Source organism: Urocampus carinirostris, chromosome 2, assembly GCF_059441175.1.
Source record: "Urocampus carinirostris isolate Australia breed hairy pipefish chromosome 2, RoL_Ucar_1.0, whole genome shotgun sequence".
NCBI classification, from domain to species: domain Eukaryota; kingdom Metazoa; phylum Chordata; class Actinopteri; order Syngnathiformes; family Syngnathidae; genus Urocampus; species Urocampus carinirostris.
The window spans coordinates 57170046-57241333 of record NC_142350.1 but is presented as its reverse complement, the minus strand read 5'-3'; the positions used below and the strand labels follow the sequence as shown (position 1 = coordinate 57241333).

At 41.6% G+C, this 71288-nt stretch overlaps 2 protein-coding genes, 7 non-coding genes and 1 pseudogene across 9 annotated transcripts; 2 read left to right on the top strand and 8 right to left on the bottom strand.

Annotated features, from left to right (window-relative positions):
- The first annotated feature begins 36324 nt into the window (after window positions 1-36324).
- On the top strand, window positions 36325-38304 carry fabp4b (fatty acid binding protein 4b). The gene is made up of 4 exons (XM_088327242.1): window positions 36325-36490; window positions 37789-37964; window positions 38029-38130; window positions 38192-38304. Exons 1-4 carry the CDS (start codon window positions 36418-36420, stop codon window positions 38243-38245), a joined length of 405 nt encoding a protein of 134 aa, XP_088183368.1. The 5' UTR covers window positions 36325-36417; the 3' UTR covers window positions 38246-38304.
- Window positions 38305-41060: 2756 nt separating this feature from the next.
- trnal-caa (transfer RNA leucine (anticodon CAA)) lies at window positions 41061-41173 on the bottom strand. The gene is made up of 2 exons: window positions 41136-41173; window positions 41061-41105 (listed from the first exon to the last, which is right to left on the bottom strand). It is a non-coding gene; the product is annotated as a tRNA-Leu (tRNA).
- A 634-nt stretch (window positions 41174-41807) lies between these two features.
- On the bottom strand, window positions 41808-41921 carry trnal-caa (transfer RNA leucine (anticodon CAA)). The gene is made up of 2 exons: window positions 41884-41921; window positions 41808-41853 (listed from the first exon to the last, which is right to left on the bottom strand). It is a non-coding gene; the product is annotated as a tRNA-Leu (tRNA).
- A 1015-nt stretch (window positions 41922-42936) lies between these two features.
- Window positions 42937-43049, bottom strand: trnal-caa (transfer RNA leucine (anticodon CAA)). The gene is made up of 2 exons: window positions 43012-43049; window positions 42937-42981 (listed from the first exon to the last, which is right to left on the bottom strand). It is a non-coding gene; the product is annotated as a tRNA-Leu (tRNA).
- Window positions 43050-44071: 1022 nt separating this feature from the next.
- trnal-caa (transfer RNA leucine (anticodon CAA)) lies at window positions 44072-44184 on the bottom strand. The gene is made up of 2 exons: window positions 44147-44184; window positions 44072-44116 (listed from the first exon to the last, which is right to left on the bottom strand). It is a non-coding gene; the product is annotated as a tRNA-Leu (tRNA).
- Window positions 44185-44687: 503 nt separating this feature from the next.
- Window positions 44688-44804, bottom strand: LOC148372666 (U2 spliceosomal RNA; annotated as a pseudogene).
- A 366-nt stretch (window positions 44805-45170) lies between these two features.
- trnal-caa (transfer RNA leucine (anticodon CAA)) lies at window positions 45171-45283 on the bottom strand. Its single transcript has 2 exons — window positions 45246-45283; window positions 45171-45215 (listed from the first exon to the last, which is right to left on the bottom strand). It is a non-coding gene; the product is annotated as a tRNA-Leu (tRNA).
- An 8898-nt stretch (window positions 45284-54181) lies between these two features.
- On the bottom strand, window positions 54182-54294 carry trnal-caa (transfer RNA leucine (anticodon CAA)). Its single transcript has 2 exons — window positions 54257-54294; window positions 54182-54226 (listed from the first exon to the last, which is right to left on the bottom strand). It is a non-coding gene; the product is annotated as a tRNA-Leu (tRNA).
- Window positions 54295-55506: 1212 nt separating this feature from the next.
- On the bottom strand, window positions 55507-55619 carry trnal-caa (transfer RNA leucine (anticodon CAA)). Its single transcript has 2 exons — window positions 55582-55619; window positions 55507-55551 (listed from the first exon to the last, which is right to left on the bottom strand). It is a non-coding gene; the product is annotated as a tRNA-Leu (tRNA).
- Window positions 55620-58454: 2835 nt separating this feature from the next.
- On the top strand, window positions 58455-66741 carry LOC148372662 (protein FAM8A1-like). Its single transcript, XM_088327241.1, has 5 exons — window positions 58455-58896; window positions 59010-59130; window positions 62373-62496; window positions 62571-62710; window positions 66235-66741. The coding sequence occupies exons 1-5, from the start codon at window positions 58470-58472 to the stop codon at window positions 66377-66379; spliced, it is 957 nt and encodes a 318-aa protein (XP_088183367.1). The 5' UTR covers window positions 58455-58469; the 3' UTR covers window positions 66380-66741.
- The last annotated feature ends 4547 nt before the right edge of the window (window positions 66742-71288 follow it).

Below are 71288 nucleotides of genomic sequence, written 5' to 3'. Positions count from 1 at the left end.
ACTGAGCTAGCCGGGCGGGGGAGAACACACATCCACAGACAGAAAGACACACGCACAATTCTCGCTAGCTGGCACACACCAACATTCCCGAATGAGACATCTCCCACACCAAAACATGTCATCAATTCCCACACATTCTTTGTATCGCCTGTTCTATGCGAAAGTATTTTAATAATAAAACATCGATTACTGCTCATTTTTTAGCGTCGGTCTAACAAAATCAGATTTTAGAAAATGGCGGTCTTCCACGCACCACACTTTTTATTAAGTCAAGGTTACATGTCCGACTCCCAAATCATAAATCCACTAGGGAAACAAATAAATATTTCCCGTATCAACCATATATAGATAGTCTATTGTTGAACTGTCATTAGCAAATGACGACGTCTTATCACAGCTTTAAACAGATCTCAAGACAATCATAACTTATATCTAAACCGACGCGCTGCACACCTTTTTATTCTAGGTAAATTAGCCTTATTATCTTTTTCACGCAGCCAGTCCCATAAAAAACAGGATTATCTGAGCTCATAATTCCCGTTCGGACAAAAAATCTCAACTCAGTTTACATATCTCATCCGTCCTAACTTGGGGGCCAGACTTTAAGACGGAAATCCACGTGCACGCTTTCTCATAATTTAGCTCCAACAATGGCTCCCGTACTTCCCACGAATCCCGGACGAGCAAACTGAAATAAGGAAGAGAAAAAAAACTTTCCTTACCTCAGTCGCCCGCCCGAGACCATTCCATTGAGAAGTCCTTTCCCTTTTCCGTTTATCTATTTGCCAGATCATCACGTTGGGCGCCATTGATTTGTTGAGGAATTCAACATTGGAGAATTTGTCGGTTCGATAGATAAGTAAGATAAGGGAACAGATAAACAGAAGCCAGCGTTGGAGGAAGAGACCTTTATTGCAACGAAGGTTCTCTCTCAGAGCTGAAAAGCGTTACATAGCTTTTTGTATCCTCAAGCCCGTCCGACCCAGAAGGCGGTCCGATATCACGTACTGCTTAAAGGAATTTTGTTTTTCCCGTTTTGTTTGGAGAAGCCATCCTCCTGTTTCCTTATAAGGAGACACGAAGACAAGGAGATGGCTGGTCCGGACAATCTGACATCAGTGTTTACAGAGACCCGCGAACCATCTGCCAAGAACTTTCCGAACTCAGTTTTTTCCACTGACGTCAGTGTATGCACAAATGCAAGTCTATTTGCCACAACAATAGCATATGAATAACCTACTCTTCTCGTCGGCTGAAAAATAGTCTGTGTAATATAGTGTAATAATCTGTGAAGCCCTTTGAGACTCTTCGTGATTTAGGGCTATACAAATAAAAATGACTTGACTTGACTTGAATGTGGGAGGAAACCCACGCAAGCACATGCAAACTCCGCACAGGAAGCTTGGTAGCTGGATTTGAACCCATGACCTTAGAACTGTGCCGCACATGCGCTAACCACCGCGCCGCCGTGCTGCCCGAAGCATAACCTTTAGTATATGTTTATGTTGACCAGTCAATTATTCTTCTGGCAAAATTCCAAAACATAGGTCACTGGGTCCAACCGCAACTCCCAACCCATAATTCATTTTATTTCTGTCTGAATACTTCTCCAGAAATTTAATATTACAGGGCAATTCCAGAAAATATGCGAAAATTCTCCGACCCTCCTACAGTTTTTATGTTTTGAAGTGATAGAGGGTGTATAGAAGAATCGCATTTTCACTTTCCATTCAAACTCCCTCCATGTTGGGCTGCTGGTTATTTTGTGTCCCTCTTTTGAAGTTTTTTCCCATTCGTCGTCTTTAATCACTACATTAGCTTCTTGTTCCCATTTTTCCTTAACCACCATGTCATCATTACTGAGATCCATTCGCAAAGGTTTATACAATTTTGAGATAACCCCCTTTAAGAATATATTTTTTATCCGATTTTATTGTCATTTCCCCGATTTATATAAGGGTGATCAAATCTCCCAATCTCAGGCAGGCAGACAAGGAGTACCATTGTTACTAGTCTTACATACGCCTCGACCCACGGCATCGTCCCGGGGCGAGCGTCAAGCTTTGAGACTGACAGGCTGGTTTAGACTATTCGACTAACGAATCGTCCAATAGGTTTTGGGTTTGAAAATATAATAAAGGAGTTTACCTAAAAAATCCCCAGATTGAATAGAGGTCATAAATCACAACTGAAACTACCATACCTGTCAACCTCCTTGGCTCCATGTCTTATTTTTCCCTTACAAAATACAAAATAATCTGACACCATTTTTTTTCCGGAATGATGCATGATGGGAAATCCCAAGGTGGCAGACGCATGCCCACAATAGCATCAAACGCCCGCTTCGTTTGCAACGGGAAAAAAAACATACAGAGACAGAGGCTACCGCGGCAAACTCGTTTAGTCACAGAGGGCAAATATGACCAATTTGCGTTTTTCCGCACAGATTTTTTTGTCCGTTGTACACGTCTTAAAATTCATAATAAACGTACTTTGTACGGCAAAAACGTACAAGTTGACAGGTATGCATATATAAAGGTAAATTGAGTATTATTTTGCACCTCCTAGAGTAGGTGTTGAGAACCTTTTCGACCCAAAGAGCTATAAAAGCAAAATTATTAAAAAAAAAAAAGAGAGAGCCACACCATAGATTTTAAGACAAAATTAACAAAACTGCCAAACCCACTCTCCAGACAAAAGCTAATTCTTCAGCAGATTTTATTTCACTGCATGACATTTTATGATTTCAACTCAAAAATATTAATGCCAGAGCCCATATCGATATGAATATACCACTTAAAATTGGTCTTTCGCTCTCAGTTACTTCATAGTGTTGAGGCTCATTTTGACCATTTGACCATTGAACATGTCGTTTTGTCCTAAATAAAGGTTTCAAATCAAGGTGCAAGCAAAGTTATTTTGTAAAAATGTCACAAAATACTGCAAACAATAAGGACACTGTCGTATTTACCTTCAGTGCAGACTGCACTGAGCGAGAGAGAAAGAAGAGTGCCTTACGCTGTGTGCAGAGATCCTCCCACCTCTACCGCCCACCCCATCAAATTGCCCTGAGTGGTTTGCTGGCTTATCCGTTTGTTTTCATCATAAACATCTTAACAGGCATAGTTTAATGTGCTTCAAATTTAAGGGTTTCTTCGTGACCTTCTCCCAAACCAGGGTAAAATGGTGTGACACCCTGACTACAAACTGAAGTTGAGAATGTGCCCTATATATACTGGACTGAACCAATTAAATAAATAGAGTTGATCTGGCTTTCCATGTACCAACTTAGGATGTACCAACTTGGATTGCTACACAGAAATATTTAATGTATACATTTAATCTTCAAGCTTAATGTACTCTTGAAAAGAGCCAAATTTGTGAGCAATAGGTTCCCGCCCCTGTCCTAGAGGTTGAAAAAATCTCTATTAATAATAAAAAAAAAGAAATCATTTTAATAAAATACAAAAATACATACATTCAAATATCTAAGCAATGCTTTCCATAAACACGCGATCACTTTGCTTGGAAAATAATATTTCATTGCAAAAACACTTGACTTATGCACATAAGATACATGAGCTTTGCAGGAACTTTTCCGCGTCCGATGTTTCCGATGATGTGATCACACGATATTGGTCACCATGGCGAACGCGTACCTGTGAAAGTGCACGAAACGTCATCCCTCTCCGACCTAATGAGTAGACTCGTAGGAAAACATCTTAAAGAGAGTTTTTACGGGGGCACTCCTTGATGTGTGGACAAAGACCTGATCGAAGCCACTCCTGCCATCTAATGTTCAATTTTACTACTGGAATAATTCCCAGAGGCCTAATACTCACCGATGAGCTGTGTCAAACCCTTTAGAATATTATTTTTAAAATAAAACGAAAAAAATATATTTTTAGGTTTTGGCACTAAGAGACAATTCTGCTGGAGAGGAATTTACACATGATGCCACCGAATGAGTTAAATAACAAACACGTAATTGTGCTTGTAAACATCCAGGAGGAAAGATTGAGGTTGCCTTTGATAATTTCATCTTGGCTTGAAGCCATCTTCCTCTTGCTGAGCGTTTCGGGAGGGCGTCCCTTCGCTGTTTGCAGGACACACGGCCTATTAGCAGAGTGTGTTGTTCATTGTTTGCTACGGGCCGTGTGACTTCACCACACAACACCGAATCGGCCGTGAGGCCCGACATGAGCGAAGCGGCGTTGCAGGCCTCTCCTAGGAGACGGCAAACAGGTCAGCCCATCTAGCTTCCCAGGGAAATCACTCAAGCCCAAATCGGAGGGTGCCGGTGTTATGCCGAGAAATGCATCCCCTCGCTACTATAACCACTTTTACCTCGTTTTATCTCACTTTTATATCACTTTTCGGGAATGTAATGGCGAACATATAACCAAAACCACTTCGTCTTGCATTTTTTGGATTTAAATTTGAACAAGTGAATTGGTAACAGTTGTTATGCCGAGAAATGCATCCCTGCCGAGATTTGCATCCCCTCGCTACTATAACCACTTTTACCTCGTTTTATCTCACTTTTATCACTTTTCGGGAATAAAAATAAATAAATAAATAAATAAATTTGCATTTATATAGCGCTTTTCAAGTCAATAACTTCCCAAAGCACGTTACAATGTGCTCCACATTTCCCAATAGCGGCCTTGCAGCCATGTAAGGCGCTAATCTGCTTACTGGGGGTATTAGGGGTTCAGTGTCTTACCCAAGGACACTTCGACATGTAACACGGACGAGCCGAGATTCAAACTGGGATCCGTTGAACTCAAGACGAGCGCTCTACCTCCTGAGCTACTGCCGGAATGTAATGGCGAACAACCACTTCGTCTTGCATTTGTCGGGAATGTAATACAACTTAAACCATTCAGTCTTTGTAGTTTTTGTGAATGTAATCGAACGGTAATGCACACCACATACAAATCACTTTTGAGAACTGTTATGCACTCTACCGCAAAGCTTATTATGCAGAAATAAGCTTTACGGTAGACTGCATAACAGTTTCAATACGAGCGATTTGAATAGAAAAGGGCAAAATAAACATGTTACCTGCTCAAAAGTGATTTGTATACGGTGTGCATTACAGTACAAACATCTTCTTTGTTCCTTTATATCTTTGTTTTCCTTATATCCTCACTGTAAAATGTGGGACTGCCACGTCCAATTTTGTTGTCACAATATATCCCATGTTGTAAGGATGACAATAAAGGTATATTCTATTCTATTCTATTCTATTCTATTCTATTCTATTCTATTCTATTACTGTTCGATTATATTCACAACAAATACAAAGACAGAATGGTTTAAGTTGTATTACATTCCCTGTCATGATTACTAACTCTGATCACCTGGAGCAATCATGTGGGCGCCTTCTGATTGGCTGGCACTTCTCTCTTAAGCGCTCTGCGCCCAGAGTTCAGTGTCAGAGTGTATATTTGTAACTCTGTGTGTTTCTCCTCATATCCCGTTCATTTAAGAACACTGCTTACCCATTTCTGCCTGCCTCCGATCCGACCTGTTTCCGTCCCACGCTTCGATCTCCTCTCCGGCCTCGGTAAACACGACCTGCTCGATTTCAGCACTCCGATTGCCCACTCGATCCGAAGCTATCTCCCCGGCGCCGCTGCTGACGTCTGACGGCCATCACGTCTCCAGCAAGCACTGAACGCTTCCTTCATAAAAGAACTAAAACGAATGCTCTGGTGTCCACTGGTCTGTTCTGGTTTCGTGATATTCCCGACAAATGCAAGACGAAGTGGTTTTGGTTATATGTTCGCCATTACATTTCCGAAAAGGGATATAAAAGTGAGATAAAACGAGGTCAAAGTGGTTATAGTAGCGAGGGGATGCAAATCTCGGCAGGGACGCGTTTCTCGGCATAACACTGGGCTGGGAACGGCGAAGGGGGAAATGTTTTGAGAAGCTCAGGCTTCACGTACGTGCGAACGGAGGTGGCGCTTATGAGCGACATGAAAAAACATACACGCCGACTTATGTACACCGTGGCCTTACGAAAGCGTGTCAGTCATCCAACGCCGCTCCGGGGACACGGGTGGTCCGCCAAAGGTGTGAACATTTTGACCCTGCTAATCCGCCAAGGTCAAAGGGCGCACTATATAAAACACAGTAGCGTTCCACCTCTGTGTTCTTAAATGTAACCGATACACGCCGAGATGGTGTTTATACATAAAAGTGTAGACGTAGGCCGGGCCGGGGTGTTGACCTCGACTGCGTCATGAAACGCTTTTTGAGTTTTGGCACATTTGGGGAGGGGGGGTTAGAAACGCATTCAAGCAGGCGTGGAGAACGGGATTGTTTTTAATCAATGCGACCTTTGGAGGAACGTAACACATAACGTCCATTCATCCGTTTTCAATAGTCTTGGCCCTCGTAGGGTCACAGGTGAGATTACGAAACGTCTTTCCGCAAGTGAAAAGTGGGAATGGTTGCAAGTCAATTCAAAGGCACACACTGATAGCAGTGTTCTCGTTTGCCCGCGTCCCTGCGTCCTAGACGCTTTTTTTTTGCTGGGGACGCATCGTGTCAAATCATCGTGCGTCCCCGAGACGCAACTTTTTTGACACGAAACTGTCATTATCATTTTTTAACAAACTCCAAACTTTTCGTCAGGCAGATCCGCCATTGTTGTTTTGGTCTCGCGGTTCGAGTTTTCGTCTGCACGCCGATCTCGAGTTCGAGTTGTGTAGTGAAAGTCCGTCTGTTTTTAGAGAACCGTCTTTTTCGCCTCAACTCTTTAAAGAGCCGGCTCTCAAACGGCTCACTTGCTTTGATGCATTATATTACGAATTATTATGTTGTATAAAGAAGTTAAGAAAAAAAGGAAGTATAAAAGGGGAAAATGAAAAAAGACAGGTTTGTGGTTATCCCTTTAATCAGTATATTACCAACAATAATTTAATGCAGAAAATGAATTCATAATTTATGTAAGAAAATGTATTATTCTACTTAATTATATTTGCATGTATTTTTTCCTTCTAGAGTGAACGTCCAAGCGACTTCATTTTTTAACTTTTTTTATAATAAACCTCATTCATGTCGAGCAACTCAGTGTCTCACAACAAAATGTTCATTAACAGTATATATGATATAAGGAAACACATGTACAATATAACATGTTAAACTACATAAATAAACATGTTTAAAAAAAAAAGGGGATTTTTTTGTATTTTGTAAGGGAAAATACGACAGTTTGTAAGGGCAAGGAGCACACTAAATTTTGGGGACCCATAGATCTCTGTTGGGACCCATAGATTTTTGCGCATGCGAGTCCCAGGGACCCATCACTTTTCAGAAGTAAAATTAACACTGTGATAGATATATCGTTGTATGTCACAGACCAGGAACAGAGACGGGACCCAATTGTGTTCGTTTTACCCAGTTTTTATTAAGAAGGAGAACAGGACTTGCATCCACGATCCGATGATCGTCAGTCACAGGTAGCAGATAGCGGAAACGCGGAAGTGGCACTTCCGTGTCGAGCGAGGGTAGTCGTAGACAGCCAGAAAAACAGGTCGATGGCCGGGGAGGAGGAGCAAAAACAGAAACGGTTCCAGAAAAGAGGTCGGCAGCAGGTATCAGGTAGGTCCGTCCGTCTGTCCGTCCGTCTGTCCGGCCGTCCGTCTGTCCGTCTGTCCGTCTGTCCGTCTGTCCGTCTGTCCGGCTGTCCGGCTGTCCGGCTGTCCGGCTGTCCGTCTGTCCGGCTGTCCGTCCATCCATCCAACTGTTCATCCATCCATCACTCCAGGTCTTTTCTGTCAGTTGATCCATTTATGCATCCTTTGATAGTGCCTTTTTATGACCATACTGCGTCTACAGTGAACAGATATTGTGTGATTGCGTGCGATTATCTTAAAGTAAAAATGTGTCACCCTGCAATTGTCCTCATTATGTTGCAGGTGCAACCAAGTTAAGTTTAAAATAACCAAACTAACACACATTCTTGTGAGATTCACAACACACCAGTGATGTGTAGTTAAGGGATGCCAATGAGGCTGTGCCTCACCTGCCGTCATGGAAATATCAAATAAAAAATACATTAAATAGTTATATTTATTCAGTGTTCAACTTATTTCTCATTTAACTTCACAATTTGGGGATTTTCTTTTTCAAAACTGCTGATTTTTTTAGATTACTTGATAAATGTTAATAATACAATTAGTATGTAACGTATTATTGTACTGTACGTCTGCAGATGCAGAGTGAAGAACACGATTTTCTTCTTTCTGATCCGTCACACACCTCAGGCCCAAGTAGTAGAATCAGTGATATTATTAGCAGGTTAATAGAAAGTCAAGCCAACTAGGATTTTTTTCCTTGTTGCATGGATTGGTTTTCATAATAGAGGATTACCTATTTATTGATGCTTTTATTCCAAAGGAGCAGCTCATATACTTTATTTATAATTGAAGGTAAGGCAATGAAAGTTTTTTTTACAGTTTATATATTGTTTTTTTTGCTCTGTCACTCAAATGGTGAATAAGATGTAGTTTCACTTATTTTTAAACTTGACTGCGCCTCACCAGATACGAATCTCACTGCATGCCACTGCAACAGACCTAGCTTCCAATTTCACTCTGTTTTCAGTCTGAATCTAACTCCAGGCAAGAAGGGGGCACACATTGGACCAGTTGCAAGGAAATTGTGATCCGTACTTAATTCAAGAAAAAGTCTTCAATCTACTCCAAAACCTGTTAGCTAAAATTGGGGCTGGACTTCCAGCCTGGAGAGTGAAATCCTTAAAGTCGACTAACAATCGACCACTCCAAGATCTGTTACCTGAAATAAGTGCACCTTTTCTGGCTTTTGTGACCCAACATTAAAATCTTGGTAGCAGGAAAATATGCATTCAAAATAATTAGATATAACTGATATGCTAACATTTGAAAATTAATAAAACCGGCAAAGTTTAAAAAAGGAGTTTAAAAGATGTGGTTTGTTAGCGCAACATAAACAAATGATGTTCCAATTATATACCTGTCAACCTCAGCCAATTGCTTCCCTAAGTAATGATTGCAATAGCCTTTAGTTGTCATGATTACTGATGCGAGGCACCTGAGTCTGTTCCTTTGGCGCCAACTGCCTCGGACCCCCGTGTTCCTGTCACCCGTTGTCAGTCCGTCTGCGAACCTCAGCTCCTGCTAGGCAAGCCTTTTCGACCCTGACTTTCTCCTTTCCTGATTCCTATTTGATTCCCGGCTCCGCCCCCTTTTCTGAACTCGATTACGCTTTTGCTCCACCGTCCCGACCATCGGTCTATTCTTCCCCCGCTCTCGACACTGCCTTCACTCGCCGCGAAAGTGCCACTTCCGCGTTCCGAGTGATCTGCTACCCGTGTCCGACGATCTCCGGATTTTGGGTGCAAGCCTTTTCCTCCTTCTAAATAAAACTGAGAGAAACGAACGCAAGTGGGTCCTGTCTCTGTTTCTGGTCTTTGACATTAGTAAACAACAATAAACCTGCAAACAAATGTAGTATGTATTTACTCTCGTAACAGACATTATTAGCAATCTAGAATGACATTTTAGAAGCAATTTTTTTCCCCTGGACAAAAATTGTTGTACAGGGTACACAATTTGAAATGATCAAAAGAATATATAAAATATGGGAAAAATGTGTAGGTTGACAGCTATGCAATCACAAACATACTGGAAAGTGTTTGCATAGTAATTAGTTGATTATAAAAAGGCTATATGGGCAGTTGTTGTTATTACTGGGGTGGCAAAAGTACAATCTACTGCAACCTGCTAATTGCTTTCTTTTAAAACACAAAGACAAAATTGATATATCAATACAACTTTAGCATAACAATGAAAAGTCAAATTCCATTTCCCCTTCTGTTGCGCTGATAGATGAAGACAATGTCAGCGTCTAATCCTGCCCTGACAAGTCTGGTAAGACCATCAGTTGGGGGGCGGACGCGGAGGGGTGACCCTCCTGCTGTCTTCCATTGCAATAGCCTGTAGAGGAGCAGCTGTCTCCTCGCTCCGTCCACCGGGTCAGTTGTTTTCCAGACAAGTGCAGACGAGATCGAGCAACTGCAACGTGCACGCTCTTCTCAGAATGTCAGCCAGGTTGCAGCGGTGACGGATACAACGTGCGAGCTTCAGTCAACCTGTTGATGTGGTGACTCGAGGGGAGATGGGGTTGAGCGTTCGCGCTGTCTCCCTCCTGTCAGCACACACTTTCTCTTAAAAGCAGGAATAGCTGCACCGTTTATGTGTTTTCTCACGCGGTTTGCATAACTGTTTTTAACAAAACGGACCAAAATCCTTAATGACCCTGCAACCTAGTTACCCGCAAAACTGAGTTTGGATTAAATTCAGGTAAACAAAGTATCAGGCCACACAACATAGTATACTGGATTCCCTCCAAAGTCTGATACAAATAAGGATGCGACCAAATCCTATGCTGTGCAAGAACTAAAATAGGAGTCACAGCAGTTTTACCACTGGAAATATGTGATAATTCTGTACTTCCAATTTGGAAACAGCCTTTTGTGTTAATAACAACCATAGTCCGCTTCCAACAGAATACGATTTCACGTCTACAAAACAATTTGTGCGGGAATTCAAATAAAAACTCCAAACCAACTCAATTGTCATTACAACAAACAATGCCCCATAAACACTGCCAACCAATCTAGGTTCAAATTTCAAAATTCGAATGAGCAAGAAAATCATCAGACTGTAACCCAATAAAACATGCATTTTACTACCTGATGAAAACACTGGAAGAAAAAAAAACTTGTTCCTAAAGTAGTTTTAGACCAGACCTGGAAAATCATTTAAAATGAAGAATGTGTCTGATAAAATTAATGATTTGCTAGCTTAATTCAAGTCCTGCAACAAACATCAAACATTGTTTAACTAAGTTGCATTAATAATGGTTATCCAATAATTTTGCAAACTTGGAATGTCTGGAATTGATCTAGAATACGGGTCACAAAGCTTTTTGAATCTGAAAACTAGTATTTTAGCTAACCTGCATTGGCTCCCCTGTTAGCTTAAGATGTGATTTTAAGGTTCTGTTGGTAGTATACAAAATCATGCATGGACTCGCTCCCTCATGTTTTTCTTAGTTTTAATTTTCCCCTATGTTCCTGTCCGGAGCCTTGGCTCTGAAAATGCTGGTCTACTAGTGATCCCAAGATCCAAGAACAGAACCGCAGGCTCAAAAGCGTTCTCCATTCGGGCATGCTCTTCCTCCTAAGATTCGATCTGCAACATCAGTGGAAATGTTTAAATCTAAGCTTAAAACACACTTCTATTCTATAGCATATGAATAACTCATATTTTATGTTGACAATATTTGTGTATTATTTGTTATTGCAACATCCATTGCAGCCTGGTCATCTGGAAGGGGGATTACCTCATGTGCAGTCCCTTCTCAAGGTGTCTTCATTTTCCTCATGTTGAGGTTTTTGAGTTTTTCCTTGCCTTAATGTAGATTTTAGATCAGGGGATGGTGGAAAAAATGTCTTTGGTTTGCAATAATCTGTGGTCTGTGCAGCCCTTTGCGACTCTTTGTGGTTAAGGACTGTACAAATAAACATGACTTGACTACTATGAATACAAAGATAGGTGACATTTGTTATTTGTTAGTACACTGTCTTAACTGGTTTTTATTATTTTATTAGTGTGTTGTTAATATTATGAATGGAGCTAAAATTACCTCTGCGTGTAATATTTAGGGCCCCCTAGTGGTGAAACACAACTTTCATCCAGTAATTAAAAAAACATTGATATGAATACTGGGCAAAAAGACATGAACTATCATACCGGTGGAACCGTGAAGCTTTTATGCATTTTCAATATTCTTTGTGGACCCTTGATCTCTTGGAACCCTTTTAGGATAACAAAGAAATTTGGTCGGACTGGAAGTATATTTTCTTAAATTTCCACCTTGTATACGGGCACTTATTTTGTCCAAATGTACAAAGTCTAATCCCCAACTCCTAAAAAAGTCAGCAAGTAATGGGACAGGTTGAGCTCCATTAGCGTCTGCCCTCTCCTTGCCCTTAACCCAGTCAAAACCATCAACAGTTCCTTCAATGGCTTTTCCAGTCCAGTATATTTGGGATGACTTCAGTATTGTTTTTGATGCTATTAAAGTTCCAAAGCGCTATCAGCTCCAGTGGACACGCGGGTGTCATGTGGTATCCATTATATGCCGACACAGACCACTCTCCTCACACCTGACTGTCAAGGTCTTTCACATTAGCGCTGACATTCCTTTGGCCCATTAAACATAATTAGGATTTCCCCCTCTGAATCCTTGACATTTCACCCCAACCCGCATCCAAACGTTTTCACATTCTACTCGACCCATGCGACAAACGTCTCTGTTTTTTGGTAAAAGAAGCCGAACGGTGCCCGTTGACCACGACTGAACCGGGCCGGTGGAAATTTTGGAGGCATAAGTGAGCGTTTGTTTGAAACTGGCGTGTGCCCAGCTGCCTTCCTCCATCTCCCCTCAGGTTTCCCTTGGTGACCCTTCACAGAGCGCAAAGAGCGCGGGCCGAGTGTGCGCCAGGACGTCTGAGTGTGTTTGTGTGTGCGCCAGTGTGTTTAGGAGGTGCTGTTTCCCACAGCCTCGATCTAATTCCGTGGTAACTCAATCTCCGTGTGAGCGCTTCCCGGCGAGCGTTCTCCCGCCCGTCGACGGTCCCCCTCTCTCTCCGGCCGGCCGGGTGGCTGAGCGTGTCTGACAGAGGCCCGGCTGAGTCCTACCGCCCGCGCCCCCTCCCCTTGGCCCCGTGCTACCCGCCCTCCCATCAGGATTGATTTACTATGTCAACCGTTGAGGCCGCCGGCGGCAGCGGCGCTCGCAGCCGCGCCTGCATCCTGTGTGCGTGTAATGCTGATATCTTATACCTGTCAGTCAACAACTGCTGGAGTGTGTGTGAGAGCGGTGGCTATCCTTGTGCAGAGGCTCTTGAGCTACGGCACGTTATGCAAGAAAAAGCAAATGCCACCCATGCTGGTTGTAAATAGCTCGTCCCACAAAGGGAAATCTCTCCCAGACGGCTTCCATGCAACAATGTTATCCTATGAAGCACAGTTTCCTGGCTGCACCCCCCTGCCCCCAGCACCCAGGTTCTATATTGGGCAGGGAAAAGTCCGAGCTTGAGACCCGTTCCGATAGCAACCCCCACCCGCACCCCACTTCTCATTCTTTACTTTCCTGCCTTTGTTGGCATCAAGTCTCATTGTGCTCCTTGGATAGGTAAGATGTGTTGACTTCCTTGTTTCTTTGTTTTGTTCTTCAAATCTTTTTGGTCTCGTATTGTTCAAATGACAGCAGGCATCTCAGCGTCGGGCGCCCATAACAAAGTTTTCAGTTACTCACAGAGGGTAAACAATCAAAGCATCCTAGAGTGATTTGGATGACCACTCATACTTGGGTTACAATGTTAAAACAAAACAACCTTGATTACCATAAGGAGGTATTTGCACACCACTACGGGGCCGACCATTCCGTTGACTGGAAACGTAAACAGTTGCAATCAAGTTGTCAAGTGAACGTTTCACGTGTAAATCTTGGAAATGACTGTTGGTGAATTGAGAGTGTGGTGTGTGCGATAGCGGTCAGGCACCATGTCCAAATGATACTAAATATGATTGTCGATCCCCGGAAGGTTCTGGAAAAAACTCTTTGGTTTATTGTATTTATAGTCTGGAAATGCAAACATAAAAAATGATTTTCTGTGGTCGTTTTTGAGAACACAGATTGAAAAATAAAGAGTTGTGCAACCGTCAAGTCAAAGCATTTCTCTATAATGAGATTCTAGTCCAGACACGACAGTCAGATTATGAATGCATTTGTGTCGTTTGAGTCAACAAACTCACAGAAACAGAAAATCACAAGACAAATGCCCAAGGAGCTAAATAACAACGAATCATTGCTCTTTGTATGGTGGATCACAGTCACAATGTAGTCTAACGTTAAGGTTTATGTTTTATGCCAGTGGAGGTGGCTTGGGCATCTGTTTCTGATTCCTCCTGGACTTCTTCTTAGGGAGGGGTTCTGGGGATGTTCTGCCGGCAGGAAAACTTAGTAGACGCTAGAAAAACTCTATCTCTTGTCCGGAACACCTCGGGACCCCATCCAAAAGACGGATGGAGTGGCCGGGGAGAAGGAGGTCTGGGCTTCCCTGCTATGGTGGCTACTCGGTGGATGGATGTATTACAGTAAAAATATTTTATAGTAGTTCCATCCATCCATCCATCCATTACCTGCACCGCTTATCCTCAGTAGGGTCGTGGGGGTGCTGGAGACCATCCCAGCTATCTTCAGGCAGTGGGCAGGGGACACCCTGAACTAGTGAACTAGAGACAGACAACTTGATCGCTCATTCACACTTAGGGACAACTTGGAACAGCCAATTAACCTGACATGCATGTTTTTGGAATGTGGGAGGAAACTGGAGCGCCTGGAGGAAACCCATGCAAGTACGGGGAAAATATGCAAACTCCACACAGGAGGTTTGATCTCATGACCTTAAAACTGTGTTGCACACGCGCTAACCACTGCGCTGCCGTGCTGCCCCTATACTACTCAAGGAATTCACAACTACGCTTCATAATCTGATGCGCCTTCTAAGCCAGGAATTATGGTAGATAAAATAAGCAATGCATTGTAACAATGAAATGCTGCTACAAACGGTTACTATTTATAAATGAATCAATTCATTTTAGCTCTTTAAGTTTTTTTTCCCCGCTCTTTATCTCTGTTTTTTTTCTTTTGTTTTTGTATATATATATATATATATATATATATATATATATATATATATATATATATATATATATATATATATATATATATATATATATATGTGTGTGTGTGTGTGTGTGTGTGTGTGTATTTCTGACCTTTTATGCAACCGTAGCTCCATATATATGAAAAATACTGCTTTTTGAGGGTGCGCTTCAATGTCTCGAAACTGGAAAATAGGGAATGTTAGATACCCATTACAATTATATGACAAAGCTAGAAGACATACCTTCAATTTTAAAAGGTAAAACAATAGAATATCTGCTAAAATGATCAAAACACTTCAGGGTGATTAAGCTATTAGTAACTGACAGAAAGCTCCACATTCAATATGAACTCTACATGGTTCAACATCTGGAAGACCTGCTGTCTTTGATGAAACTATTGACACAAATTTTTGGAAAATCCCATTTCAAAGTTTAAACCTGATGATGAATCGCATATGGGTTCTACTTGACCGTCAAAAAGCAATCCAAGGTTGCATAATAAATCCAATTCTGCACAGAAGAGTGAGCTCTAATATCTCCGCAGTGCTCAATTTCAGTTGTTTCAGGAGGCCGAATATTAAAGTGGTGGGGTGCGATTTACAGTCAACAGGTAGTTTTTACAATAACAACCATATTTTTCAGATGCACCTCCTCGGCATTTCCAGTAGGTCATTGTACCCATTCCAAAACCTTCATCACAATGGCGCACACTCCTTCATTCGCCCCTTTACAATGCCCGTGCCCATGGCGTTTACAAGTATGCTCCCCATTAACACTTAACTTAGCCAGCCCACAAAGGAGGGATGGCAGATCACAAGGCTGCTTTCCAAATAGGCACAACAGGAGAAAGCACGTGATGTCCCCCCGCCACACAGAAAGCATGACCGTGGAGCCGGCTACTTTTAAGGCCACACATTGTGTCGCCGCAGGAAAAACATTGTTTGCATATCAATTGGGTTTTTTAGGCGTGTGCGTGCTTGGGGAATGCTGGAGCCCTAATTGAAACACATCATCATCATACAGGAACAAACTTCACAGTCTGAACTATTGACTCACAGCCGGTATATAAAAGCTTTTTGATGAACTATCAGAAGGTCAAGCAGGACCCTGATATGAAACCACTCCCGTCCAAATTTAGCACTATTCCTCTTAGTAACAGTGAAGCCAGCTGGAGTTACAAGTTGATATGAAAACATTTCTTTGCATCCCGGCTCCCTTCCCAGTGGATAGTCCGTGCCAGCTGTCTGCAGTGCAGCAATGCGCCGCTTTCCCAAGCTCCGACCCTGTGGGAAAATCTGTTATGGCCAGTAATTGATTCCGCCCTGCCAGCCCCATTACTCTCTGATGCAGTCAAACTGCGAGTGAGTTGCCGCCAGCCCGTTAGCATTAGCGCAGCCTCCTTCGGTGCAGGTCTTCACTCAGTTGGTATTTCGGCCCTCTTGTGCTTGTTCTATTTAAATATATTGTATTCCCTGCATCATTTCATATTGTGTATTTCGGGCCCTTAGTCTGTGACAAACGACAAATAACAAATTGCATGGATCCATCAGTGATATATAATAAGGGATGGCAGGTGAAGCTGTGGCTTACCTGATCTCATCTCATCTCATCTCATTAGCTGCACCGCTTATCCTCAGTAGGGTCGCGGGGGTGCTGGAGCCCATCCCAGCAATCATCGGGCAGTGGGCAGGGGACACCCTCAACTGGTTGCCAGCCAATCGCAGGGCACACAGGGACAGACAACTCGCTTGCTCAGTCACACCTAGGGACAATTTGGACCGGCCAATCCACCTGAAATTGTAATGTGGGAGGAACCCGGAGTGCCCGGAGGAAACCCACGCAAGCACAGGGAAAACATACAAACTCCGCACAACTGGATTTAAACCCACACAGGAGGTTCCCAAGACCTTAGAACTGTGCCGCACACGCGCTAACCACTGCGCCGCTGTGCTACCCGGCTTACCTGATATCATGGAAATATAAAATTACAAATATATGAAATGGGCATATTTAAACTGTGTTAAACGTCTTTCTCATTTAACTCACAGTTTTTTGATTTTCACTGAAATTTCACATTAGATAATGAACCTTATCAGTCATTATGAATATATTCAGTCTGGAGAGGCAGGTCAGGCAGTGCCTCACTTATCATCATGTAAATATAGATAGGTTATATGTATTCAATATTACATTTTCATCACTTAACTTTTAAAATTTTCTTTTCTTAAATTATTTTTTTACATTTTATGATACATTTTATCCATTGAGTATTTAAGGTATTACAATGCTGAGCCTCTGCAAATGCAGAGTGAGGCACGAAATTCTCCTGCCTCAAAATAGAAGGCGATAGTGAGAGCTAAGATTTGGATTTGGTGCACACCTCCAAACAATAGACTTCGTGATAGTATTAGCCATAGTTAACAGCAAGCTTTCATGTAGCATGGACTTTTTTCCATAATGGAGGGTTGTCATGATTACCAATGTGATTTGATGCCAACTGCCTCGGACTCCGTTTGGCTCCCGGTCACTATTTAAACCCTCGTCTACAGTATCTGTCACCTGTTGTCAGTCCGTCTGCAAACCTCTGTTTACTCTAGGCAAGCTTTTCGACCCTGACTCACTCCTGTTTTGGCTCCCGTCTGTTTCCCGGCTTCGACCCATTTTTTTATCTTGACCACGTCTATGCTCCTCTCCTGGTTTTCGACTCTCCTGTCCTGGCTACTGACCTGTTTTTTCCGCTCCAGACACCGCCATTGCTCGCCACGGAAGTGCCACTTCCGCATTCAGAGCGACCTGTTCCCCGCGACCAGCAATCACCGGATCGTGTGTGCAATCCTTTCCCTTCTTCCCAATAAAACTGAAAGAAACGTGCGCAAGAGGGTCCTGTCTCTGTTCTGGTCCTGACAAGGGTGACCTATACATTGGATGAATATACTGTAACTGCAGTTTAATTGGACCTAATTGAGTATTACTTTCTAGTACACCAAGAAACATAGTTCTGGGTATGTTTAAGAGTACTTCTACCTCAAAAATAGATCTTTTTGACATACCAGTCACCGTGTGGTATGCTGGGAGTACAGCAGCTGACAGGAAAAACATATAGGGTGTAATAAACACAGCCCGGAAGATCGTTGGCTGCTCCCTGCCCAGTCGGGAGGACATTGCGGACTTGCAATACCACAGCAGAGCAATCAATGATGTAGAAGTTTTATTAGGCAGTAGAGGTCCCTTAAAACAAGGACAAACAGGTTTAGAGTTTCTGTCCGAGGGCCATCACCACCTTAAACCAGCACGCAAAACTGAAAATATTCATCTTGAGACTTTTTTTGGGAAAAGTTTCTGTCAGTGCTAAATGTTTGCACTACTTTTTATTGCTTTGCTGTAACGATGGACTATTCTTTCACTAGACTATTATTGTAACTTAGAACTACTTTGTAAATATTTTTGCCTAGTTATCCTGACAGTCATTTTTCTTCATTTTCTCTTTAAAGTCCCTGGGGTGCCATGTCTAATCTCATTGTGTCACGACCAGAACAGAATCAGGACCCAAATGCGTAACGTTAACCACAAGTTTATTGATAGAAAGAGGAAGGGGAGCGCCCACGATCCGGTGCTCGCTGGACGCAGGAAGCAAGCCGCTCACACAATCGGATCGTGTTCTGAATACGGAGGTGGATCTTCCGGAGCGGTAGATGGCAGTGTCGAGGACGGAAAAAACAGGTCGATAGCCGGAACAGGAAAGCACAAACGTGGTCGGGGTGAAAAACAGGTCGTAGCCGGAGACAAACGGAGAGATCATGAACGGACGGGTGGAAAAACAGGTGCAAAAAGCGGGACCGATGGGAGTCAGTGTCAAAGTGCTTGCCTTGTAGAAACAGAGGTTCGCTGACGGACTGACAACAGGCGAGTGACAGGACTGGCCTTAAAAAGGACAGAGACCCAATCAGGTAGCCCGCAGCGGCTGGCGCCAACGAGCGGGCACAGGAGATATTAATCAGTCATCATGACACATTGCATACAATGTTTCACAATGAAGCAAATTCATTTTAATCTAATTAAATTTTTCATACTGGTGTCTCAGACTTAAATGCTTCAAGAACTAGATACTGTTATTTCCTAAAATTCATATATGTTCTTTAGCACTTGATCGCTCTCTGAACCCTTTTTGTCAATTTTTCCCTGGTCAGCAAGAGTGAACCAAATCTGGCCTTTCCATCCCCAAAATTGAAAAACCCCTTGAATGAATGAATGAATAAAAACTTTATTTGAACATTAAAATAAAAACAGAACAAAAACAGTAACTCAACAATAAAATAATATTACATAATATGTTCGAAAAGGGGGCAGCACGGCGGCGCAGTGGTTATTGCGTATGCGGCACAGTTCTAAGGTCTTGGGAACCTCCTGTGTGGGTTCAAATCCAGCTACCGGACTTACTGTGCGGAGTTTGTATGTTCTCCCCGTGCTTGCGTGGGTTTCCTCCGGGCACTCCGGTTTCCTCCCACATTCCAAAGACATGCATTTCACTTGGATTGGCCGGTCCAAATTGTCCCTAGGTGTGAATGAGCGAGCGAGTTGTCTGTCCCTGTGTGCCTTGCAAATGGCTGGCAACCAGTTCAGCTGGCAACCAGTTCAGAGTGTCCCCTGCCCACTGCCCGATGACTGCTGGGATGGGCTCCAGCACCCCCGCGACCCTACTGAGGATAAGCGGTGCAGCTAATGAGATGAGATGAGATGAGATGTTCGAAAAGGGGTAGTCGGAAGCAAATGCTTATATTCCCTACCCCTTCATCTTCCCTATTAAACACACCAATTATATAACAACAATTGTAATAATTAATAATAACAGTTATGATATAACGATAACAAAAATAACACAAAGTTAACTATAGTTGTAGACGCACTATCCCCAATCTCTCGTATCACTCATATCCGATTTTCTTCATCTCTGTATTCTGCCAGGAATGTTTTTTTTAATTCAAATTTGAACAAGTGAATATTTGGACATTGTTTGATGTCGTCTTGTAAATTGTCCCAAAGTTTGACTCCACACACAGACACACACATACTTTTCCTGGTGGTTCTCACCTTTGGGATCATGAATTCACGACAGCCCCTTAAGTTATAATTTCTGTCTTTCCGAATAAATAATTTTTGGACGTTTTCTGGCACTATGTTTTTGTTGACCTTAAACAGCAGTTGTGCAGTGAAAAATTGTAATAAATCATCTAATTTTAACAATTTGGACTGCAGGAATAAAATATTAGTATATCACACCAACAGTTGTTCCTTCTGCGTTTGTAAAAAAAATCCAACACAGTTGAACGTTACACTTGTTCCATTGATCCGCACTCACGGATGATTGGATTTGACAAGAAAGGTTAGACAGCACTTGCCACTACATGGAGGCGTGTCACACAAATGCACCATTGCTGTCATCAACTCGAGGGACACGCTGATTACAGCACCGGCTTCCAATAGGGGAAACACACGACCCCCCTGTGAACCCCTCCACAATCCCCCCTCCCCTGAAAGTGAGTCATGAAATATTAAATGCAGTCATCTGCTGAGACGGCTGAGTTACTTGTCACGGCCTAACACTTACCACATGTCTAAACAAAGGTAAGTGCCCCCGCTTTCCAATTAATCTTCAATTAGAGGTTCTCTTCTCTGCCTTCGCATCTGTGTTTCCCAATCTGACCCCAGCAGGTGGGGGTGCGGGAGGGGGCGCATGCGTCTGCGGATTATCATGCTCTACGCAGATAGAAAAAGGATTTCTGACATAAATATTCCGAGGCAGTGTTGGGACTGACACGTTACATGGGAACCCGTTTCTGGAAACAAGTAGTCATGTCAAGTCAAGTTAAATTGTGACGCCCAATCACAAGGAGTCTCAAAGGGCTGCACAGACCACAGACTATTATTAAACCGTCCCCTGATCTAAAACCTACATGAGGGCGAGGAAAAACTCAAAAACCGTGTTAGATTATACCTCTTAAATCAGGGGTGTCAAGCAGGCGGCCCGCGGGCCGGATCAGGCCCGCTAAGGGATTGAATCTGACCCACGAGACAACGTTCAGAGAAGCGCAAGAGAAAAACAAGCTACAGGTTGAAATGTATTCAATTGATGTTGAAAGAGCCAGGTGCTTCTCGCAAAACTTCTACTACTGTACTTATATTTCTCTCTCTCTCTCTCTCTCTCTCTCTCTCTCTCTCTCTCTCTCTCTCTCTCTCTCTCTCTCTCTCTCTTTTCCTCCCTTTTCTCTCACTCTCTGTCTCTCACTCTCTTTGTCTCTCTTTTTTCTTTGTTTCTCTTTGTCACTTCTCTCTCTGTCTTTTTACCTTCTTTTGGTCTCTTTCTTTTTTCCTTTTCTCCCCTTTTCTTTCTTCCCCCCCCTCTCTCTTGCTTTCCCCTTCTCCCTTTCCCCCTTCTTTTTTCTCTCCTCTCTTTCGCTCTTTCTATTTCTCTTTGGATTTCTTTCTTCTTCTTTCTTTGCTTCTCTCTCACTAGTTCTCTTTTTATCTCTTTTGTTTCTCCTGTTCTTTCTCACTCTTTTTTTCTCTCTCTTTCTCCCTTTCTCTCTTTCTTTGTCCCACCCTCTCTGTCTTTTTCTCTCCCTCTCTCTCTTATCTCTTTCTCTCTCTTTTTGTTTCGCTCTTAACTACGAGTCTGGCCCCCGAGGGAACGTTTGTTCTATCATGTGGCCCCCGAGTTAAAATGAGTTTGACACCCCTTGTCACGAGACGTGGTGGCGTGGAAGGTGACCGGACCAGAACGGAGGCAGGAGGCATGAAGGGAGAACTCAAATGCGTTGACGATCCATAGGTTTTATTTAATAAAATAAAAGTCGCCCAATACTCCGAGGCAAAACAGAACAATACAGAGTTCCTCCGGCACGAACTCAACAGGACAAGGCATAACAGACTAAACAGGACAAGGCATAACAGACTAAACAGGACAAGGCATAACAGACTAAACAGGACAAGGCATAACAGACCGGGATTGTGGAGAATGAGTAGTAATGAACCCGCAACCGCAGAGCCCACCATGCAGCCTTAAATACAGACCCACCATTAGTGGAAATGCTTTCAGCTGTTGCCCAGGGGGCGGGGCAGACTGGTCACCAAGGCGACCGTGACACCCCTGTCCTAAATATTAGATCTAGGGTGGGCAAAGTACAGTCCGCAGACCACATGCAGCCCATCAGTTTTATCTGGCCCAGTGAACAAAATAGTCAAAATATAATGACAAAAAATAAAATAAATTAAAAAAAACTAATGAAAAATGTTTTTTTTTTAGTGCCAACGTTGTCAGCATTGTCGTGTGGTCTTACTACAAATCCAGCTACCTGCCTTCCTCTGTGCGGGGTTTGCATGTTCTGTGTAGCTGTGCATGTCCTCCAGGCACTCTGGTTTCCATACCTGTCAACCTGTACGGTTTTGCCGTACAAAGTACGTTTATTCTGCATTTTAAGACGTGTACGACGTACGAGAAAATCTGTGCTGAAAAACGCAAATTTGTCAATGATGGGTACCATCCGGTATACACCGACTATCGCAAAACGGCAAATCAATCAAGTCAAACGAGTTAGCCGCGGTAGCCTCTATGTCGGTATCATTTTTTTCGTTGCAAACGAAGCGAGCGGTTTGATGTAGTGAAAGGAAGTCCGTCTCTTTTTAGAGAACCGGCTTTTTCGGCTCAACTCATTAAAGAGAGCCGGCTCTCAAACGCCTCACTCGCTTTGATGCATTATATTACGAATTATTATGTTGTATAAAGGAGTTAAGAAAAAGTATAAAAGGAGAAAATGAAAAAAGACAGGTTTGTGGTTATCCCTTTAATCAGTATATTACCAACAATAATTTAAAGCAGAAAATGAATTCATAATTTGAATAAGAAAATGTAACTTAATTATCTATTAGAGTATATCTTATATTTCGTGGTCAGTTTCCTGCTCCCATAGTGTTTTGATTTTTATCAAGGAGCCCTTACTAAGGTAGCAAAATTACAAAAAGCAAAAAGTGAAATGAAAAGAAAAATGTAACCAGCCAGACACGCTGGGTGCTCATCACCCCAAGAGCTCTGGACCCAAAATGCCCCTAGAGTAGAAGTAAGATCTTGGGCCCAGGCCTGAACCCGACCTGAAATTCAGGCCAGGTTCGGACTTAAAATGGCAATCATCAAGTCGGGGTGGTCGGGCTTCTCTCTCGCCGTTTTTTTTAATTTTTTCCTTCAAAGAGGATCTTCACAGCATGCACTTACTTTTACTCGAGTAATTATTTAGATAAAGAAAATGCTCACCAAACTATCAGTTTAACTCAAAATCACTAAATCCCAAAAAATGTTCATCCTTGGTGTTGGGGTAAAAGAGGCGTGGCCTACTCTTTCCACCTCCCTCAGGTCAGACGTTATTTCTGCTTCTAGCCAATAGCTTACAAGCTTTACAAACTTTCTGCTTTTTGGCCAAATCTTTCACTATTTGCAGCTTGTAATCTGTAGAATTTGATTTCATTTTGGGTGCCATTTTGCTCAGTTTTGCATTCGCTGCATGTCGCCAAGATGCGCACTTCTGCGCCAAACTGTTCATTTAAGCAATCCTCTTTGTGCAGACTTGATTTAGGGGCCTCGCCCCCAAGCGAACCCCACGACGCGCAGTTCATCCGAAACTCAAGAGTTTTGTGCTGAAGTACGCGCACCCGGTGTAAATCTTCATGTTTACTTTGGTGGCAAATTGAAACTTCAGGTTTATTTCGGGCTCGTTTATCAGATCCATTTAATCTGTCGGGTTCAGGCGGGTTCGGGTTTATATAGCCGCAACTTGGGTCAGGTCTGGCTGTGTCCTGATTACTGGTACGGGGCAGCCTCAGATGTTGGCGCCAACAGCCACGGATCCTGATTGGCTGTTGGACTCTTTTTAAACTCCCGTCTTCCTGAAAGAACTCGTCAGATCGTCTGCGAACCTATGCTCCCAGCTAGTCAAGCTTTTGTGACTCTCCGACTCTATCCTGCCCTGTTTTCTGTCTGATTCCTGTTGCCGACCTCTTCTCCGGACCCGTTAATGTGTTTGCTCCTCCTCCCCGGCCATCGACCTGTTTTTCTGGCTGTCTACGACTACCCTCGCTCGACACGGAAGTGCCACTTCCGCGTTCCCGCTATCTGCTACCCGTGACCGACGATCATCGGATCGTGGATGCAAGTCCTGTTCCCCTTCTAAATAAAACTGAGTAAAACGAACGCATTTGGGTCCTGTCTCCGTTCCTGGTCTGTGACAGGCTGAATGTTTGAGACCCGATCTTAACTCTACCCTGGAGTAACTACTTCTGGGTGTCAGTAATTTTGGGGGTAACGTAATTACTTTTAAGATGAAGTTACTAATAACTGTAACTCACAACTATTTTTCAGTAACGAGCTCAACAATGCGCCTGGGTCTATTTAAGGCCCAGGTGTCAAACAGGCGGCCTGAGGGCCGAAACAGGCCCGCTAAGGGATTAATTCCGGCCCGCGAGACAACACTCAGAGAAGCGCAAGAGAAAAACAAGCTGCAGGTTGAAATATGTCAACTTGATGTTGCCAAAGCCAGGTGCCTCTCACAAAGACACTGTACTTGTATTTATTTCTCTCTCTCTCTCTCTCTCTCTCTCTCTCTCTCTTTCTTTTCCACCCCTTTTCTCCCACTCTCTCTCTTTCACTCTCTGTGTCTCTCTTTTTCCCTTCCTTTGTTGCTCTTTGTCTCTTTCTCTCTCTGTGTCTTTTAACCTCTTTTGCTCTAACTTCCTTTTTTCCTTTTCTCTCTTTTCTATTTCTCTCTTCATACCCTTTGTACTTTCTTTTCTCTTTTCTCTCCTTCTGTCTTTCTATTTCTCTTTGGATTTCTTTCTTCCTCTCCCTTTCCTTTCCCCCTCTCTCACGACTTTTTATCTTTTGTTTCTCATGCTCTCTCTCTTTTTTCTTTCTTTGACCCGCCCTCTCTCCTTTTCCCTGCCTCTTTCTCTTATTTCTGTATCTCTTTTTCTTTTTCTTTAATCAACTCGTCCGGCCCCCGGACAGAATGTTCGTTCTATCCCGTGGCCCCCGAGCTAAAATGAGTTTGACACTCCTGATTTAAGGGATCCTCAGTTAAAAAAAAAGCAACAACATGCTGTGATAAACGGGCGGCGGAAAATAACGTGACTCGATAGGGGACGTGAGAGGCCCGGGCGATTCTTCAAGGGTTGTCATGACTCTGGCGGGCTTTATATAACTAGCAGCTGAACGCTGTACTTTCCCATGTCGAGGTCATGGGGTGGCCCTGTGAGCACTTTTGCTGGTTGTTTTTCACACAAGAATTTCGACGCGCTGGTGGGCGGATCTAAGAAGAGAAAAAAAAAAAAAAAGAATCGGAGAGCTGTACAGTATCTGCCCTCCCCTGCAATCTGCAGCCCGGTGGCATCGCGCCTCAGGCTGGGGCCTCTGTGTCTCACTTTATTGACAGAACAAGACGTTTCTATGTGAAAAAAGCCTCAAAGACTCCCCTCCCCCCAGGAACCGGGAGCTGTAGGCGCGGTGTGTCGCGGAAGGATGAAGGGATGAGAACCATCAAAGCGTGAAAAAGATCAAAACGCGCAGGCGGCAGGATGACCTCGGCAGTCGTGGACCCGTGTACTTGAACACAGAGCGCCCACGCTGGCCTCAGCTTCTCCTCTGATGTTGCGGTCACAATCAGGGTAGGGTAGGGTTACCGTATTTTCCGCACTATAAAGCGCACCTAAAAGCCTTTATTTTTTTCAAAAGCTGACCATGCGCCTTATAATACAGTGCGCCTCAATTATGGATCAATTTTAAAAATGCAAAGTTTTCCAACTAACTTGCAGCCGCCGACTAGATTTTCCCCCGAACGCCAAGTAGTACGCGGTGTATACTGGGATTTATTTACCGGCGTTTCATTGGCTAACCAATGTGTCAATCATCATTTGAATCGATCACTATTGGCTAAAGTTATTCGGAGTTAAAGGGGGCGGATCCTTTTTATCATTTACAGGCTCGCATAGGCTTAAACGGCAAAACAAAGCCTGCAATTGGCCAAAAAGATGAATGTGTATAGCACGAGGCTGACGGCATAGAGAAAGCATGTTTTTCTATTCTGTACTCGTAAATATTTTATTCTCCTGGATTTACTACCCTCACGGATATAAGAGGACATTGGCTGCACATTATTATGAACACAACGACTTCGGTGAGCTACTCCGGGTTTTATATTGTCTCTGTATCTTGTTTTAGACTGAACTCGATGTTTCTGTGATAAGCGGTGCAGATAATAGATGGAATGGAGTGTCTATTTTTAAATTAAACTCAATTCCAAGTGTTTATTGTCATATGCACAGTAAAGTTGCGAGCGAAAAAGAAAATAGATACTAAGGAATGGTTGGCTTTTCTTGAATCCCGAGATTTTAACCTTCCGAATGATGGAACGATGCATTTGAGTGACATCGCACGGACACCGCATCTGCACGTGTTCTCGACACGTATTTGCGTCTTTGCAAGCTTTCGGAATGTTAAGGGGGTAATCAGTTGGACTGAACTATCTGACTGTTTTGTCCACGTTCCCATTGTAGCGCCTTATAATCCGGTGCGTCTTATGTATGTCAAATATAGGACCAAAAACTATTTTTTCGGGGTGCGCCCTATAACCCGGTGCGCCTTATAGTGCGGAAAATACGGTACTTTAACTGGATTACCGTATTTTCCACACTATAAGGCGCACCGTGTTATAAGGCGCACCTTCAGTGAATGATATATTTTAAAACTTTTTCCATACATAAGGCGCACCGCATTATAAGGCGCTACAGTAGAGGCTGTAGTTACGTTATGCAACCATTAGATGGTGCCGCGCTAAAGGGAATGTCAACAAAACGTCAGATAGGTCAGTCAAACGTTATTAATAGATAACAAACAAGCTTTCCACAACTCCATTCGCTCCCAAAATGAATAAACAGCTGTTTTATTATTTTCTCTGAGGTAAAGCATTTTCGTGACACATCTTTAACATCTTTGAACAACAGCAAGGCTTAACATTTTACTTTTCCTCCATTTAGTCAACACGCAAAAAAACGTCTGATACTTTTATGGTAAGTTAAACGTTAGTGCAATCGCAATATAGTGACACTCGTAATGTGCAAAAACAATAACAAGTGCAAGACAATAACAATAAAGTAATAACATAATTACTGTAAAATGTAAAACGTAAACACACAAAAGAAAAACATAAAGCTCACTCTATCAGCTCCTCATTTACGAATCCCTCGAATTCTTCTTCTGCAGTGTTCGAATTGCTGCTGCTCTATTTCCGTGTTCTACTGCGTGACTGATCGCCTTGAGTTTAAACTCTGCGTTGTAAGCGTGTCTCTTAATAGGAGCCATTTCAGGGTCTTTATACAAACGCACAAATAAAACAGAATCGTTGTTTAATATTTCCCAGTATGCACAGGGCAATTCTTCTTCTGCGCGAAAAATGGAGTCGATGGCTGCTTACCGTAAGTTGCGAGACCTGTCGCGGCTCAATATTGATTCATATATAAGGCGCACAGGATTATAAGGCGCATTGTCAGCTTAAAAAACAAACAAACAAAAAAGAATTTAGGTGCGCCTTATAGTGCGGAAAATACGGTACTTTCAATGACTTTTGGATTACTCCAATACCAAATATGATAATAAAAGACAAAAGAAACTAAATATGAATAAAATGATGACTCACAACACGTGGTAAGCTTTCTCTCCTGGCTTTGATCTCTTTGATAACATAAAATGCGACAGAAACAAAATGAAAATAAATCCAAACAGCTTGCCAACATCAATTTTGCCGTTCCATGTGCTCCGTTACTCCCCAAGCCTGCACAAAATTTAGTCATTTTATTCATATTTAGTTTCTTTTGTCTTTGATTATCATATTTGGTATTTGAGTAATCCAAAAGTAATTGAAAGTAATCCAGTTAAAGTAACCCCACCCAACCCTGGTCACAATAAGTTAGAAGCGGGGAGAGCGACACGCTTAGACCTGCCTGGTAGCTGCATTAAAAAGGATGCCCCCTGTTGGTGAAATTTTACCTGTTACTCTCTCATGCCAAGACTGCAGAGGTGGGCCTTCAGGACCTGCAAGGACCTTACATAATATCTGAATCATTTTCATTTATATTTTTTCCAATATTACTTGTTAAATAATTCCAAATTGTCTGTCAGTTGTTGTTTCAGATGTGTGCTTTCGTATTCAAGCAATTAAACAATAAAATTTCAGCTCCAACTTGTTGCCAGGATCAGAAATCCACCCGGAGGCCTTCAGAATAAGTTCTGCGGGCCCTATAGCATAAGATAAGTCTTATGGGGGATTGAAGGATTTTATACATTTTACTATAAAGGATTTTATGCGATTAAATACAAGTTACATTTATCAAGTTCATTGAACATTTTCACCGGGTAGGCTGAAGTTAAATGACAGGTCACGCTGATCCAAATGCGGAATGTTTTGGCGGGGGGAATTTTGATAACAGGACTCTCACGGGGGGACGGCAGGCGATGTTTGGAGAACAAGGCCCTGATGACGTAGAAACGCTCTCCTGTTTTGAGTTTCTCCAGACATCGAGGCGAGGGGGTGGACTCAACGTGGGGGTTATCCTGGCACGCCCATGGGAGGAGCCGGCACACCAACTTGCGGAAAAACGTGGGCAGAGGAAGAAAGGCAGAAAATGGAGAGAGGAGGCCTGACGGAGACTCGAGCGACACTTAATCGGCTAATTCGATGGAGTTCACTTTGTTTAATTAATTAAGAAATTAAATCTGCCCCCTGTGGAAATGCCGGTCTCTTGTTCCTTTTTCCATCAAGAAACAGGCCCGCATTGTTATGAGAATGCAGGTTGTGTTTGGTTAATAGAGTCAGTCAGATAACTAGTTCGAACAATTTGGTAAACGGTACATTTTAATATTTAATTCCTAACAGTGTCGATCAAGTTGTTGCTTAGCCAATCAGATTCGGTGGAGCCAGGGTCTTCTATGTGACCTAGTAAAAGGTCAGCGTTTTTACTATGATCGCACCAACCGTGGTTAAACTTGAAGAGGACGAGCTGCAAATTGGACCGGCTAGTTAACCTAACATGCATGTTTTTGGAATGTGGAGGAAACCCGAGTGCCCGAAGGAAACCCACACAGTCACGGGGAGAACATGCAAACGGCGCACAGGAAGGCTGGTACCTGGATTTGATCCCATGACCACAGAACTGTACGGCAGGCGTGCTAACCACTCATCCGCCGTGCTGCCCTTCCCTGCATATGAATGTCGTAATTCATGTCAAGAAATATACCTATGTGAGCAATTAGTTTCCACAAAGATGTAATGATGCAAGACCACCACCAGCAACACTGTAATACCACTAAGTGAACTCTATCGAATATGGCCGAATTAGCCGAATTAGTGTTGCTCGAGTCTCTGTCAAGCCTCCTCTGAAGTCCGCAGCCTTTCTCCTGATGGTGATGGTGTCCCGGCTCCTCCCATGGGCGCGCCAACGAAGCCCCCTAGGCTCCACCATCTCGGAGAAGAGTGCCGCGATGTCTGGAAAAACTCAAAACAGCGGAGAGCATTTCTCAAACAATGCCTGCCGTCCTCCGTCTTCAGGGCCCCTCCACGTCTGGATGCGCTGATTATCTTATCAGCCTCAAATCCCGTTCCCGACATTCCTGTAAACAATACTCTCCACTAGGTTGCACTGAACTCACACCACAGCCCCGCCAGTGAATATCTTTTGCATTAAATGTAATTTGTCTCATCTCATCTCATCTCATTAGCTGCACCACTTATCCTCAGTAGGGTCATTGCTGGAGCCCATCCCAGCAATCATCGGGCAGTGGGCAGGGGAGACCCTGAACTGGTTGCAGGGCACACAGGGACAGACAATTCGCTCGCTCATTCACACCTAGGAACAATTTGGACCGGCCAATCCACCTGAAATGCATGTCTTTGGAATGTGGGAGGAAACCGGAGTGCCCGGAGGAAACCCACGCAAGAACGGGAAGAACATGCAAACTCCGCACAGGAAGTCCGGTAGCTGGATTTGAACCCACACAGGAGGTTCCCAAGACGTTAGAACTGTGCCGCACACGCGCTAACCACTGCCCCTAAATGTAATTTGTCTCATCTCATCTCATTATCTGCACTGCTTATCCTCAGTAGGGTCACGGGGGTGCTGGAGCCCATCCCAGCAATCATCGGGCAGTGGGCAGGGGAGACCCTGAACTGGTTGCAGGGCACACAGGGACAGACAATTCGCTTGCTCATTCACACCTAGGGACAATTTGGACCGGCCAATCCACCTGAAATGCATGTCTTTGGAATGTGGGAGGAAACCGGAGTGCCCGGAGGAAACCCACGCAAGAACGGGAAGAACATGCAAACTCCGCACAGGAAGTCCGGTAGCTGGATTTGAACCCACACAGGAGGTTCCCAAGACGTTAGAACTGTGCCGCACACGCGCTAACCACTGCCCCTAAATGTAATTTGTCTCATCTCATCTCATTATCTGCACTGCTTATCCTCAGTAGGGTCACGGGGGTGCTGGAGCCCATCCCAGCAATCATCGGGCAGTGGGCAGGGGAGACCCTGAACTGGTTGCAGGGCACACAGGGACAGACAATTCGCTTGCTCATTCACACCTAGGGACAATTTGGACCGGCCAATCCACCTGAAATGCATGTCTTTGGAATGTGGGAGGAAACCGGAGTGCCCGGAGGAAACCCACGCAAGCACGGGAAGAACATGCAAACTCTGCACAGGAAGTCCGGTAGCTGGATTTGAACCCACACAGGAGGTTCCCAAGACGTTAGAACTGTGCCGCACACGCGCCGCTGTGCTGCCACTAAATGTAATTTGTATTCCATCGTAAAAAATCCTTTATAGTCAAATATATAAAAAAAAATAATTAAAAAAAACCCCCAAAAAACAACCTTCATATCTCGGAGAATCCGAGCCCAACCTTTCAATTCCCTTTCGGCCGGCAGGATCTTCTCTCCATTATTCATGAGTTACTCAGGTTGGACCCTGGGAACAAGCTGAGCGAGGCCTTGTGTCAATACGCAACACCGGCCGGCACAATGGGCCCGGCCTGCGACTACACTGTTGACAGACACCGACACAAAGGAGCTAAAAGGAGTCCCCCTCCGTTCTCACACACACTAAAGAATGAGTCAGTGTGCTGCCGCTCAGGGCTCTGTTTGTACAGTATATACAGCTTTTGTCCGACGCCTCTGTTCTGCCCTCAATGGGGCTCGAAGTCTTGATGAAAAGCGGGAGGAAAAGACTTATCCGCGGCTGCCAGACCGTCTTCGTCTTCATTGGGTGCCGTCTGCGGGTATGCGGATGAGGTCTCCCTCGGAAATTCCCTCGCACCTCGGGCCCCTGCCCGTCCGTGCTTGTGACATCATAACTTGTCGGTTTAGGCTAATGAATATGTCGTGCGTCGTCACGCGGGCCGGCGACAAGCGTTTGGGAACTCTCTAATGGAGGGGTGTCAGACTCGTTAGAAAGAAAGAAAGAAAGAATGAAAGAAAGAGGGACAGAAAGAGGGACAGAAAAAAAGAAATAGGGAGCGAAAAGAGAGATAGAGAAAGAGATAGAGATGAGAGAAAGAGAGATAGAAAGAAATAGAGAGAAAAAGACAGCAAAAAGAGTAAGAAACGGAGAGAGAAAGAAAGGGTAAAAAAAAAGAAAAAGAAAGAGAAAGACAAAGAGTGATAAACAGAGAGAGTGTAAGGGATAGAGAGATACAAAAAGAATGACAGAGAGATGGAGGAAAAAAAGAAGAAAAAGAAAGTGAGAGAAAGAGAGAGCGGGAGAGAGACCGAGAGAGAAATACACGCAGAGAGAAAGATAGACAAACATAAAAAAAATGTGGCAAAGAGAGAGAGATACAGAGAGAGGGGGAGAAAGAGAGAAAAGAAGAAAAAGAATGACAGGGTGAAAGAAAGAGAAGAACCAAAGAGAAAGAAGCAAAAAAGAGACAGAGAGAGAAAGAGTGAATAAAAGAGTGAAAGAAAGAGATACAGAGAGAGAAAGAGAGATAAAAATAGAGAAACAGAGAGAACAAGAGGGACAGAGGGAGAGAAATAGAGGGGAAAAAAGAGAAAGAATGAGAGACATATAGAAAAAAACAGGAAAAAAAAACAGAGAGAGAGAGAAAGAGAGAGAGAGAGAGAGAGAGAGAGAGAGAGAGAGAGAGAGAGAGAGAGAAATATACAACCACAGCATCCTTCTGAGTGGCGCCTGGCTTTGGCAACATCAAGTGGACATGTTTCAACCTGCAGCCCGTTTTTCTCTCGTGCTTCTCTCAGCATTGTCTCACAGGCCATATTCATATCCCTTGGCGGGCCTTTTTCAGCCCAAAGCCTTTTAACTGGCTCTTTTAACACATTTTTGTAATGGAAAATGACATGGTTTCCAATCAATATAGATAAATACTGTATATACAGCATTAATGGCGGCGCCCTCTGTTGGCTGCGGCTGCATCGACTCGCTACAACGGGTCAGGTGTATCGACATTTCGTTCTCTGTACATTGTTACAAAGAATGACAATACAAAGGAAATTATTATTATTATTATTATTAATATACAGTGTGTGTTGCCTTTCTTACAGGGCCTATATGGTTGCTTGGATCCCCTAACCACGAAGGTCCGTGTTGTGTCTTATGTTGAAACTATTGCCAATCTTATCAGCTATAAAGATACAGATTTCTGATATTTTTTTACCAGGGGTCTGAAACAAAATAATGCCCTCTAGATTCAGGATCTATAGAACAAAATCTACAGTTTAAGATCATTCTGCAATGTGAATTATGGAGGGGTACATTCTAAAACGCTGACCGTTATAAGCAAACGTTGATACCCATTTTTATACCGCCACCAAGTGGTGAATTTTGGCTCCTACGGGTAGTTGTCAAAATTATTCCCAGCTGTATCAAATACTCATTTAAATCCAATTTCTTTGTGACTATCATGAAATACTTCAATTTAAACACGTTTTGAGTCCATTTGAATAACGCAAATGTGCTTTCCAAAAGTGGGCATTTCCTTAAACCAGGGGTCGTCAAACTCATTTTAACTCGGGGGGCACACGACAGAACGAACGTTCTCTCGGGGGCCGGTCGAGTAGATTGAGGAGAAAGAAAAAAAAGAGAGATAGAAATAATAGAAAGAGGGGCAGAGAAAAAGAGCGTGTGGCACAAGGAATAATAGAATGAGAGAGAGAGAGAGAGAGAGAGAGAGAGAGAGAGAGAGAGAGAGAGAGAGAGAGAGAGAGAGAGAGAGAGAGAGAGAGAGAGAATGAGAGAAACAAGAGAGATAAAAAGAGAAATAGTGAGAAAGGTGGAAAGAAAGAGAGAAAAAGAAAGAAATCCAAAGAGAACTAGAAAGAGAGAAAGACAGAAGGGAAGAAAAGAGAAGGAAAGAAAGAAAGATAAAAAGAGAAATAGTCAGAGAGGGGGAAAGAAAGAGAAAGAAAGAAAGAAATCTACGGAGAAATAGGAAGAGAACAAGAGAGAAGGGGAGAAAAGAGAAGGAGAGAAAGAGAGAAGGGGATAAAGAGAGAAAGGGAAAGGAAGAGAGAGCAAAATTAAGTAAAATACACAGAGAAAACGACAAAGAGGAACAAAGAAAGAGAGAGAAAAAAAAAATCCAAAGAGAAATAGAAAGAGAGAAAGAGAGAAGGAGAGAAAAGAGGAGGAGTGAAAGAGAGAAGGGGATAAAGAGAGAAGGGGAAGGGAAGAGAGAGCAAAATAAGGTAAAAAGACACAGAGAGAAAAATAGAGGAGGAACAAAGAAAGAGAAAAAGAGGGACAGAGAGTGAAGGAGAGATAGTGAGTGAGAGAAAAAGGGCAGAAAAGAGAAAGAGAAACAGAGAGAGAGAGAGAGAGAGAGAGAGAGAGAGAGAGAGAGAGAGAGAGAGAGAGAGAGAAAAAACTATAACTAAAGCGTCTTTGTGAGAGGCACCTTATTTTCCCAACATCAAGTGGACATATTTCAACCTATAGCTCGTTTTTCTCTTGCGCTTCTCTCTGATACGGCCCGCTAATTGCTTATGAGGTAGTCCTGGGAAATATATTTAATAATTTATTTCATTTGTTAGCGTGTCCGCGGCACAGTTCCGAGGTCATGGGTTCAAATCCAGCTACCAGCCTTCCTGTGTGGAGTTTGCATGTTCTCCCCCTGACTGCGTGGGTTTCCTCCGGGAACTCTGGTTTCCTCCCACATTCCTCAAAAAACCCATGCATGTCAGTTTAATTGGCCGGCCCAAATTGTCCCTAGGTGTGAATGAGCAAGTGAGTTGTCTGTCCCTGGGTGCCCTGCGACTGGCTGGCAACAGGTTGAGGGTGGCCCCTGCCCACTCCCCTAAGACAGCTGGGATGGGCTCCAGCATTCCCGCGGCCCTACTGAGGATAATGGATGGATATGCAGGGAATAGTCCCATTTAATGTCACGAACCAGGACAGGAAACAGGAATGAGAACCCAATCGCGTAACGTTACTCACCGTTTATCGGGAGAGGAGGAATCCGCGCACACTTGATCCAGGGATCGATGGTCACGGAAGTAGACGCGGGGCCAATCGTGGCAACCGTGACAGAACCTGGCATCACATGGGGGGGGAACCAATTGGTTGCCATGGCAACCATGACATTAAATTAGAAATGTCTTCGTTGTCAGTGATAACAATGTATCAGGCGTAGTTGCTGTCATGCACTTCCTGGACAAATGTCAACCTATTACCTATTACCTATTTTTTTTTATTGTTGTTCTCTATGTTTTTTGTACTGTCCCCCACCCAATGGCGATTCTAGGGTCTCGTGGGGCCCCAAGCAGAAATTCATTGTTCATTATCATGCTTTCTTCTCTCCTTTTCTTATTTTTTCTTCTTTCTTTTTTCATTTCTGGAAGGATAATTTCTCTTCATAATGAAGGTCTCAAAATGCAATATTCAATTTCTCCATCAACTGCAATACACATTTTGACTCTCTGTCGCCACCTAGTGGGGTTCCCAAGCAACTGCATAGTGGAAAAAAAATCGCCTCTGCCCCTGCCCCTGCCCACTGCCTGAAGATAGCTGCGATGGGCTCCAGCACCCTCGGGACCCTACTGAGGATAAGCGGTGCAGATAATGGATTGATGGATGTTTTAATTCAGGTTTTTTTTAATAGTACAGTGTTACCAATACATTAAAAACAAACTAATATTGTGAAGGCTGGTAGTAAATCATGGCAAAATTAGTTTTTAAAATTAATTACTCAATTAATTAATTTTCGTTTTCTTTAAATGTGTTATAATTATTAGGTTTCAAATCATCTTTTTATTTATTTTTTCATTTCACATTCTTATGTAATATTGAGGATAAGTTGGAGTATATTGATTCAGTAAACTACAAATATACAGTACATAAATGTCCATTTATTTTATCTTACTAATCAATCTGCTTTAAAATAACTATTATACTGTATTACAATTTACTATTCAGCTAAGAGACCTGTTTTAATTTCATTATGTTTTTAAATATTATCTAAAAAAATATTAAAATTACATAGTAAACAAAGAAATGCAGTGTAGGCTGGTGGTCAATAATGGTAAAGGTCTTTTTTTTTTAAAAACAAAAATAAAGAAATACTGAATTCCTTTTTTTTAAAAGTGTTTGTATTATTATTTATGTTCAAATTATTTTTTATTTCTTTACCTATTTATGTAACATTTTTTGATAACTTGGAGTAGATGAATTCAGTAAACTATAAGAAATGCAAAAATAAATTTCTTTTTTTAAATTTGGCAGTGTTTAAATAGTTACTGATTAAATGTTACTATCTAGCAAAGAAACTGTTTGAAATTGAGTATTAAGTACATACAAATTAAGTATATTTTAAAATATTTTAAATTTTTTTTAAGAACAAACAAATGTTGAATAGGCTGAATAAAAGCAAAGTTTTTTGTGAAACAATAAACAAATAAAGAAACAAATAAATTAGGAAATAATGATTTTTTTCTAGTGTTTAACATTACTTAGGGTTCAAATAGTATAAAAAATTTGTTTTTTTACATTTTCATCTTATGTATGTAATATTGAGGATAATTTGGAGTATATTAATTCAGTAAACTACAAAAACGTACAAAATATGCATTATTTATTTGCAAATTTGTCTGCGTTTAAATGTCTAAAATATTAAGAGCTACTATTTAGCAAAGAAATAGTTTTAATTCAAGTATTTTTAAAACAATTTTTAAAATATGTTTAAAATATACGAAAAAGGAAAAATACTCCGTAGACTGGTAGTAAATATTAAAGGTGTTTGTTTAAAAACAAAAAAAAGAAAAATCAATTGAAAACTAGAGTTAATTTCGGTCTTAAATCAACACGCCAGAATTTAATTAAAAGACACACCCCTTAATCCCACAGTGGCCATGGAAACGGCAGAGCTTGCTTCTGATTGGGCGACGTGTCCTGCACCGGGCTTCAAATGTGACATTTCCTCATTAGGTCAGTCCATCCTTTCCTGTCCTGCACCCAAAGGGGAAAACGTGGTTTTTGTTGTGTCTTAAGGCCTCCAAGACGTCAAAACCCCCACCATGGTTGAGCAGTTTGTCGGAACCTGGAAACTCACTGCCAGTGAGAATTTTGATGAGTACATGAAGGCTCTTGGTAAGGCTTGACTTCATTAAACGTTTTTTTTTTTTTTTTTTTTTTTTTTTTTTTTGGGTCCATTTCTCTTCCTTTTATTATTAGTCAAAAGTTTGACTTTACCCAGATCAGATTTCCCATGAAAATGTCACATTGCTTGTTTATTGCTGTTCTTTGAGAGTAGTATACACCCTTGTAGGAGATCTTGTCTTTCTTTCCAATTCTTTACATGGAATGGACTTTATTTCTTAAAACATTGAGTTTCACTTTAATTCTGGCCACTGTGAAACTTCAATCACACCCATAAATGATACTTGACTAGTTTTTAGAGCTTTTCTAAATGGCTAAACCATCTTCAGCTGTGCTAACATAAATGCACAAAGGTTTTTAAATCCTCAATTAGCCTTCTAATTTAATGGAGTGCTGGTTTCTTTGAGCCTCTGTACACCCTAGTAGATATTGCAAGGGTATTTTTTTTATTTTATTTTATTATTATTTTTTATTTATTTATTTATTTATTTTTTTTTTGACCAGTTTTATTGACACTATTGGTAGTAGGAGTAAAATGAATTTTCACTGAAAGGATTACTGGACTTGGACAATGGGCCTTGAGGAGGGTTCTCTAGCATTTTTGTTTCAGGTATACAGGACTTAAAAGCATTTCAGAAGTGGAATTCTGATGATAGAATGGACACCAACTGCTGTTAAATCCAAAGTTTAGATACTGCATTAACAAAACAGATGTCTAAAGCTAAAATTCATTTACCACTATGGTCCATTTTTGATTGGTTTAGTGTTCATTGAGAAAAAAAAAAACTGTTTAGAACAGTTGTCAAACAGGCGGCCCGTGGGCCTACTCAGGCCCGCTAAGGAATTGAATACGGCCCGCGAGACAATACTCAGAGAAGCGCAAGATAAAAACCAGCTCCAGGTTGATATGTCCGCTTGATGTTGCCAAAGCCAGGTGCTTCTCAGACACTGTACTTGTATTTATTTCTCTCCTTCTCTTTTTTTTTTCACCCTTTCTTTCTCTTTTTCACCCTTTCTTTCTCTTTTTCACCCCTTTCTCTTTTTCACCCCTTCTTTCTTTCTCTTTTTCACCCCCTCTCTCTCTTTTTTTTCTTTTCTTTCTTTCTTTGTCTCTAATCTACTAGTCCGGCCCCTGACAGAATGTTTGTTCTATTGTGTGCCCCCCCGAGTTAAAATGAGTTTGACACCCCTGGTTTAGAATGAGGAAATTTCTAAGGGACTATAAACTTTTGACCGGTGGCAGTGTAGCTGTGCATGCTAATTCCGCCCATTTTGTGTTTTGCATGCAGGTGTGGGCTTTGCCACCCGACAAATGGGTAACGTGGTCAAACCCAACCTGGTTTTCAGCGTGGACGATGGCGGATTCATCACAATGAGGTCCGAAAGCACTTTCAAGACCAAGGAAATCAAATTCAAACTCAACGAGGCGTTCGACGAAAACACTGCCGACGACCGGAATGTGAAGGTGGGTTTTAAAGAAATGAATTTCATGTATCCTTTCAAAAATCCACACTTATTTCTGTCTGCAGACTTTAATTACTTATGAGAACGGTAAACTAGTACAGAAGCAGTCGTGGGACGGCAAGTCCACAACGCTGGAGCGGGAGATTCAAGATGGCAAACTGATTACTGTGAGTTGCTTTCAGGATGCAAGTTTCTTCTTAATTGCAATTTTGTTCACTGCCTCCACAGAAATGCAGCATGGGTGACGTTGTTGCAATGAGGACCTACGAGAAGGAAGCTTAAATGGTTGAAAAATTAAATATATCATGCCTGAACTGCAAAGAATAAAAATATACAAATGATTGTGGACACTTATTTCTAAATCTTGCAAGAGGAGGTGAAAAGTTTACCTTCAAAAACGACTGTTTTAAGTTTATTTTTTGAGAAGTTCATATTTAAGTTTTAGTCATGTTCAGAAGTTAAATCTTTGTGTTGGAATAAGCTAGTCCAACAAACGTTAACGTCTGTTTTCATAAAAATGCGTGTAAATGACAAGCGCTTCTTAATGTAATGTTTATGGCAATCTACTAGGTCCATTAGGGTTTAAAATGCAAATGGTGATTATTAATTTGCTACATGAACAATCTCCATTGAGACTCTGGTTCTGTAAAATAAACCCAAAAGTCTGTCTGCATCCTCAGTAACAGTTTAAATGAAGACTTAAAACACACTTTGTATATACTATAGTTTATAACTAACTTGTGATTTAAGATGTTAACATTTGTTTTTATTGCAACATCCATTGCAGCCTGATCATCTTGGGGATGTGTTGTCCAGTCTCAAGATTAAATGAGTTTCCTCACCCTCATATATGTTTTAGATCAGGTGTTGGTGATCTGTAGTTTGCAATCTATGGTGTGTGTCCTTTGAGACTCTTAAGGGATATACAAATATGACTTGACATACCTGCAACTGTGTCAAACTACCTCATTTAAACCCTTAAACTCATACAATTATAAATCTACCACTCTTAAGTGTCCAACTCGTTTTTATATAGCACAAAATGACCCAAGAGACTGCACATATTGCAATTACATCATCCCCTGATCATAATTCAACGTGCGGGTAAGGGAAAAACCTTAAGAACCTCAACTTGGGGGGGAAAATTATGGAAAAGTCCTTTACAAGTGGTGATCCTCTTTCCAGTGTGCGATTTAGCATTGGAAACCAATTCACAAAATGGTAAACATTAAAAATATGTCCAGAAACTAAAAGATTCCAATGACACGTCGGACTTGTGAGATTGTCTAAGTCCATGAGAAGCACTAATGCAGTAGCTTGTGTTGACATGCTTCAAGTCCAGAGGCTTGTCTGCTGACTCCTCTTCAATTGTCCTTCCCTATATCACCATCAGCCAGGCAATTGGAGGGGACAAAAGTATGAGGTGGGCTTCAATCATAAGTTAAAGTGGGTCTCAATTTTAGATTCAAAAAATTCCAGGATTCATAACTTATCTCCGGGGGAAGGGCATTCCACAGCACCGGAGCCCAGTTGCAGAACGCTGTAGACTTCTTCTTGGCTCTTGGAGTCATAAGTAGACCAGCATATTTTGAGCAGAGGCTCTTTGTACGAACAGATGGGGAAATGAAATCAATTAAACAATACACATCTAGTATTTTGGTCTGGTTGGTCAGCTAGTTGGATCCCTTAACTCCTGGGTTTGTAGGGGCATGATATCCTTCAGTGTATCTTGGGCAAGTACAGCCCTGTGGTGCCTATGCCTCTAGGCCAACATATGTTTCCACCAAGTCTACAGCTCCTTTATATTCAAGCCAAACTAAGCTTTTGTGCGTAAGTAAACCGATCAAACATTTGATTTCCATTTTAGGTTTTCTACTTCAGCCCATGATTAATATTCCGATGACTGTATTGTGCATGAAAATGGAATGTGAGATAACATTTACTGCTTTAATATCAACATTTTGGCATGCATTTTAGATGTGGCAATATACTTGGTCATTTAGGGCTGTGATATACTTTAAATGGTAATGGTGGATATACTCAGATTAAAAACAAGTGACCAATAGGAGACACAAACATTCATATCAGCAACATTCTTTGACCATGTGAACAGTTATTTAGGAATTAAGCTTTAATGCTGTTTAACAGGAATTTGGGGGTCACCAACTAAACTGGATATAATGACCACAGAAGTCTTTGCACTAAAGAGGCTTTTTGTCATTCACTAAGTCACCCGGGGTTGCTCAGAAGCCTTTGTGGGTTGCATGTCCCCCCACCACACAGTTTGGGACAATGGTCTTTTGTTTAAGCAAGGACTCATTTCCTAATATCGGAGCAGACACTTGTGACAGTAAAGATGTGGCCAAATCCCTTGTGGAGGTCAAAGTGGGGACCCCCTCTCCAGGCCTCTTGTCTTAGATGCACAGACTGGAAGTAAATCCAGTGCTCGTGTCCTGATTAAACTTCTGAGGCAATGTGCTCCTGGTGAGCCAGGCTTGTTGACTGAGGCACACAATGGCTTAGTTTCATAGCTCAAAAATTCTTAGCTTATACAAAATTAGAGTTGGGTGGATTGATCCAAAAAGCCAATACCGATACTAAGCAAGTAATGGATCGGATCGACACTATTCTCCTGTGATCAATACTTCTTCTCCAACCCATTTCCTCAAAGTGCTGCTTCTCTATGTAGATAGCCCAGCCCTTCTCTCCCTCATCCAGTGCCCTTGGCCACTTGAAGTTTATTTCGAAGTGTGTAACTGACAGGCACCATTTTAGCAGCTCTCCCTATCTGGCCTGGTGCTGCATTCTGCCTGCCAGAAAGAAGGCCAAATGTAGGCTTCCTCCCTCACCAGAAGCTAAAAGCCATGTAAGACGCTAACCTGCTTATTGGGGGCATTATGGGTTCAGTGTCTTACCCAAGGACACTTCGACATGTAACCTGAGCCGGGATTCAAACTGGGATCCCTTCATCCCAAGACGAGCGCTCTACCTCCTGAGCTACTTGAAAGGCGCTATATAAATGCAGATCATCACCAAAAGGGGGCGCAGCAGCGAAAGAACAACACAATTTCAGGTTTTACCAAAGAAATAAAGCTGTTGTCAGGAGCGGGATTCGAACCCGCGCCTCCATTGGAGACCAGAATGCCCATGTAATGATGAGAAGAATTACAGACTTGAGTCTGGCGCCTTAGACCGCTCGGCCATCCTGACATATAATAAATGGAAACATTTGAAGGCTTCAGCAAATTTTTCAGGTACACAAACTGAAAATAAGAACTTTAGACAAACAAAAACAATAGAAGCCACAATTAAAGGGATAATGTGTAATATATAGGGCCTCTTATTGGTACAAAATACCTTCATTAAGGTAAAAAAAAAAACATCAATTTAAATACCAGGCAAACATACATGACATGAACTAATATACCAATGTTATTATTCATATAATATTTGTAAAATGTTCCTCAAAGCTTCTGCGGGTCTGAGCAATCACAAGTCTATAAACGTTGCTTGGAATAACGGTGACCAACAGCAATCCCAAGTGTAGCATCCAATTCAATCAAATTTTTGGCAAACATGTCCAAAACCCGAGATCGAGTTAAGTGACATATTGATGAGTTTCCAGCAAAAGTCATTTCAAGTCAAGTCATGTCATTTATCTGTATACCCCTTAATCACAAAAGGTCTCAAAGTATAAAATAAATAAACACCGTCAAATTATGTCAGTTGTCAGATATGAAGTACAACGAAAGGTGAAACATAAGGTGAGGCAGAATTAACCAAAAGGGGGCGCACTTGCGAAAGAACATAACAATTTCAGGTTTTACAAAAGCAATAAAATACTTGTCAGGAGTGGGATTCGAACCCACGCCTCAAAATTGAGACCAGAACGCCCATGTAATGATGAGAAGATTTACAGCCTTGAGTCTGGCGCCTTAGACCGCTCGACCATCCTGACATAGAAAGTACCGATACATATGAATAATTCGTCAGTTTTTTTCAGGTAGGCAAACTGAAAATGAGAACTTTACACAGACAAAATCAATAGAAACCGCAATTAAAGGCACAATGTGTAATATATGTGGCTGTTAGTGGTACAAAACACCATCATTAAGTTAAAAAAAAACATTGATTTGAATATCAGGCAAATTACATGACAAGAACTATTATAACAATGTTATTTTTATGTAAAATTTATATTTCTTTTAAAGTGAAATCAATGTTCCCTCAAAAACTCCAAAAGTCTGAGCAATCACTAAAAGTTTGTTAGCGTCGCTTGAAATAATAGCGGGCAACATCAAAGTGGGGCAGCACGGCGGTGCAGTGGTTAGCGCATGTGCGGCACAGTTTATGTCTTGGGAACCTCCTGCGTGAGTTCAAATCCAGCTCCAGACTTCCTGTGCGGAGTTTGTATGTTCTCCCCGTGCTTGCGTGGGTTTCCTCCGGGCACTCCGGTTTCCTCCCACATTCCAAAAACATGCATTTCAGGTGAATTGGCCGGTCCAAATTGTCCCTAGATGTGAATGAGCAAGTGAGTTGTCTGACCCCGTGTGCCCTGCGATTGGCTGGCAACCAATTCAGGGTGTCCCCTGCCCACAGCCCGGTGATTGCTGGGAGGGGCTCCAGCACCCCCGCGACCCTACTGAGGATAAGCAGTGTAGCTAATGAGATGAGATGAGAACATCAAAGTGTAGAAACCAAATCATCAATAAGCATGTCCAAAACCCCAAATTGAATTAATTTACATTTCGCTGAGTTTCTGACAAATTTCACGTCAAGTTATGTTTATTTATATAGCCCTTAATCAGAAATGTCTCAAAGTATAAAATAAATAAATACCATCCAATTATGTCAGTTGGCAGATATGAACTACAACGAAAGGTGAAAAGTAAGGTGAGGGAGAATCAACCAGAAGGGGGCGCACCCGCGAAAAGAGAACGCAATTTTAGGTTTTACAAAAGAAATAAAATAGTTGTCAGAAGTGGGATTCGAACCCACGCCTCCATTGGAGACCAGAATGCCCATGTATTGATGAGAAGGTTTACAGCCTTGAGTCTGGCGCCTTAGACCGCTCGGCCATCCTGACATGTTGTACAATCATGTATTTAAACAGTTAAGCAAATTTTGGTGGTACACAGACTAATAATAAGAACTTTAAACAACCAAAATCAATATGAGTCAGTATTAAAGGGTCAATGTGTAACATATTGTGCCTCTTAGTGGTACAAAATACCTTCATTAAGGTAAAAAAAACATCGATTTAAATACCAGGAAAAAATACATGACATGAACTATTATACCAATTTTACTTTTATATAAAATTCAGATTTCTTTTAAAGTGGAATAAATGTTCCCTCAAGGATTCCAAAAATCTGAGCAATCACTAAAAGTCTGTAAGCGTCACATGAAATAACGGTGAGCAACAAAAATCCTAAGTGCAGCAACCAAATATATAGCAAACATTTCCAAAACCCGAGACACTTTTTGCAACAGAATTGTGTTTTTTAAAAAAGTACCTTTTGTTAAATAATACTTACATTTTAAAGATTTAGGTTGGTTGCATAAAAACGTGTTTTTCCCCCTGCTTTTCCTTCTTCATTTTCAAATGCACCCAAAAAGCAGGTAGGCGCCTTGCATGACTGACGCCGCTATCTGTGTGTGAGTGTGTGTGTGAATGGGTAATACATTGTAAAGCGCTTTGGGAGATTGTCAGTGACTTGAAAAGCGCTAAATAAAATGCTCTTCATTTACCATTTACCATTTGTTCTTTATTTTTTCATCATTCGTTTCCTTTTTCCAAGCTTTTTACTTTTTTTCTTGCCTATTTTGTTTTATTCTCAAGTTTCTTTTTTCTTTACTTGCTGGACCACCCCCTCCAAACCGGGCTGGTTACGCCCATGTTTTAAAAGATGTACATCTAATGAAACAATGTCATTTTCACTTAAGATTGTCAAAAGAATTGTTGTATGTCCAATTCAGACTGAAATATTTTAGCAAAACAATTGCATAAAATACCATCAAATTACGTCGGATGGAAAATCAACCAAAAGGAGGCGCACTCACGAAGAAAAAACACCATTTCATGCTTTACGAAATAAATATATTGCTTGTCAGGAGTGGGATTCGAACCCACGCCTCCACTGGAGACCAGAAGACCCATACAACAATGAGAAGGTACACAGCCTTGAGTCTGGCGCCTTAGACCGCTCGGCCATCCTGACATATTATATTTTGATACATTTGTATCATTCAGCAAATATTTCAGGTAGATAACCTGAAAATGAGAACTTTAAACAAACAAAAACAATTTTTAAATGCACCCAATAAGCAGATAGGCGCCTTGCATGACCCATGCCGCTATTGGTGTGTGTGTGTGTGTGTGAATGGGTAATCTATTGTAAAGCACTTTGGGAGATTGTCAGTGACTTGAAAAGCGTGAAATAAAATGGTATTCATTTACCCTTTGTTCTTTATTTTCTTTCATCTTTTGTTTCTTTTTTTCAAAGCTTTTTTCTTGCCTTATTTTTTTTGTTTTATAGTTTCTTTTTTTCTTTGCTTGGGGTTTTTGGGGTTTTTAAGGGTTATTGTTCTATCTTCGTTATTCATTATCCATTATTCGTTATCGGTCAGTTCATTATACGCTACAAAGCCTAGGAGCCGGGACACTTACTCTCAGCCAAAAGGCCAAGCTAAGGTCCTAGCCCTAAAGCCATGTTGCGATCATTGCGAATGCACCGTTCCCGGAGGTACTGCAATACCGGGCCGATGCGTGGAGTGGACAGAGCAAGCTCTTATTCCATCTCCGGAATGCAAAAATCAAAAGGCCAAGCGGCCAAGTTAAGGTCCTAACAGGCCAAGCTAAGGACCTGGCATCAAAGATGAGGACGGCTTACCGTGAATTTCATAATTGCGGCTAAGATGAGGACGGCTTACCGTGAATTTCATAATTGCTACTTACCCCCCAAAACAGGCTAGTTACGCCCATGTTTTGCAAGCTGTAGATCTACTTGTTGAAGTCGAATAAAACAATGTCAATTTCACTTAAGATTGGCAAAAGTATTGTATGTTGTACGTTCAATTCAGACTGAAATATTTTAGCGAATAAATTGCATAAAATACCATCAAATTACGTCATAGGGAGAATCAATCAACAGGAGGCGCACTCACGAAGAGACAACACGACGTGATGCTTTACAAAAAAATTAACTGTCAGAAGTGGGATTCGAACCCACGCCTCCATTGGAGACCAGAAGACCCATGTAACAATGCGAAGGTTCACAGCCTTGAGTCTGGTGCCTTAGACCGCTCGGCCATCCTGACTTGTTTAAAAATGATATATATGGAATACTAAGGGTGGAAATCAGGTAGACAGATTGAAGATCCACAATGTATTTTATTATGATAATAACACTAATAATAATAATGATTAATGTTATTATTGTCATTATAAGTGTCTGGATGATCATTCGTGATTACTAGCATTATATAGTTAATAGATGGGTATAACTAAATTAGATAGATAGATAGATAGATAGATAGATAGATAGATAGATAGATAGATAGATAGATAGATAGATAGATAGATAGATAGATAGATAGATAGATAGATAGATAGATAGATAGATAGATAGATAGATAGATAGATAGATAGATAGATAGATAGATAGATAGATAGATAGATAGATAGATAGATACTTTATTCATCCCCGGAGGGAAATTCACATTTCCAGCAGCATCCCTGAGCTGAGAACAATACAATAATAAAGCAAAAAGAATACAATATACAAATACCCAGTGTGACGTGCAAATGCCCACTGTAGCGTGTTATATAGAATATCTAAATAGTGCTACACAGAATATATATTGCAATAAAATTCGGTAATATGCAATGTACGTGGTGTGGTTTAATGTGTGCTTTTACTCTGGCGGGTAGAGTTAAAGAGCCTCATGGCATGAGGAAGAAAAGATCTCTTCAGTCTGTCCGTAGTACAAGACAGTGACAGCAGTCTGTCGCTGAAACTGCTCTTCTGTCTGGAGATAATGCTGTGTAGTGGATGCGATGGATGGTCCTTGATTGACCGCAGCTTTTCCAGTGCCCGTCTCTCAGCTACTGTTGTTAGGCTGTCCAGCTCTTTGCCCACAACAGAGCTCGCTTTCCTAGCCAGTTTATTGAGACGAGAGGCATCCTTCTTCTTGACGCTGGCTCCCCAACACGTTGTCGCATAGAAGAGGGCGCTTGCCACTACTGTCTCATAGAATATTTTCAGGAGCTTTTTGCAGATTTTGAAGGAGGCCAGTGTAGCGACCCTCGTTCATGCACGACACAAGGTTTCACAATCTCTGGTTTATTGCCTGCATTCAGTAAATAAAACAATACAAAAGTCAGGGGTCTCTGTTCTCGACTGCAATTATCTTCAACGCTTACAAAAATCACTTAAGCTACGGCAAGTGCTGAAGCCCATAAAGTGCCAAACGAAAAAAACAGTCACAGACGCCCATGACTTAACAACTGAATGAGGTACCGGAATATTAACAGTAATACAACAAAAACACAGATTTTGTGAGAATTCAAAAAAACATTCAAAACAATCAAATTTCAACTCTGTTACACCCACCCCCACCGAATTCTGGACAAAATCTCACACTTGGTTATAAAATCAAAATCAATATATAACAGTAGTCATTGGGTCACACATATTAGGACCGACTTGAGAAGTATCCTTTAAGGATGCAGTGGCCAGAGAAAATTCTCTGAACCAGCCACCGGCTATAGAATGCCTTACACATTCCACATTCACCCAAGACATATACAAGACATAAATGAGCACAAAACATTCTCTCCAAAACCAAGTTATTTCAGAAGAATTTTAAAGGGAAAAAATGTCATGCCCCAAGAGCTCGAACTACTGTGTTACGCATAGTCTAAACATTACACTGTAGGTGTCTGGTGACATCTTGTCTAGCCATAGTGTGAAGAAGCCTGTTGACTGGTCGTATAACACGACCCAGGCGTGTAGTGCGGTGTGGTGCAGACTCTGGTTGATCAGTGTGGCTAACGTTACCTCCAGAGACAGCAGCCACTACAGATTGAACATGATCATGCTCACTAAGAGTCGAATTGTCATCCCTAACAGCAGTGTCGTGAGTATGAGTGGTCAAGGAATGACCAGAGTGATCAGAACTTTCAGAGTTCAGCCCATGCACCCACTCTCTGGTTCTCTCCCCAGATGCAGGTGTGAGATCTGTGTAGTTGTCAAGGCCTGAGATGCTTACAAGACTCTGCGCATCATCTGCCGCACATCCAGACCGGTTTAGCTGAGCAGGCACTCGAGCATGAGACTCTTCGGAGACAGTGGGACTGGTCATTGAAGAACAAACAGAGGCAGATGATTGTGCAGAGGACAAAGACAAATCAGACTGGGGAGAGGGCTGGTCTTGAACTGGGAGAAAGTTAACCAACATCAGCAGGTTACGGTGAACAACCTTCTCATTCCCTGTGATGGTGTCTTGAATTCTGAATGTGTGTGTTTGAGGGTTCATCTCAATAACAGTGTAGATGATAGACTCCCACCTATCAGCCAATTTTCGCTTGCCCCTCTCATTTTTGTTCGCCACAAGGACTCTATCTCCAACTTCAATTGACGGCCCTTTTGCTGCCCTGTTATAGAGTCGAGTCTGTCTGCCCTGTTCCTTTTTTGCATGTTCCTGAGCAATTGACATAGCCTCCTTCAGGTCTTCAGACAGTTTTGCAACATATCTGCCGTAGGTGGTAATGTCAGGGTCAGACAAAATGTTCCCAAACAGAGTGTCAACTGGGAGGCGAGGAACTCTCCCAAACATCAAGTAAAATGGTGCATATCCAGTAGTTTCATGAGCAGTGCAATTGTACATGAATGTGAGTGTTTGTAAACGTCTTGGCCAGTCCTGCTTTGATTCAGGGGGCAGAGCTCTGATCATATTGCCCAAAGTACGATTAAAACGCTCAACACTTCCATTTCCCATCGGATGGTCAGGGTAGTATGTGACTTACGCACCCCAGATAATTGTAAAAGTTCTGCGACCAAATTGCTCTCAAAGCTTGGGCCTTGATCACTGTGGATCCTCTCCGGAAAGCCATAAACACAAAAATACTTTTCCCATAGAACTTTAGCTACTTGCCTGGCTGACTGGTCTCTACATGGAAAAGCTTGTGCCAATCTGGTGAAATGGTCTGTTATGACTAGTACGTCAACAGATTTGTTGTGTGAATCTTCAGCGGACCAGAAATCAATACAAACAAGTTGCAATGGGCGGGAAGTGGCAATGCTTTCCAGAGGGGCCCTCCCTGCAGGCTCAGTGACTTTGCTGACTATGCAACGCTGACATTGACGAACATGCATCCTCACATCTCTGTCCATATGCAACCAAAAGAATCTCTGTCTGGCGATGCTCAGGGTTCTTGACTGGCCTTGATGGCCCGCACTGTCATGCACCCCTTTTAAAACTTCGGCCTTCAGGCAATCAGGGACCACTAACTGATGGCGTTTTGCATTTGAAATCTGATTACGGGATACTCTGTACAAAACATCATCACTCAGAACAAACTTCTCCCAGTGCTTCAGGAGGCCCAGAACTTGACTTGTCTCGTGTGCCCTTTCACGTCTAGACGGTCTTCGAGACCGTTCCACATAAAACCGAAGACGAGACAAAACTCTGTCCCTGGACTGAGCCTCCCGCAGGTCATCCATGGGGAAAGCAGGCAGACTGGGTAGTGTATCTGGGATAAGGTGGGGCATGTGGCTTATCAGTTGAGCTGCACGAGTTCTCGCACCGGAGGCCCATTCAGTGTGTGACTGGACAACAGCAGCAACTTCTTGATTGGATACAGTCTGGGCCGACACGAGTAATGACTGGACATTTGTAGCTAAAGAATGGGACAGCTTCTCTGCCATGACAGGCTGATCGGTAGAGTCTCTGAAAGTCTGTTGGACGGCTGTATCAGACAAAACCGCAGCTTCCGCAGTGAGATCATGAAGAGGTTCACTGACTAGTCTGTGGCCAACATTCTGACAAAAAGGGACACGGCTGAGAGCGTCAGCAACCGTGTTTTTGGGACCAGGCACATATTTGATTTCAAAATTGTAACTGGCCAGCTTTGACACCCATCTTTGCTCACAACAGTCCAATTTGGGTTTAGTCATAATGTGTGTAAGTGGATTATTGTCAGTCCAGACGGTAAACTCATGGCCTTTCAACCAATGGCTAAACTTCTCACACACAGCCCACTTCAGTGCAAGAAATTCCAAACGGTGAGCTGGGTAGTTCTTCTGTGACCGGGTCAAAGACTTGCTAGCGAACGCAATTGGCCTAGCCACTGTGTCACCTTCACGTACCTGGGACAAAACGGCTCCAAGGCCATCCAGTGAGGCGTCAGTCGACAGCAAAAATGGACGACTAAAGTCTGGATAAGCCAAAACCACAGAATGGATAAGGGCCTTTTTGAGGTCTGTAAATGCCTGGTCTGGTCAGCAGTCCAGTCACCTGATTTCAGTTTGCGGCCCACTACAGTGCATTTGGGCTTTCTGCCTTTCTTCTGTTTCTGGCCAGCCAGCAGATAAAACAAGGGCTTTGCGAGTGTTGAATACCCCGGAATGAAGTGTTGATAAAAATTTAACATGCCCAAGAAAGACCGTACACGTTTCACAGAAGGTGTCGCTCCATCCGACTCCATCAAGTCCGCCACAGTCATTTTGCTTATACTTTCAACTTTTTCTGGATCGGTTGACACTCCATGTTCATCAATAATGTGCCCCAAGAATTTTACAGATTTCCTTAAAAAGTGACATTTCCTGGGGGCCAGTTTCAGATTGTGGGCACGGAGTCTGCTGAACACCATTTCAAGACGTCTGAGTGCAGAACTTTCATCAGGGGCAAAAACTAAAATGTCGTCCAAGTAGCATAGCAGACTTAAATAGTTTTGGTCCCCGAAAATGGATGTCATCATCCTCATGAAACTCCCTGGGCTATTACAGAGCCCCTGTGGCAAGCTGTTGTACTCATAAAGCCCCATAGGCGTAGTGAACGCTGAGTACTTCCTATCATCTTCGTGTAAAGGCATGTTGTAAAACCCAGACGTCAAGTCCATTGTACTGAAGAAGGAGTTGCCACCAAGTGCTGCTAAGCAATCAGCCTGATGTGGCAGAGGATGAGCGTCTTTCAGAGTCCTCTTGTTCAACCACCTAAAGTCAGTGCACACACGCATATCACCATTCTTCTTCCAGATGAGAACTAAAGGTGAAGCATATTCACTTGTCGACTTTCGAATGATCTCTTTCTCTTCCATTTCATTCAAAACTTGGCGTAATTTTTGATACTGACTCGGTGGCACACGTCTAAAAGGGAGTCTGAACGGCTTTTGGTCAACCAGATGGATTCTGTGAACAAAGTCCTTCGCCTTTCCGCAGTCAAGGTGATTACGCGAGAAGATGTCTTGGTAGTGAATGATCAGCTCTGACAACTTGTCTTTACACTCAGACGATGCATCACAAAAGCCAACATCTAGTTCACCCAGGCCAATAGACTGTAGCTTCTCCTCAGCATCACTTACATCAGAGCAGACAGGAGGCAATTGCACAACGGAAGTACTCTGATGGCCACTGACCAGGTCTAGATCCTCCAAAGCAACACAAGGCACCAAGTCAGCCAGCTTTGCATTGCGTCTCAAAAACAGCGGATATTCTGTGACATTCATGACCTTCAGTGGAACCCATCCATCTGCCCACAGAGGTGTGACGATTCTGGCGACCATTAGACCCTTGGGGGCAGATCGTGCCGACGTAGGTTCTGTCATCGCTGCGCTCCCAGGAGATACTCGTGCAGTTTTTGACAGCTTCCCCCACAAGAGGTACTCACGGCCAGGCTCAAGGCATGTGGCTGAATTGCAGAGCACTGTGCCTATCTTCTCGGGCATTTCACCACCACTCCATCTATGCAAGCCAGCTAGCATTGAAAGAAATTGCTCCGTTTCAGCATTAGTGGATGATGGAGCAGAGATTGCTGTCCAGTACGCACTAAACTTCTTTGACTCATGCAATATGTTTCTGATAACATTAGTTCCAATGATTAGGTCATCAGGTTGCCCCTCAACAACAATTGTTGGCACAATCATTTTACAGTTATTGATTTCCATATGGATGTTGAAAGCTGACTTTGGGCACACTCGTCGACCCCCAACACCAATGAGTGTCACGTTGGTGGAAAATTCGTCTTCTGTACGTACTGCTCCAACAGAGAGCATCTTACGCAGAGCAGTCTCACTCACGGTACAGGCCATGGAGCCACTATCCAACATCCCCCCCAAAGTCATACTGCTCCCCACTCTAACTGGTACATAAAACAAACTATCGCTGCCCCCTACAGTATGTGTGTTTTGATAAACAATATTAGGCAACTGAGATTGTGTGAACGTGTCAGAATTAAAAACTGAATTGAAATTGAGATCAAATGGGTGGGAGAACTCATTTTGACCTGTACGGCCTCCCTCTGAATACAGGTCAGCTAGTTTCCCGAAACTGAACTGATTTGGGGAGAAACTTTGTCGGGGCAATGCTGCTTAGAGTGACCAGGGGCTAGACACTTGAAACACAGATTATTCAATTTGCAATGATATAAAGTGGAGTGATCAGCGCCACCACACACCTTACATGGAGGGGAGTTGAAAGGACTTAAGCGCCTCTGAATACGCTCAGGATTGCGTGGCTCCACTCTAGACAAAACTCTCTCTAGCATGCTCATCATTCGGCCAAGGACATCACTGTCATCTTTCTGAGCAGGCTGTGGGACATGCTGTGGTAGGACATGCTGTGGTGGGACATGCTGTGGTGGGACACATGCTGTGGTGGGACACGGACAGGCGGTGAGACATGCTGTGGGCGCTGGGCATGCTGTCGAACACACGAAAAATCTGTATATGGATCGGGGTTAACATGGTGGGGACAAATGGACTGGAGACCCGTCTCTATAGAGCCAGAGTAGGAACAACAAGAAGATTCACTGTCAAGCACTGCAGTCGGGTAATTCTTCAGTGGAGGGACACTGCAAGACCTAGTTGACGCCCCTGATTCCCTTTGATACTCATCTATCCTGAGTTGAACGTCCTTAGAGGTCCACTCATTAACAGGCTTGCATCTGAAAATGTTCGATAGCTGTGGATCAGGACAGTACTTTGCAAACATTTGTGCCACTTCCCCACCAAGGTTTTCCATTTTTCTGCCCAAGCGACGCAAACCCTCATCAGCAGTGTCTGCTGCTTTGTTTAGTCTGATCCAGTAGTCAACTGGATTTTCCTTTGGCGTGGGTAGCGTGGTGTAAAAATCTTGCAACGGGAGAGTTGACGAGGAATGACTAAAGTATCGTATTAGAATGTCATAAATGATATCTGGGTCTTGCCTCACATCAAGTGCCTCATCACTCCTGAGAGCTACTCTGACAACGTCTCTTGCCCTCCCTAAAAGCCTGCTTAGTATCTCATCTGCTTTTTCAGCTGTTGTATAAGACTGTTTCCGAAGCTGGGCTTTAGTCATGGTGATCCATTCTTGAATTGAAAACTTGTCAGAACCATTTCCCCTGAAAGTCACAATTTCACGTTCAGTCTTGACATGGACAATTACCGGTGTAGTGTTTACCTGCGTTGTGTTATGTGGTCTGGGGTCGTCTTTAGTCATAGCAGTCGCTGCTTTGCCAGTCATTGGTGTGTCATGTGCATGTGTGCGATCAATGAAACCAGAAGAGAGCAGACTAGCCAATACTGAGTTGCCTATCTGCTCTCCAATTCGGCCTACCATGTCAGTCAGGTGTTGCAGGGCAATGTTATCACTCATTGGGGTTGAAGTCTGTGCACTCTCCCTCAAGAACTGTTCACTTGGAGACCAGTTTGGGCTCATACCACGCCCCCTGTCCCTCCCATCACTAACATGTTCTTGGAGACCACCTACACCTTCACTTCCATACCCACTAGTAAGTGTGTTTGCATTCAAACCATTAAAATGGACACCCCTGCCCCTGCCAATAGAAAAGCCCTGAAAATCGTCATTTTGACTACTATATCCTTCAGCCATTATACTTTCAGTAGTACAAAGAATAGAAAATAAAACAGGAAAAAAATAAAAACCAGAAATTAACGAATAATTTACGTATTGATAGCAAATGCACAGTGGCACAAATACATAAGTCGAAATCAACGCGCCAATGCAGTGCAACAGTACCCTCTAGTGGACACAAGAAGAATATGCAGCAACGCCGGGATCTGCTCAGAGGCTGATCAAAGTGATCCAGTTGTGTAGTCACGGCACCAGTGTAGCGACCCTCTTTCATGCACGACACAAGGTTTCACAATCTCTGGGTTTATTGCCTGCATTCAATAAACAAAACAATACAAAAGTCAGGGGCTTCTGTTCACGACTGCAACTATCTTCAACGCTTACAAACTTAATTAAGCTACGGCAAGCGCTGAAGCCCATAAAGTGCCAAACGAAAAGAACAGTCGCAGACGCCCATGACCCAACAACTGAATGAGGCACCGGAACATCAACAGCAATACAACAAAAACACAGATTTTGTGAGAATTCAAAAAAACATTCAAAACAATCAAATTTCAACTCTGTTACAGAGAGTTCCCCCGAAAAACGTGTTTTTCCCCCTGCTTTTCCTTCTTCATTTTCAAATGCACCCAATAAGCAGGTAGGCGCCTTGCATGACTGACGCCGCTATCTGTGTGTGAGTGTGTGTGTGAATGGGTAATACATTGTAAAGCGCTTTGGGAGATTGTCAGTGACTTGAAAAGCGCTAAATAAAATGCTCTTCATTTACCATTTACCATTTGTTCTTTATTTTTTCATCATTCGTTTCCTTTTTCCAAGCTTTTTACTTTTTTTCTTGCCTATTTTGTTTTATTCTCAAGTTTCTTTTTTCTTTACTTGCTGGACCACCCCCTCCAAACCGGGCTGGTTACGCCCATGTTTTAAAAGATGTACATCTAATTGTTGATGTCTAATGAAACAATGTCATTTTCACTTAAGATTGGCAAAAGTATTGTTGTATGTCCAATTCAGACTGAAATATTTTAGCAAAACAATTGCATAAAATACCATCAAATTACGTCGGATGGAAAATCAACCAAAAGGAGGCGCACTCACGAAGAAAAAAACACCATTTCATGCTTTACGAAATAAATATATTGCTTGTCAGGAGTGGGATTCGAACCCACGCCTCCACTGGAGACCAGAAGACCCATACAACAATGAGAAGGTACACAGCCTTGAGTCTGGCGCCTTAGACCGCTCGGCCATCCTGACATATCATATTTTGATACATTTGTATCATTCAGCAAATATTTCAGGTAGATAACCTGAAAATGAGAACTTTAAACAAACAAAAACAATTTTTAAATGCACCCAATAAGCAGATAGGCGCCTTGCATGACCAATGCCGCTATCGGTGTGTGTGTGTGTGTGAATGGGTAATCTATTGTAAAGCACTTTGGGAGATTGTCAGTGACTTGAAAAGCGTGAAATAAAATGGTATTCATTTACCATTTGTGCTAAAATCCGTTCAATACTGTCTCAGTCTGATGCGGAAACATTAATTCATGCATTTGTTACCTCCCGTCTCGATTACTGCAATGCACTACTCTCCGGTCTACCGAAGTCCAGAATCAAGTCTCTTCAGCTAGTACAAAATGCCGCAGCGAGGCTCTTAACCAGGACAAAAAAGTACGATCACATAACACCGATTTTGGCTAACCTGCATTGGCTCCCAGTTAGCCAAAGATGTGACTTCAAAGTTCTCTTAGTATTGTACAAAATCATACATGGACTTGCTCCCTCTTATCTTTCAGATCTGATCTGCCACTATGTCCCGGGCCGAAGCCTACGATCTGAGAGTGCTGGTCTTCTGATGATCCCGAGAGCAAAGAAGTCTTCTGCTGGTTCGAGAGCGTTCTCCATCCGGGCACCGGTGCTGTGGAATGCTCTTCCCCCTGAGATTCGATCTGCAACCTCAGTGGAAATGTTTAAATCTAAACTTAAAACTCACTTCTACTCCATTGCATACGAATAACCTACTCCTCTTGTCGGTTGAAAATAGTTTGTGTAATATAGTGTAACAATCTGTGAAGCCCTTTGAGACTCTTCGTGATTTAGGGCTATACAAATAAAAATGACTTGACTTGACTTGACTTATTTTCTTTCATCTTTTGTTTCTTTTTTTCAAAGCTTTTTTCTTGCCTTATTTTTTTTGTTTTATAGTTTCTTTTTTTCTTTGCTTACCCCCCAAAACAGGCTAGTTACGCCCATGTTTTGCAAGCTGTAGATCTACTTGTTGAAGTCGAATAAAACAATGTCAATTTCACTTAAGATTGGCAAAAGTATTATATGTTGTACGTTCAATTCAGACTGAAATATTTTAGCGAATAAATTGCATAAAATACCATCAAATTACGTCATAGGGAGAATCAACCAAAATGAGGTGCACTCACGAAGAGACAACACGACAACAAAAAGATTAACTGTCAGAAGTGGGATTCGAACCCACGCCTCCATTGGAGACCAGAAGACCCATGTAACAATGCGAAGGTTCAAAGCCTTGAGTCTGGCGCCTTAGACCGCTCGGCCATCCTGACTTGTTTAAAAATGATATATATGGAATACTAAGGGTGGAAATCAGGTAGACAGATTGAAGATCCACAATGTATTTTATTATGATAATAACACTAATAATAATAATTATTAATGTTATTATTGTCATTATAAGTGTCTGGATGATAATTCGTGATTACTAGCATTATATAGTTAATAGATGGGTATAACTAAATTAGATAGATAGATAGATAGATAGATAGATAGATAGATAGATAGATAGATAGATAGATAGATAGATAGATAGATAGATAGATAGATAGATAGATAGATAGATAGATAGATAGATAGATAGATAGATACTTTATTCATCCCCGGAGGGAAATTCACATTTCCAGCAGCATCCCTGAGCTGAGAACAATACAATAATAAAGCAAAAAGAATACAATATACAAATACCCAGTGTGACGTGCAAATGCCCACTGTAGCGTGTTATATAGAATATCTAAATAGTGCTACACAGAATATATATTGCAATAAAATTCGGTAATATGCAATGTAGGTGGTGTGGTTTAATGTGGGCTTTTACTCTGCCGGGTAGAGTTAAAGAGCCTCATGGCATGAGGAAGAAAAGATCTCTTCAGTCTGTCCGTAGTACAAGACAGTGACAGCAGTCTGTCGCTGAAACTGCTCTTCTGTCTGGAGATAATGCTGTGTAGTGGATGCGATTGATTGTCCATGATTGACCGCAGCTTTTCCAGTGCTCGTCTCTCAGCTACTGTTGTTAGGCTGTCCAGCTCTTTGCCCACAACAGAGCTCGCTTTCCTCGCCAGTTTATGGAGACGGGAGCCATCCTTCTTCATGACGCTTCCTCCCCAACACGCTGCCGCATAGAAGAGGGCGCTTGCCACAACTGTCTCATAGAATATTTTCAGGAGCTTTTTGCAGATGTTGAAGGATGCCAGCCTTCTGAGGAAGTACAGTCAGCCTTGTCCTTTCCTGCACAGAGCTTCTGTGTTGGCAGTCCAGTTTGTTGTCCAGCTGCACACCCAGGTATTTGTAGGTCTGGACAAATTCCACACATTCTCCTTTGATGGTTACAGGAACCGGTTAATCTGGTATTAACATAGCTGTTATTGTGATATTATTATTATAACATTTATGTCACTATTATTGTTCTTATTGGATTATTGGTATCCAAATAATGTAAGTGAGCAGAAGCCATATACAGTCGATAGATGAGTCAAGCTAATGATTAAGCTTATTATTATCATGACTACAGTACTGTGCTTTATCATTCAGCCTGCTTTGTAACGTTATAGAGTATATTATTTTATCAAACGTTTATTTTTCAGTTTCAAAACAATACAGGTTACTTATACAAGCCTTAAACATACTTATATAATCCTTAAACATACATTCCATACAAAATATAATTTATGCACGAGATTTACGATTTAAAAAAAAAGTATATTCTGTTACATACAGGGTTGGGTAGGGTTACTTTAACTGGATTACTTTCAATTACTTTTGGATTACTGCAATACCAAATAATCTAATAATAGACAAAATAAACTAAATGAATAAAATGACTAAATTTTGTGCAGGCTTGGGGAGTAACGGAATACATGGAACGGCAAAAATGATGTTGGCAAGCTGTTTGGATTTATTTTCATTTTGTTTCCGTCGCATTTTATGTTCGTTTTGCCGGAGATCAAAGAGATCAAAGCCAGGAGAGAAAGCTTACCACGTGTTGTGAATCATCATTTTATTCATATTTAGTTTCTTTTGTCTTTTATTAGCATATTTGGTATTGGTATCCAAAAGTAATTAAAGGTAATCAAGTTAAAGTAACCCTACCCAACCCTGGTTACATACTACTAATATTTTGTGGATTTATTTAGTTGGTTGCACAAATTTGAACTGCACTTAATCGCACTTTTTAGTGGAAGTACAATTTTGGCAAAAAGATTGACTGTTACGTTCAAATAATTTGAAAACTATTAGAACGTAGCACAAGAGTGATCAAAGAGACTCCCTCAAAACGTGTATTTTTCAGTGTTTCTCTTCTTTATTTTTAAATACACCCAAAAAGACTGACGCTCTATCGGTGTGAGAGTGTGTGTGTGTGAATGGGTAATACATTGTAAAGTGCTTTGGGATATTGTCAGTGACTTGAAAAGTGCTATATAAAATACTCTTCATTTAACATTTACCTTTTGTTCTTTGTTTTTTCTTTTTTTTTTTTTTAATTATCTTTTTCTCCTAGCTTTTTGTTTCATTTTTATTTATTTTTTAAATCGTGTTTAATATTGTTCTTATGGGTTTACAGTAATCCCTCGGTTATCGCGGTTAATGGGGAACAAAACCACTCGCGAAAAGTGAAAATCTGCGAAGTAGCGACGCCCCTTCAAAAATGCTTAAACATTCTTTATTCATTTATTTTTTAAAATTATTTGTTTTAATTATTATTATTATTTAGACCTGCGAAGCTCTGAACCCGCGAAGGTGTAACCACGAAGCAGCGACGCTCCTTCAAAAATGCTTGGAAAAAAAAATATATATATATTTTTTTAATTATGTTATTTCATTATTTTTTTTAGACCCGCGAAGCTCTGAACCCGCGAACGTGGAAACCGCGAAGTAGCGAGGTCCCACTATATTTGGCTTGAACCATTTACTTTTGAAGGGGGAGACTGTGTTTAAGATTACAATATAACAGTCTATATTGGGTTGCTTTTCATCTTAAACATAACCTAACATCAACATAAAACCTATTTTCAAAAGTACTAACTCATTTGCATCCAAAATTCAAGAAGAAAAGAAAAACAATCTCCCCTCAAGACTCGTGTAACATTCCGTAGTGACGTACGGTTACGTCAACCCTTTCCAACATGGCGGACACAGAAAACACAAACATGGATCCTGATAAGAGTAAAGCTTCTAATGGGCTTAAACGACGTGTAGGGGAAGACACCAAGAGAAAAAACAACCCCAAAGACCAAAAGGAAGTACCCGAGAACTGCACCACGGCGGAGTATTGCGAGAAGTTACAGGCGTGGATGTGCCAGTATTCCACCGGTTATGTGTCTTGGCAGAGCTGGTTAGCGGCGTCCGCAGCAATGTCCTATCCTTGCATTTTACAGTCTCTCAATGGAACGCCCGCGCCTCCTAATGTACAGTATTTGGGTGTCCCGTTGTCGCTCAACGCGGCCGCCTCCGGTTCTCCGAGTAGCCGGGGAGGTGAAACCGCGGGCGGGGCTGCAGCGCCAACTCAGCCGCAGCAGCTGCAACAGGAGAACGGTAACGCACGGAGGCCAGGTAACTACAATCTAATTATGCTTTGCAAAATCCATTTACTCACTTATTTTCCTTGCAATGGTAAACAAAATATGCATGGAATGTTAAACACAGCCTTGGGATTCTTTCACCAGGTCGAGAGTACACAATCCCCTCACCTCTGCAAAGGCTCTTAGCTGAAGTTGTAGATTTCTTCATTCTGTTTTTCATCAAAGCGACCATTATCATCAGTATTATGCACCTGAGTGGAATAAAGTAAGTGCGTGCATTGGCAGTAATAACCAGTGTTTGGTGTGATACTAACGTATAGTAATTACAGTTACTAGTTACTTCATTTAAAAAGTAATTCTTGTAAGCCCCCCCAATCTCAACAGACTGACTAACTAATTGGTAAACGGTCTGCATTTATATAGCGCTTATGAAGTCAATGAAGACCTCCCAAAGCGCTTTACAATGTACTTCACACTTACCCATTCACACACACACCTGCTTACCTGCTTATTGGGGTATTAGGGATTCAGTGTCTTGCCCAAGAACACTACGACTTAGAACACAGGGGAGCCATGAATCGAACCTGCGACCTCCTGATCCCTAGACGAGTACCTTCAGAGCTAATGTGGCTTATCTAGTTACAAGTTAAGTCAAGTTATGTTTATTTGTATAGCCCTTAATCACATACGTCCCAAAGGGCTGCACAGACCACAATCAGATCCCTTGATCTGAAACCAACATGAAGCCAAGTAAAACTTAAAAAACCCAGCATGAAGAAATAAAGAAACCTTGAGAAGGGGCCCCCACATGAGGTACTATCCCCCTTCCAGGATGACCTGGTAGATGTTGCAAGGACATTAACAGACAATACACAGTCATTATCAACATCAAATATGGGCAATAATTGAATATAATACAGATATGGATTGTTTCTGTATATACTCGCATTGAAGCTGACCCCCCTAAAACATCTTCAAAATAGCCAAACGAGATAAGAACTAGAAGAAAACGTGTACAACAACCTGCGGAACCAGTGAACCGTTCTTTATTCGTGGCTTATGGAGTCTTGAGAGCTTGCAAACAAACACCTCGCCGAAACACTCCATATCCATTTTGTCGCTGGGCTTCAATCCACTCAAACATTTCCTTTGTGGTACTGTACAAGATGTATTTTTTTTCTCCAGGCACGGTGTACTGCAAAAATAATTTTACAAATCAAAAGACCAAAATTCAGCACACTTTTACCTTGGTCCTAGTCTATGCTTATGTTTGCCCCATTGATTTTGTTATTCCTGTATAAGCCACGCCTCTTACCCACCAATGGTGACACACAGCCAAATATGCAGGTGTATTTCAGTATTTAATTTTATACTCGAAAATGCGGCTTCGGTGCAAGTATATGCGGTAGGGAGAATATCTTAATTATGAGAAATTAAGCGTCCTTGTACTCTGTGTTTGAGACAGTGCCACCACAACTTTATTCAGGAAATATAAACATGCGCTCTTCTTAAAGGTTGCTGGCAGATTGAGGGTTGTTAGTTACATCATGAGCGAGGGAGGAAAAGTTGGCGATCGGAGAACTTTGTAATTCATCAGTTGTGTTAAATAATGTCATAAATTGATTTACCTGGTACAGTGGAGTAGCGGAGGGATGCAGAAGGGGAAGGAGACGGTAGATTCAAATGAAAACTGATTTTTTTAACTGTTAAAACTGTGCAGCCCTTTGAGACTTTTTGTGATAAAGGGCTATACAAATAAATATGACTTGACTTGACCTAATAATGAGTTGCAGTACCCACAACCGAAAAAGGTGATTGTGTTCCGGGAGCACGTTCCTTTTTAACACATTACCCTCAACACTGGTAATAACACCTCAGGTTTGCGGATGCATGCCATCATCTAGAACAAAAGGTCTCAAACGTGGTGTGCACGGGCACCAGGGTGCCCCATTAGCGGACCTGTTCTGTAAATAGCTCACCAGTGCTGGGTCATTGTGATTTACCTGTAAAATAACTTTTCAGTGGTTGACTGAGACAATGTAATCCTACTTCAGATAAATAACCTGGTAACAACATAGTAATTACATGATCAGTTGTTATTTTAGAGTTGGATATGTAACTAGGGCAGCACGGCAGCGCAGTGTGTGCGGCACAGTTCTGAGGTCATGAGATCGAACCCCCCGTGCTTGCGTGGGCTTCCTCCGGGCACTCCGGTTTCCTCCCACATTCCAAAAACATGCATGTTAGGTTAATTGGCCGGTCCAAATTGTCCCTAGGTGTGGATGAGCGAGCGAATTGTCTGTCCATATGTGCCTTGCGACTGGCTGGCAACCAGTTCAGGGTGTCCCCTGCCCACTGCCCGAACATGGCTGGGATGGGCTCTAGCACCCCCGCGACCCTACTGAGGATAAGCGGATGGATATGTAACCAGGTGCTCTCAGCTTGAAAAAGTTTGGAGGCCCACCGACTTAGATCCTGCTGCATCGGCCGGCATATTGAGAAGCTTGTCTTGGACTATTTACATGATTTTAATTACATTATTTCATGCTTATTGTTGATGTTAATGCAGCGGTTAAATAATGTATTATCTGTTAATGCTCTAGAGCCGCACTTTCTCAAGGTTTCTCAATTTTCCTCATGCCTAGGTATTATATAGTTTTCCTTGCCATCATGTATATTTCAGATCAGGGGATGTTGCAATGGCGGTCTGTGCAACCGTTTGAGACCTTTTGTGATTAAAAGCTCACGATCTTTCTTTTCTTCTATTTGTCTCATTCTTTCTTGCTCACGTTCTTTTATTCTATTTCACTCATTTTTTCTCGCTCACGTTCTTTCTTTTCTTCTGTTTGTCTCATTTTTTCTTCCTCACATTCTTTCTTTTTTTCTATTTCTCTCTCTCTTGTTTTTTTTGCTCTCATTCTTTATTTTCTCACTCTCTCTCAATTTATTTCTCTCCCCTTTTCCCCCTCCCTATTTCTTTGTCTTTCTTCCTTGCTCACCTTTCTTTTATTCTATTTCACTCATTCTTTCTAGCTCACGTTCTTTCTTTTCTTCTACTTGTCTCATTCTTTCTTGCTAACGTTCTTTCTTTTTTTCTATTTCTCTCTCTTGTTTTTTTTGCTCTCATTCTTTATTTTCTCACTCTCACTCAATTTCTTTATCTCTATTTTTTCCCCTCCCGATTTCTTTGTCTTTCTTTTTCATCTTTTGTTCTTTTTCTTACTTATTTCTATTGTTTACAGCCCTTTGAGACTTATTGTGGTTAAGGGCTATACAAATAAATAAACATGACTTCTCAAGATTTCTTTATTTTTCTCATGTTGAGGTTTTTGAGTTTTTCCTTGCCCTCGTGTTGGTTTTAGATCGAGGGTGGTGTAATACTAGTCTGTAATGCAGTACTGTAGTCTGTGCAGCCCCTTTGAGACTCCTAGTGATTAAGGGCTATACAAATAAACATGACTTGACTTGTGAAGTATAACAGCCTCCCTTGCTTCCCCTTTGTTTTAGGGACGTGTCCAAGTTTGCCATGCATTTCATCATTGATGATATCGATGAGGAAACTTCAATGGAGGAGCTGCAGAAAATGATGCTGGTGGCTCTCGTGTACCCAATCTTAGTGTGTTTTTATGAGGTAAGGAGTCGTTATTACTGATACAGAACTGGCTTTTTTTCTTCTAAGTTGCCATGTATGACATGTTTGCGCAGATTGTGTGTATCTGGGGAGCGGGAGGAGCCACACCAGGAAAATTCCTAATTGGACTTCGAGTTGTTACATGCGACTCATCTGTTCTGGTTCAGCCCAACCGGGTCCTTGTGGTGCCGGCTACCGATGTGTCTCTGTCAGCGTGAGTGGAACATTTTTATTGTTTGTAATAGGAATGTGAAAGACGTCCCCAGATTTAACAAAGGGGGACTTAGTAAACCGGTAAACATCCTTGCACCTTAAAAATACCAGGAAGAAGTAGTTCTATCCAGTGGACAAATATCAAAGTCTAATAAGGAAGTAAGCTCTAGCAATGAGGAAATCAAGCTTAATTGTACTACGATGGTATGACTAGGTGCTCCTATTAGTTTAATTATAAATGCTAGCGAAATGGACCGTGATTACATTTCCACTGCGTCGTTAAAACAAAATGACTCTCTAAGACAGAGGAAGGCCATTTTTTTGACTTTCAGGCTGCATCGGGTTCTAAAATAATGCAGAAGAGCCAGGCCAGGGAAAAAGATAATGGTTTATTTGATTTTAAGTATCTGCCGATAATGTGTCTGGATCTAATAAGTGTCTTCGAATTGGTTTTGAAAGAGTAAGAATTAAAGCAAAGGGATATACTATGTCTCTTTTTTGATAAAATGTGTTGAAAGGTAAGTTTTTGTTTCAGTTTTTTGTCGATATGGGCTTTTCAGGACTGATATATGATTTAAGAGGAGGCCGATAACCAATAGTTGGAGACGATATTCATTTGCTGTAAAAGCTTAAGAATTGGCGTGAGAAATTTTCAATAATGAAAAAAAAACAACAATATTTTTTTTATAAATTCAGATAAAACTTTAATAGCTCTCTGAAACTTTTTATAGCAAATAACTTAACACATCTAACATGACTAATATTCCAATTAAACCAGAAACTAACTGTGCAGGAAATTGAATTAGGCTTCGCAGCAACTCCTATAAATGTAGGCTTCATAAAATCTCAAATAGCTAGCCTTTTTTTTTACAATAAATGAAAAGGTCAATACAACCGATATGACTGAAAACAAAATCGTGCTAAAAACAATGGATATTTGAACAGAGCTCGCAAATTGAAAAGTGTGGGCTTTCCTGTTTTAGAGCCAGATTGACGAACTAATGTTACGGTAACAGCTAATCACTCAGAATTACACTTTAATGTGCTTCTTATGCTCTCTCTCAATCACAAACACACACATGCTTGATTGACAAACTGATGTTATGATAGGAGCTAATATTTCAGTCTTCACCTGAGCCTGCTTCCCTCAAACAAGTTAACAACCCTTTTTACGCTTTCTCCTAATGATACACTCCATTTTTTACCATAGCACTGATTTGTTAAAATCTCAATATTATTAGTGGCTGGATTCTGGTCTGGAGTGTTTGGAGTAGTAGGAGTAGGAGTAGTAGGAGCAAGGAAGAACAAGGCTCAGCTGCATCTGAAAAAAAAAATCCGGTTTTAAACATATTTAATTGGGCGGTTGAATAAATAAAAATGTCGATACCGTTAGCTGTCAAATTCACAAATAACTAAGGCTGCAACTAACGATTAATTTCATAATCAATAAATCTGTCGATTATTTTTTCCGAATAATCGATGAATCAGATTTCTAGTTTTCCCCCTATTCATTCAAATCTTGAAATATGTAAACAAACCCACTTTTCAAAACGTAGTCAACAAATTTGTTTTTGAGGGTTACATTTTGGAATATAATCAACATTGCCAATATGAAAAATGATATATGCTTAAGAATTTGCCCCTTGGGTAGAGTTAAACATGCCATTATTATTATTTTTCTTTTTACTTTATTGATTTTACAATATTTCCGATTGTTTTTCTCTGTATTTCTGTCTGTTCCCTTGAAATATGTTAACTTTGTTTCATGGTGAAGCAGTATGCCAATTTTGTTATAAATGATGCAATGTTCAAAATGTAGTACATACCGTATTTTCCGCACTATAAGGCGCACCTAAAAGCCTTTATTTTTGTCAAAAGCTGACCATGCGCCTTATAATATAGTGCGCTTTATTTATGGATCAATATTAAGTCGCAAAGTCCTGCAACTAATGCAGCCGCTGCCGACTAGATTTTCCCCCGAACGCAAAGTAGTCCGCGGTGTATGCTGGGATTTATTTACCGGCGTTTCATTGGCTAACCAATGTGTCAATCATCATTTGAATCGATCACTATTGGCTAAAGTTATTCAGAGGTAAAGGGGGCGGATCCTTTTTATCATTTAAAGCTTGCAATTGGCCGAAAAAGATGAATGTGAATAGCAAGTTGGGTTGACGGCATAGAGAAAACAGTATTTTACTATTCTGTACTGTATTTGTAAATATTTTACTCTCCTGGATTTACTACACTCACGGATATAAGAGGACCATGGTTGCACATTATTATTGAACACAACGACTTCGGTGAGCTACTCGGGCTATATATTTTCCCTGTATCTTGTTTCAGACTGAACTCGATGTTTCTGTGATAAGCGGTGCAGATAATGAATGGAATGGAGTGTCTATTTTTGAATTAAACTCAATTCCAAGTGTTTATTGTCATATGCACAGTAAAGTTGCGAGCGAAAAAGAAAATAGAAACTAAGGAATGGTTGGCATTTCTTGAATCCCAAGACTTTAACCTTCCGAATGATATTTGGAACGATGCATTTGAGTGACATCGTACGGACACCGCATCCGCACGTGACTACGACACGTATTTGCTTCTTTGCAAGCTTTCGGAATGTTAAGGGGGTAATCAGTTTGACTGAGCTATCTGACTGTTTTGTCGACGTTCCCATTGTAGTGCCTTATAATCCGGTGCGTCCTATGTATGTCTAATATAGGACCAAAAACTATTTTTTCGGGGTGCGCCCTATAACCCGGTGCGCCTTATAGTGCGGAAAATGTAGGGGAAAATGCAGGTTCGATAATCTTTTAAGTCTTCTCTTACGTGATTTAATCAAGTACACGGAGGCTTGCCATGAGGGGGAGCTTTTTATTTCGTCATCCCAAAGAACTCAGAGAACTCCAGACATAACAACGCTTTTATAGCTTCAGTTTGAGTACAACCCAAAAGGCGGCCCTAGTCCTCAGTAACAACAAGGAAGATGCTGTCGTACCCTTATTAGGACATTTTGTTCGCCTCAGTTTGCTCAGAGAGTCCTTGAAGGTCCCAAGGACCTTCCCGAAATGATGTCAACATTCTGTCACACTGTAAGCAAGTCTTTCTACATTTCTTTCTATATGTATGCAGATCTATTCTACAAATGCAAGTCTATTTTCCACAACAAAAATACGGTATATAAAAAAAAATAACATACCGTAGCTTTTTTTATAAAAAACGTCTTGGCGCCCTCTGCTGGACCAAAGCTGTACTACAATCCCCAGTGTCGCAACAAAATAGTGTGCACTCTAATTTGCATTAATTTAACGTTTTTGGTGGCTCATAAATCACGCGATACAACGAATCGATGATCTAATAAGTTGTAAACTCTTTTAATCATCGATTTTAATCAATTTTGTCGATTCGTTGTTGCAGCACTACAAATACCGGTGCCGATAATCGGTCGACCTCTAGCTAAAGTTCACGAGGACAAAACCGACCCACTCAGAACTGCATCATCTAACTTTATTTCTTTGCCGACAGATCGACGGTGCGTGCCCTGAGCAAGAACTTTTCCATCGCGTTCTTCTTCCCGGCTTTCGTCACTCTCCTGTTCTTCCAGCACAACAGGACTGTGTACGACATGGTCGCCGGCACCATCGTGGTCAAACGTTCCCGGCTCAGATGACCGCAACGGGCGTGAACGCCGCGTCAAGTGTTCAAAACGGAATATGCGCAGAACTTTTATTGCCGTGGCTGCGGGTCGGGGCTCCATTTTTTCGTGTGGATCGCTGCACCACAAACCGGGTCCGTTTTCGTCCGATCAAACGCCTGCATGGTTATCTGTGCCAAGTTCATGTCTCTTTTTTCAAATCGGAGGAGGAACGATAATTTTCATGAACACGTGATTTGCCTTTTTTAAATAACATTTTAGATCGGGTAACAAATCCAAGTATTTATAAGGTGATTGCTTCAATATTTGGGCGTATGGAGGACCAATCCTGCCATATGTTGAAATAAATGTATAGATTCCAGTCAAGTATCTACAAATATGACATGTACATAAATCATCCGTCCATCCATTATCTGCAGGGTCGCGGGGGTGCTGGAGCCCATCTCAGCTGTCTTCGGGCAGTGGGCAGGGGACACCCTCAACTGGTTGCCAGCCAGTCGCAGGGCACACAGGGACAGACAATTTGCTCACTCATCCACACCCAGGGAACATTTGGACCGGCCAATTAACCTGACATGCATGTTTTTGGAAAATGGTAGGAAACCCACACAAGTACAGGGAGAACATGCAAACTCCACACAGGAGGTTCGATCTCATGACCTCAGAACTGTGCCGCACACGCGCTAACCACTGCGCCGCCGTGTTGCCTATACATAAATAACATAAACATAAATCACGTAAAATCTAAATATATTCCATGAACGCAATTTACTCATATGTTTGTGCAATTTTATTCCTGACAACTTTTCCCCGTATAACAATATTTGTACAGGGAAAAAATCTCTTAGTGGTAGAAAAAAAAAACAACGACATTGATTTGAATGAAAAAAATACATGAACTAGTGATCCCAAGAGCCAAGAAGAAAACCGCAGGTTCGAGAACTTTCTCCATTCTGTGGAATGCTCTTCCCAATGAGATTCGATCTGCAACCTCAGTGGAAGTGTTTAAATCTAGGCTTAAAACACACTTCTTTTCTATAGCTCATGAAATGACCTATATTTTATGTTGACGATATCTGTGTATTAATTGTTATTACAACATTCTTTGCAGCCTGCTCATCCCGGAAGGGTATTACCTCATGTGCGGTCCCTTCTCAAGGTTTCTTCATTTTCCTCATGCTAAGGTTTTTAAGTTTTCCCTTGCCTTCATGTAGGTTTTAGATCAGGGGATGGTGTCCGTGCAGCCCTTTGAGACTCCTTGTGATTAAGAGCGATACAAAATAAACATGACTTAACTTGAACTGTCATACTAATGTTAATATTTATGAAAATATATATAGTTCATGACATTTGTATTTCTTTTACACAGTGAAATCCCCTCTTAGGCCTCTGCCATGTCTGTGGCACTGTCCCACGCTCGCACCAGAACACACAGTGCCATCTAGTGGTCAAATATTACACATTGGACCTTTAAGAAAACTCAATTTTTGTTACGCCAATCTTGTATTGCTTGTTTTGGCTCAAATCCGGATAGTCTCTTTGCTGGTATCAGACGTTAACATCCTCGTAGATTGCTAATATTGTTGCGGTATACTACAGTGTCTTTCTCGCTGTGAGTAAATAGATGCCGCATTGTGTGTTTATTATCGCCTATTGCGATTATAATTGGCTGAGGAATACTGGTATGTATTTTTTCATTTATTTCGGTATTTGTCATTTATTTTGTTGTGTATTTTGTCACAACAACAAAATGTTATTTAAATAAGGGGGCGGGTCAGTTGCCTGAGCTTTTCACCGACTGGCTAATCGGAGTAGTAGCCGATTTGATCGTCAGTGATCAACCAATAGGTGATTAAGTCAGCCAACCGAGCCGTTAAATTGTGTCAAAATACGTTACAAAATAAAAGATAATTAAAAAACACAACTCAACATGTCAAAATAAAACGGCAATAGATAAATGACAAGGCAAGTCAGATTTATTTGTATAGACAAAATGTCTCAAATGGACTGCACCGGTTACAATGACACCATCCCCTGATCTTAAACCAACATGCCGGAAAGGAAAAACTCAAAACCTCAATGACAGAAATCAGACATGAATAAATAGTAGTTACGTAATATATTTAGGTATTACCAGTGTCTGAAACTCGTGACAAAAAAGTTAGCAGACAAAAGAAACTAAATATGAATAAAATGATGACTCACAACACGTGGTAAGCTTTCTCTCCTGGCTCTGATCTCCGGCAAAACTAACATAAAATGCGACAGAAACAAAATGAAAATAAATCCAAACAGCTTGCCAACATCATTTTTGCCGTTGCATGTATTCTGTTACTCCCCAAGCCTGCACAAAATTTTGTCATTTTATTCATATTTAGTTTCTTTTGTCTTTTATTAGCATATTTGGTATTGGAGTAATCCAAAAGTAATTGAAAGTAATCAAGTTAAAGTAACCCTACCCAACCCTGCTTTTAATATATGTTTACGTTTTGTAGCGTCATAAATTTTGTTAGCTTCTTTTGAATATTTCTTCTGGGCCTTTTTTTTTCCCTTGAAAAAGTTGTCGGCCACCCAGGCCGACATTTTGTAAGTTGTATGTCCGACTTAAAAGATGCATGTTATTTCAGACACTGGTATTACGTGATCTATGTGTTCATCTGTTTTTATCGATTTCTTCATTGATTTGAACATATGGCAGGATGGGTGGAAATGGTGCATTTCAGGTGCTCAATGGCTTTTTTTTCCAAACGCACATTTATTTAATTGAAGTCTGATTTTTTTGCTTGTCCTACACTACATACACGCTGGGCCTTTACTGAAAGTCAAGATATTCCACATTAGATTCCTATTTATGAATACAAGCGGAAGAAAGTACCACATTCTTCAAATGACTCATGTTTATGTCTTCATGTTCCCAGCATCCTTGTGGAGGCTTCACCTTCAAATGTCACTAAAAAGCCACTAAAGCAAAACTTGATATGTAACTCTCACGAGGAACAAAGAAGTCATAGCAGGAGTCCTAAGTATTTTCTTTTAATATTCTATTTGCATGACTTATAAGGTTCTCACCTAAAGCCAATAAGTCGGGTTTATTTAAGAACTTCAAATGAGGGCAAGCAAAGTTCTGCAAGTCGTGCATGCTTTTGTTAAAAGACTTCTTTGGCTCGCTAGATGAAGAAGGACTACCACAAATGTCATTAAACTGAAATAAACTATTTTATATGTTATTTGTCTCCTTTCCTGGCTACTTGAATAAACAAACTTGACTTTTGTTATCTTTTCTATTGAACGGTGACTGAAACAATGAACATGTTTACGGATTTGGCTCCCTCTAGTGTACATTCGTAATACGGGGTAAAAATGCCAAATACAAAATAAGCTTCGAATTATTCGATATAAAAACAATTTTAAAATGAAATGAATATAAATCTAGATTAGGAATTATCGATGTATTTAAAGATAAACGAATCAAAAAGTACAAAAAAATATAGAATAAATCTATACATTCAAATTTCCAGCACACACATTTATTTATATTATCCTTCGGGCCCTCTGAGTATAGATAGTTAACTATTAAACGTTAACTATTTGACAATTAACTGTAACTAGTTCCCATTCTTTTGAATTTTTGTTTCTGTACCCCGCCATATTTTCTTGTGATTTTAATTACACATTTTGTTATTTTTTCACATTAATGCATCCTCTTTTTTAATTAACCTTTTTCATTAAACACGTTTAAAAATTAATTCCTGGCACCAATTCCAAGTTCCTTTTCTAAGCTTGAGTTATTATATTGTTTAAATTGACAGCAGTCAAGTCATGTTTATTTGTATGGCTCTTAATCACAAAGAGTCTCAAAGGGCTACACAGACTATTGCAAACTATATACTATCATCACACCATCCTATGATCTAAAACCTACATTATTCAATATAAGAAGGCAATTAAGGCAATATTAAATCTAAGGCAATATTAATCCTTGCAAGCGGAGGTTATAAAATCAGTTTATTTTTATTTGTTCTCCCTTTTACCCCTCTTCATCCACCCACTACTCCACTGTACCAGTTTTATGTGTCAACAATGCCCAACTGAGTTCAAAGAGCCCTTGCTGTCATGATGACTGCTGCTGGCTTCCTGATTGGTTCCCCGTCCTACTTAAGCTCAGTCCTTTCACTCACCTGTTGTCAGTCCGTCAGCGAACCTCTGTTTCTACAAGGCAAGCATTTTGACTCCGACTCCCGTCGGTCCCGCTTTTTTTCACCCATTTTCCACCCGTCTGTTCCTGATTTCCCTGTTTGTTTCCGGCTATGAACTGTTTTTTGACTCCGACCACGTTTTGATCTCTTGTCCCGGCTTACGACTCGTTTTTTGATCCTGACTACGTTCGGCTCTCCCCTCCAGGCTAACGACCCGTTTTTCCGTCTACAACACTATGATCTCCCGCTCCGGAAGATCAGCTTCCGCATTCGGAACACGTTCCGATTCTGTGAGCTTATCTCAATAAACTTGTGGTTAACGTTACGCATCTGAGTCCTAATTCCGTTCTGGGATTACCTTATGTCTGGCAAAAGGCAGTTCCAAAAGGCGCGTTTAAGTACCCATAGGAGTATTCAGGAAATGCAGGTCAGCCTGCGTCAAGGGGCGGGGCCAGCTGGGCGCCTTGACAACCGTGCAGGACATGACAGTTATTGCCTGAGAGGTGCTTTACTAATTAATTAGAATTGTATTTAATATAAACTAACATAAATAGGTAGCCTACTTCTCCAATACTATCTTTAGACCTCCTCATTTATGGAAACACGAGTGGGCCCCACATCTCATCCAGGAAGAGAATCTGCAGGAAATCATATTTTTTGCAAAATGACCAAAGCATTAATTTCATTTACGAGGGACCTTTTGTGTTTAACGACCTCGTTGTGCGATA

Bases quoted from the DNA above. Each gene is read 5' to 3' on its own strand.
- fabp4b (XM_088327242.1), top strand. From the start codon at position 36,418: ATGGTTGAGCAGTTTGTCGGAACCTGGAAACTCACTGCCAGTGAGAAT. The intron at 36,491-37,788 runs GTAAGGCTTGAC...TTTTGCATGCAG, and splicing joins TGAGTACATGAAGGCTCTTG to GTGTGGGCTTTGCCACCCGA. The intron at 37,965-38,028 runs GTGGGTTTTAAA...TTCTGTCTGCAG, and splicing joins CCGACGACCGGAATGTGAAG to ACTTTAATTACTTATGAGAA.
- LOC148372662 (XM_088327241.1), top strand. From the start codon at position 58,470: ATGGCGGACACAGAAAACACAAACATGGATCCTGATAAGAGTAAAGCT. The intron at 58,897-59,009 runs GTAACTACAATC...TTCTTTCACCAG, and splicing joins CGGTAACGCACGGAGGCCAG to GTCGAGAGTACACAATCCCC. The intron at 62,497-62,570 runs GTAAGGAGTCGT...ATGTTTGCGCAG, and splicing joins TCTTAGTGTGTTTTTATGAG to ATTGTGTGTATCTGGGGAGC.